Here is a 72,089-nt window from a genome sequence, read left to right as displayed (position 1 = left end):
TACTCTATTAAAAATTAAAACTGGGAAAAATTTTTAATATTTACTTAATTCATTTAAAATAACAATTATAAACCATTTCATCAACATAAGTAATATATTTTTATGAAAAATAACTGTCTTTTCCAAAACAAAAATAGAGAGGGAGAAGAACAGCAATGTATTCTGTTTTTACAAATCTCTTATGTCTGGCCCAAGAGTAGAGAGCTGGATTCTCATATCTGCTTCTGCATTCAGTCAAATGAGATGATTGCAATATCACAGGTCATAGAGCCTTTGGGAAATATCACCATACATGCACAATGAAATTTACAAAGGTGAATAACATCTTGGTATTATTATCAAAAGAGCTTTGACCTTGTGGGTCCCCTGAAAGGTTGCAGGGATGCCTGGCACACACTTTGAGAACCACTGGATAGTTTGTCCATCCCTTTGCATCTTGATCCTTGGTTTTCATATGGACAGGATTTTATGTAGATATACTGGAATATTTTTTTGTGTGAACAAAATTTACCGATAGTGATTCTTAATACTGCTTTTAAGAATGTTTATAAAGAAACATGTTGTTGAAGCTGCAAACGAATAGCCTTCTTTTGCAAAAGTTTGTGTGTTAAATAATCTTCATGAATTGAATTTAGTCTCATGTTTATTCTTTCTAGGCAACATTTTATTTCAAAAAGCCTGCACCTTACGGGAATAAAAAAAGGAATCTAGGAATTGGTATGGGTGGTGGTAGCAGAATGTGTGACTACCTGGGGACACGATTCACTTTGAGAAACGGGCGGCTTTGATGAGTCATTGGGGATGGTGGGTCATGTAGAGCAGCTGAATTCAGCTTGTCAAATAAGTGTCAGATACTGATGAATGTCCCTTATGGAGTGTGCACTGAAGATTATGTATAAAAAGGTAAAAGAAGCCTGTCATTGACCTTGTGGGTAATATAAAGATTGTGTGAGAACAAGTACATGTGTGTGTGTGTGTTGAAGGGTGGTGATGTAGTGGTATGCAGTACTGTGACATATTCACAGATAAGACCCTCCAAAGTAGCACGTATGGGTTACATCTCTGTGTAATTTGCTGTTCACAGTTATGTCTGCCCCATTGTAGCCCATAAATGTCTGGAAAGGGTTAAAAAACCTAAATTCCAGGTTCCCTCCCCGAAAGTGGGGCTGTGCGTCTGAAGATATAGTCCTGCAGCAACATAAAGGGAGTCAGTGATCTTTGTGAAGTGGGGGAGGTTATTTTTTAAATTATAATAAACATTTTACAGAGTAAACATTGTAGGATAATGAACTTCCTTAAATTCCAACATGCCATGGGTTGGAAATGACTATTTCAGTCCAGAAGAGCATAGAGGGTAGACGAAGATAATGGGGAGTTAAAATGACAACAGAAAATGAGGATGCAGTTAGGAGCCAGCTGAAGACTTAATCATTCTTGGGTAAGGATTTTGCCAATGGCATAGTGCAATATACTTTTTTTTTTTTTTTTTTTTTCGGTACGCGGGCCTCTCACTGCTGTGGCCTCTCCCGCTGCGGAGCACAGGCTCCGGACGCGCAGGCTCAGCGGCCATGGCTCACGGGCCCAACCGCTCCGCGGCATGTGGGATCTTCCCGGACCGGGGCACGAACCCGCGTCCCCTGCATCGGCAGGCGGACTCTCAACCACTGCGCCACCAGGGAAGCCCGCAATATACTTTTAAACTTAACAGTTTGTACTGAATGTGGATTATCAACCGTTACTCACTTCCGTTCAGTTTATCGAGTACACACTACTTGGTTCACGTAATGCATTAGATATGGGGGACGAAGGGGCATCAGATGTCCCTCCTGCCCTCAGGGAGTGCAGGTGCAGTAGAAAGGAAAGACTACAAGGCAGTGCAGTGCTACAGCAGTGGGAAGCTCAGAAAGGTCAGAAAGTAAAGGAGCTGCCTGGTTCAGCTTGGAGTTAGGCTGGCAGACAAGTGGGGACAACTGGAGGGATGATGGTCAGACTGAGGGACAGTGGGTACAGTCAGCTGGGGTGTGGACAGCCTGCTGGGGCTTTTACTGCAAGTAAGTTAACGCTGCTGGTGCCTAAGGTATGGAGCAGTAGAAGGAGTGGAGGGCGTAGGGGGCAAAATCGGCAGGATAACTGGGACATGTGGCTGGGGGATAGGTAGGAAGGGGCTTCCCGGGGGCCTGGGGAGTCTAGCTTGTGTGCCTGGGTGAATACTGACAATGCGACAGGATGAGGCAAGGAAAACGGAGCAGGAACAGGGGAATGTGATCATTATTTCGGTGTGTTTACGAAGATTTGTGATAAAGTAACTCTTGATTCCTTACATAAAAGTTAACTAAAAACAGATCTGAAAATCAAATATGATGAAGTCAAACCACAGGCTCCTCTGTTAATAAGGTAGCATTATTCCCAGAGAATTAAATTTCTAAAAGTATTTAATACTACTTACCTTTGAGATACGATGCTTGATAGTTCCAGGATGTAATTCTTTTTTTTTCTCTTTCACAACTGAATACAGTCAATCAAGGTTAAAATCTAGTGAATAAAGAACCAAACTTTTAGCAGGCTTGGCAATCTTCATCTTCATCCCTATTGTATTAAGTATATGAGAATTAATGTATGTATCACTATCAAGGGTATCTATTTTCATCTGTATTTTAAAGTTTATTTATTATTCTTTCATTCATTTGCAGTAAGGAGAACACTTCATTTTTTTCTTTCTGAACACTGCCTTGCTTAGGTATTCTTTTTTAAAAAGAAATTATATATTACACATATATATTTATATAGATACAGGTAACATCCTCTATGTACCTAATCTCATTTCCCTCCTTTTTGCCCCTGAGATAACCACTGTCCTTAAGTTCATGTTTTTGTTTCTCTTGTACATTTTTATACTTTAACGACAAATCCTTGTATGCACGCTTATTGTTATTTTTTGCTTTATATAAACGCTATGGCATTGGGCCTACCCTTCTGTAAGTTGCTTTTCTTACTCAAATATTGTATTTCTGATATTGGTCTATATTAACCCATGTAGTTTATTCATATTGACTGCTGTATAATATTCCACTATATGAATATACTAAAATGTTTTTAGACAACTAATTTCAGTACTCTTTCCAATTTTTACTATTTTTAAATAGTAAAAATAGCGATTTGAACATTACAAAATTAGCTTCAATGAGCATTCTGGTACGCATTTCTTTACACACGTGGGCTAGAGCTTCTCTAGGGCATACATCTAGGAATTGTATTGCTGAGCTTAGGATACAAGCATCCTCAGCTTGACTCAGTATCATCACATCAGCTCTAATGTGGTTGATCTAGTTATACTCCCACCAGAAATGTATGAGAGTCCTCTTGCACTTAGAATGGTCAAATATTAATATTTTACCAGTCTGGTGGCCATGAAAGCTTACTGATTCTTCCTGCTCCTTCAAGCAGCTTTCGTCCATTCAAAAAAGTTTTTTTTCCATCTGAAGAGAAAAACACACACACAACAAACAATGCAGGCTAGTATGTTTTCAAGACTGACACTTTCTCTCACTGCTAAATGCAGTGTTCATCTTAGTGTTCCAATGCTACACAATGCATTCTTTTTATGACCAATTATTGAAATAATATGTCTTTGTGGGTACAAATAGCTATCTTCCAATGAGGCTTTTGCATACTTCCAAAAGATGGGAAAGTGTATTCTGCAACCCCTGCCTTCAGCTAAATATATGCATAACCTTTCTTGAAGCATCATTTACTGCAACTAATTTAAGCTAGGATATATTGTGCAAAGTTGGAGAACAATAAAATATTCAGATATCTGTTTTATAGTAAGTTGAATAACTGTAATTAAGAAGAGTTTTGAAAATATAACGGCCTCAAAGCACAACAAATAGCTACTGAATGATAACCAAACAAACTTGAGGCAGCTACATTCAGAGTAACAACAGATACATCAGCGGCATAGCAAGTAAATGTTCCTAAAAGAAGAGGGGGCTATTTCTGGTAACTTTGGGCTGTAAAAAACTCTTTAGGTCAGACAATAAGGAAAAGGACTTTTGGTGAGGAAGTATTTGCTGTTCGCTTCCCCCAAGCTAAAGTTGTATACATGGGTAACAATTTATCAGCAGTTGCATATTTAATTCCAAGAAAAAAAATCACAAGCATTAAATGTACACACATGGAAGATAGCTGCATAATTACCTGCACAGGAAATAAGCTGATTTAAAGCAAAAAGTAAAAACCTTAAAATAGTAAAAAATAACTACTGGGCATTTAATTAATTGCCTTTTTAAAAAGAAAGGCAGAATTAAAGATTAAACAGTAATGTAATTCTATTCCTTGTTAAATATTTCAGTAAAAGAAACTATAATTTATAAAATAAAAAGCAAGATGAATACCCTGAAGTAGTTACAGTAGTTATGTGGTGTTCACCACCAGCCCTACCAATGTCATTACATAATTCACACATATGCAAACACATAATCTGATATACCAACATCATTACTGCACACATGCACGTGTACACATACACACACACACGTACACCAATGTACCGTGATATTTTGGAGGGAAAAAGCAAGGAAATAGATGCACAAATTCTCACACTACAAGACTGATATAGCTAGAATGGTGAGCTAGTTTATTCAATTACCATTGTGTATCCACTAATACATTACACAACTTACTTCAGACCATTTTTTAAAAATTGCTAATTAAGTTTCATTTCTTGATATTTCATCCATGTTTCAATCTGCTTATCTTATTATCCACCCTTCTTCCTCCCCCCTGCTTGTATCATCCATCTAAAATTATTTTTTTTAAATAATCATTATACTTTTATAATATTATACTTTTTATTTTCTATCATGGTACATTTAAGTCAAGTTCTAGCCTTACTAGGAAGAGATTTAATATTTTTAAGGTAAAAAATACTGCCTGGTATGCTAATATGAAATCTATGTCATAATGCTCAAAAATACCTTCTTTCAATTAAAAAAACTGAATCTAGTGGTTTAAATTCAAAATGAAAATGAAATGTCTTCCATGCACACTTCACATATGATATTTTAAATATACATATATTTTATCCACAAAGAAGTTTTATATATGGTTATGACAGAACAGTTTTGTCTAACTTAGCTAATGTCCTACTGGTCAATCAAGTTTCTGTAACTAGGTGTGCTTTAGAATAATTTGTGTAGCATTCATAAATGTATTAAATACACACATACACATATGCATTTATATATGTACATATCTATGAATCTGCAGCCTATGGCCCAAATTAAATGTTTCTATAAGAGTTCCTTATGTGGAAGAAAATGATATTATTCCTTGTTTCTCTTTTAGACTTCATGAAATGTACAAAACAAAAAGTTACCAAAGTTTCTCATATAATTAAAATAATAATATGTTTCTAAAACAGCTCTAATTTGAAAAACGTATAATGTTTATAAACTTTAAGATCTGTTTTTAACGAAACTGAAGAGCTAAAAACCTAACCCCCAGAAGAGAGAAAAGAGACTAAAATCTAAAGGATGAGGAAACAGAGTTACAAAAATACCCAATTGTGTAATTTGAGAGACTGCCATGAAAATCAAGTGAAACCAGGAAAATCCACAGAGAAGCCTTTAGAAAAGATGAAAACTGACCATAGTGCTAATATAGCTTAAGCTTGAGAGTCTCCACTTGCAGGGATCTCAGCGAGTTCCAGAGCAGCAGGGTGTTCTAATTGCCTAAATGGGTCTCTGAAAAAGGGGAGTCAAATCTCCAGGTCTCTGGTAATTTGCTGTGATTTCTTTTCTGATTCTAATAAATCTTCACTTTTTTCTTAATTCTGTATTCATAATTTTGTGTCCTTTTACTGACTGGGCTTGCCAAATGCAGTTGTTAGATGTATTAGACTGCTAGGGATGTGTCAACTGAAAAAAAACATCACACAACCTAAGAGTTGAGAGTTACATTTCATTTAGGGACCTTACTGAGGACTATAGCTTGGGATACAGCCTCTCAGACAGCTCTGAGGAACTGCTCCCAAGAGGTAAGGGAGGAGCATATATGTAGGAGTTTTTGCTGCAAAAAAAACACAAAACCCGAAAAATCATTTAGTCAAGCATAAAAAGATTACTGCTAATCACAAAAACCAGACATCTCAAGTTAACAATTTTAGTGCTTCCCTATGTATGGGAAGATGCAAGCGTCTGGGCTCATTGAAATTATTCCTCTGGTATGAATCTTAACTGTCTAGGGGCAGTATCCTGTTTTTCTCCATCCTGAATTCCCCTCAGGGTGACCCATAGAGGGTAGCTGCAGTGGCCGGTGGTTTGATGGCAGGCAATATTCATATTTTACTGACATGGCAGGCTGCATTCTTTGTCTACAGATGCCATAACGAATACCGCAGACCGGGGTGAGACCGGGTGGCTTAAACAACGAAAAATTGTTTCCTATAGTTCTGGAGGCTGGATGTCTACGATCAAGGTATTGGCAGCATTAGCTTTTTCTGAGGCCTCTCTTCCTTGGTTTGTAGATGGCCTTCTTCTCCCTCTGTCTAGGCATGGCCTTCCCTCTGCACATGGCTGTGTCCAAATTCCCTCTTCTTATAAGGACAAGTCATTTGCGTTAAGGCCCCTCCCAAAGACCTCATTTTTACTTAATTACCTCTTCAAACACCCTGCCTCTATCTAAGGTCACATTCTGAGGTACTGGGGGTTAGAACTTCAACATATGAATTTTGGGGGGACACAATTCGGCCCCAAACACCAGATTTAACAAATAAAACTACAGAACTCCCAGTTAAATGTGAATTTCAGGTAAACAGTGAGTGGTTATTTTTTTAGTATTTGTATGTCCCATGAAGTATTTGGGACATATAAAACAAAATCATTCATTATTTTTCTGAAATTCACATTTAACTAGGAGTCCTGTAGTTTACTTGGCAACCCTATCCACATTACATAGGCTTCAGGCAGGGAGAAGTATTCAATGAAGAAGAAATACTCAATGAGGAAAACCTAAGGAATCATTAGAATGCTTTTACTTTAGAATAGAAAGAAACTTCAAGGAACCTCAAGTGTAATCCCTTTGTCTAGAACTCAGCACCTCGGAGGCCCAGGGTTACATCAAGGCTGGGAGTCCTGAGGCTTCACTCACACCCCAGGCCAAGTCCTTCCTGTGCTGAGAAAGTTAGTGGGAACTCTATCTGCGTGATCCCTCCAGGGCAGCTTCCAAAAGCAAGCTGAGTCAACACGGGTGGGTTTGGCTCTCGCCTTGTCTGCTGTCACACTGACACACCGCAGCATCCCTGGCCCTATCTGACTGTGCACCCATCTCCCCACCCCTAGCTGGAATACACTCTGGGATCTCCCCAGGCCCCTGAAATCTGCTATACTTGAAAGAGACTGTGGAGGACTGGTTCTGGGTTGCTGTTTCCACTACAGCAGTTCTTTAGTTTTAGAGCCCTTTGAGAATTCAGTGAAAGCTATGGATCTTGCAGCCCCCAAAACTCACAAATGCACCAAGACAATTGTGCATCTAAGTTTAGGCAAATTATAGCACCCCCGAAGCCCCAGTTTTGGACACACAGGTTAAGCACCTCTGCATTATGCCGTGCTTACACACAGGTTGGTTGCTGCCCCACCAAAACAGTGAAGTGTGTGTGTGTCCCAAGGAGCCCAGGACATTCACCCCCACGATGGGGTGTGTCTCGGAACACAGCACAGTCATGGAGGTGGGGAAGCATTACAAGGCACTTCTGGAGCTACTAAGTTGCATTTTTAATAAAGGCAATTCTTAAGAAACCGGAGAAGCTCTCTAATGAGGAGCTTCAGGCATCAAGAAGGGCTGACTGGGAAAAATCTGTATGTGTGGAGAAATTTCCCGGCACTGCTGAAAGCACATCACGTCAGGAACCCCCCATGCAGGCTGCTGCTAATAACGAGAAGGACGGCAAGCATTCAGCGTGTGCGTGTAATGTGAGGCACCATGCAACGTACGTTGACATCACCTCTGCGAGGCAGGTACTACTATCATCGTCTTTATTCAAGTGGGACGATAGAGGCTGAGAGTTTAAACAACCTGCTCAAAGTCCAGCAGGTCGGTTCCTGAGATGGTATGAAGCCACCTTACTGTGCACCGGCTTCCATGAGCAACCCCCATCGTCCCTGGAAGGAGCGGTTACAGCTGCCTGGGTTTTAGACAGCAGGCTGCCGTGTCTGCTCTGCCCACTTGCCACCCTCCTTTTTTGTCCTCTCGGCAAACATCTGGCAGGGGGAAAACTCCGGTGGCTGCTTTAGGGCTTAGTTCTCAGAGCACTTGGGAGGAGGTTTAGGGAGATGCTCCAAAGCCTGGTCCAAACAGAAGAGTTTGGGTCTACTTCTTAAAAGGTATGTGGAATTTACACAGTTTCTTTTCCTCCGTAGTTTTCTCCAGATAAAAAAAGAGATGTGTGTGACTGTCTCAGTGACAGATGTGAGTGAACAAGCCCTAACATTTCATGACCATTTTTTAAAAGAAAATCACATACATCCCATCCTTTGGAGCAGTGACCTAAACCAGCTGTTTAGGAGATAGAACATACGAAGTGAACTGTGAGTTGGCTTGATCATCTAGACAACAACGTGATCCAGCAGTAAGGCATCTCCAGTCCAGCCTCACTGAGCTAACCCATTTTTCATCTTTCTCTCTCCACCCAGGCAACAACCTCACATAACTGGCTCCTCCCCTACAAGGGTCCTCTGCAAGGATTCCTGCCTTGTGTAAGCAACAGAAAAACCCAACCTCTACTTGGGGTCCTCACGTTAAAAAAAAACAAAACAAAACAAGTTTTAAGCCTCCTCTGTCCTTCGGGGAATTCTCTGGTTAAAACCCTCTGTTTATGATCATTCCAGTATACACACTGTGAATTTAAACTATTGTGAGTTTAATGTGGTCTAATGAGCTTTGCTTAGGAAAAAACTGGTCTTGGGTCACAGAACCACATTCATTGCTGTCACCAGCCAGCTTTTAATTACATGCTTTTGATTACCAGGGTAACGAGGGGAGAGACTGGGTCCTCTGGGTGACCTCATCACCACCAATGGAAAAACAAGGAAAATAACAGGCATTCCGTCTTAGATGGAGCATTACTTTTATCCAGTAGGACAGCACAAGAATGACTTTTTCTTGATAATGTTGCTGGATGGCAACTGTTTCCTAATTGACTCCTGTCAATTAGTGAACCACCTGAGAAGAGACTAAATTCTCTTCTTTGTAATTCTTTGCTCTCGTAACACACATACAATACACACACACACACACACACACACACAAACACACACATGCACGCACTCACATTCCACATTACCTAATACACTACATTATGCTAAATTACGATTTCTTCTTCCTTAAACCCACTGACATAGAAATTGCAAATGTTTCAGGAAAGAAACAGGCAACTTTAGAAGCTTCAATGGATCAGGTGTAGGGAAAAAGATTTTAATCTCTAGGGAAGCAAGGATTTGCCTTGGACACTGAGATCACAGTTGGCCAATTGGAAGGACTAAGTTTTGACAACAGAAGCAGTAGAGAGCTCTGGATTCAGAGGAAAGGTAAAAGCCCCAGTTTGTCAGAAGGTCTATGGGGTCCAGGAAGCGAGAGTACCCAGCGCAGCCAGGCTGCCGGTGCCCTGCCCACACCCCTGTACCTCTGCCACCTCAGCACACACTGAACAGACATCCACAGGCCAAGAGAACTTGTATTTCTTTTTCCGAAATGATCTCTAAGTAAGTGAAGCCTGCTTTGTCCACCTATGAAACAGTCCAGAGGTGCCAAGAAATAACACCCCCTAAGAGCAACTCTTACCCAATGACCGACCAGAGTTGGTACACATGTCAGGTAGCCGAGCTTCCTAAAATGATGCCCAGCCGCTTTGTAAAACAACAGTGTTTATTATTGTTTCTCATGACTCTGCGGGGGGGAGGAATTCAGGCAGGGCTCAGCTGGGCGGTCTTCAGCTCTAGACGGCCTTGGGGCCCTCGCTCCATTGCCTTCAGCTGGCAGCTAAAGGGCTGCAAGGCTAAGCAGGCCTCCTTTAAGTGTCTGGCACTTGGATACTCCTCTGAGTGGCTTCTTTCTCGTTACCCACACGTCTCATTATTTAGCAGGTGAGCCTAGATTCTTTACAGGATGGCAGCTGGCTTCTCAGAGAGCATGAAAATCGAGGTTTCTGGGTCTCTGACTGGCTCAGAACTTGCCTCGACTCACTTCTACCACCTTTTATCGATAAAAGTAAGTCACCAGCCAGCCCCAGTCTGAGGGGAGGAAAAAGAGACCCCACCTTTCATTGCGAGGGAAGGGGAGGCCTGCAGGGCTGGGAGGCCATCTTCCACGGGTGTGAATGTCTAGCTCCCTCACCTGTCTGAGCTGCAGGTCCTCAGGCTGGGTGACGGGCAGGTGACTCCGCAGCTTGAGTAAGAGTGTGGGAACTCACACGGCCTCCCTTGGCTGCATTTCCTGGGATCACCTCCCAAGTAAACCACTTGAACTCAGTGCCTTTGCTCAGGGTCTGCTTCTGGGGGAACTCGAACCTAGACACTGGGGATGGAGGATACTGAAGGCATAAATACCAAGTGCTCCTATTTCCAGCTGGAAGCTGAGTGGGAATAGGGGGCAGATAAGAGAAACTTAGAACAATTTTCTCTTTCCCCCTATTTTACAGCCTTAGGATCAACCCAGCAGGTAAGGGTGAGGAACTTAAAAGAAGAAACATTACCTGTGTCTCCTTGTCTCCCTGTGACAGCATCCTGGGCACCGGAACGCTGGCAGCATCCTCTCCACAACCAGCTTTGGAAACGGCACCGTGAGTCACTCTAAAAAGCCGTGCAGATTCACTACAAGCCCTGCTCTTATGTATCTTTGGGTTGCAAAAACGTGTCTCCTGGGATTTCCCTGGTGGCGCCGTGGTTAAGAATCCGCCTGCCAATGCAGGGGACGCGGGTTCGATCCCTGGTCTGGGAAGATCTCACATGCCATGAAGCAACTAAGCCCGTGCACCACAACTACTGAAGCCTGCGTGCCTACAGCCCGTGCTCCGCAACAAGAGACGCCACTGCAATGAGAAGCCCACGCGCCGCTAATAAGAGTAGCCCCCCGCTCGCCACAACTAGAGAAAGCCCGAGCGCAGCAACAATGACCCAACGCAGCCAAAAATAAATAAATTAATTAACAAAACAAAACAAAACAAAAACTTGTCTCCTGTCCAGAGCACAGTGACTAATAACCTAGATGTGTGATCCTTATGACAGGGGCTTGTTTTATTGTTTTAATCTCTGAATTGGGAAATTTAAATAAGACCCAATTGTACTATGTACTCCTCTGAGTGGCTTCTTTCTCGTTACCCACACGTCTCATTATTTAGCAGGTGAGCCTAGATTCTTTACAGGATGGCAGCTGGCTTCTCAGAGAGCATGAAAATCGAGGTTTCTGGGTCTCTGACTGGCTCAGAACTTGCCTCGACTCACTTCTACCACCTTTTATCGATAAAAGTAAGTCACCAGCCAGCCCCAGTCTGAGGGGAGGAAAAAGAGACCCCACCTTTCATTGCGAGGGAAGGGGAGGCCTGCAGGGCTGGGAGGCCATCTTCCACGGGTGTGAATGTCTAGCTCCCTCACCTGTCTGAGCTGCAGGTCCTCAGGCTGGGTGACGGGCAGGTGACTCCGCAGCTTGAGTAAGAGTGTGGGAACTCACACGGCCTCCCTTGGCTGCATTTCCTGGGATCACCTCCCAAGTAAACCACTTGAACTCAGTGCCTTTGCTCAGGGTCTGCTTCTGGGGGAACTCGAACCTAGACACTGGGGATGGAGGATACTGAAGGCATAAATACCAAGTGCTCCTATTTCCAGCTGGAAGCTGAGTGGGAATAGGGGGCAGATAAGAGAAACTTAGAACAATTTTCTCTTTCCCCCTATTTTACAGCCTTAGGATCAACCCAGCAGGTAAGGGTGAGGAACTTAAAAGAAGAAACATTACCTGTGTCTCCTTGTCTCCCTGTGACAGCATCCTGGGCACCGGAACGCTGGCAGCATCCTCTCCACAACCAGCTTTGGAAACGGCACCGTGAGTCACTCTAAAAAGCCGTGCAGATTCACTACAAGCCCTGCTCTTATGTATCTTTGGGTTGCAAAAACGTGTCTCCTGGGATTTCCCTGGTGGCGCCGTGGTTAAGAATCCGCCTGCCAATGCAGGGGACGCGGGTTCGATCCCTGGTCTGGGAAGATCTCACATGCCATGAAGCAACTAAGCCCGTGCACCACAACTACTGAAGCCTGCGTGCCTACAGCCCGTGCTCCGCAACAAGAGACGCCACTGCAATGAGAAGCCCACGCGCCGCTAATAAGAGTAGCCCCCCGCTCGCCACAACTAGAGAAAGCCCGAGCGCAGCAACAATGACCCAACGCAGCCAAAAATAAATAAATTAATTAACAAAACAAAACAAAACAAAAACTTGTCTCCTGTCCAGAGCACAGTGACTAATAACCTAGATGTGTGATCCTTATGACAGGGGCTTGTTTTATTGTTTTAATCTCTGAATTGGGAAATTTAAATAAGACCCAATTGTACTATGCTTAAGAAATTGTTATATTTGAACAAAGTTTTATATAAGAAATGAACCTCAATCTTAAGTAAACTAGCTCTGAGTAGATTCAGATGTTAGCTCTCAGGGACTTTGTTCAGTCCCCAGCTGTGTTTTCAGTGCTAGAGCCAGGTGCTAGTACAGAGTAGGCACTCAGTAAATACTTGCTAGGTAAATGAACCCCTGTATTTTGGGGAGGGGTGACTAATGACACAGATAACACTTCTTTAGTTCCTTATCACTCCCCTCATCATTTTCCAGATAATATAGTAGGGAATAAAGGTATGCTAAATAGGAATAATTATTTTCTGGTACTGATGGGTGACAAACTATAGAAAAAATGGACATCTACATTATTGAGATACAGGAAATAAACTTAAATATTTAATGTAAAAAGTTTGAAAGTAAAAAATTAGAAAAGAAAGGAAGAGAGAATATTTTCAAAAACTATACATAGCTAATACCAATCTAAAAGGGAAGTTAAGAACCACCAGTGTTGAGTAGATTCATATTTTCTTTGACTTTGATAATTAGGATTCTACTCTGTTAAGTTTAATTCACTTTTCATAGGAGAAGGGTAACTGTCATCCTGAAATTGCATAGCAGGAAAAACTAGAAGAAATATAGGAAGAAAAAGTGACAGTGATCCTTAAAAGATAAGGATGATATATATTTCTCTCAAGTAGTTCAAACCCAATATAAATCGCAAAGTAGGTTATTCTACTTTGGGGCCCCTCTTTCCACCAAATTCTTTCTCTTGACTCTTCTTACTTCTTGAGTATTTGGCCTTTGTCTAGGGTCCCATTCATTCTATTATGATTCATTGAATATTATCGAATACTTACCATGTGCCAGTCAGTGGGCCGGGCGGGAGCTGCTGGGAGTACAGAGGTGAGTCAAACAGAAGTGATCTAAGTCTCGTGGAACTTACGACCTGGAAGAGAAGGTAGAGAATAATCACAACTATGATATTACACAAAATACATACCTACAAACTGCGATAAATATTGTGCCTGGTTAGGAGTTGCAAAAGTCATTTGTCTCCTTTCAACATTCAAACAAACTTGTATTATATACATACTAAATTAAACATTACGTTTTATACATTAAAACATTAAATATTTTAAAAAACAGTCTTGGCTATACCTACCTACCTGCCATTATAGTTCCCGGACAGGCCTAGCCAGGTAGCATCCAAAGGACTGGCCATTATCATTCAACTCCATCAAAATATCTTTACTGTATCCCAGTCCCTGGGTCTTCCATATTGTGATAATGGAAACTATGATAAGTCATTATTGGCCGATAAAGAGCTATTTTGTTGACCCTTATCCAGAGAAGCAATAACATCAACAAAAAGAAATGAATATTTACAGGACTTTCAGGTTTTAGCTGAGAACCACCCAAAGGTTGTTTTGGGAAGGGAAGAACTGTCTGAAACCCTTGAAATAACATCATTCAAGTCGATATGGACTCAAGCCTACCTGCAAGACTTACACCGTAATGCAAAACATTCCTTTAGTGCTCCCGCTGTACATTAAGTAATATCTTTGTGGTCTGAAAAGAGACAACACGGGCTTCCCAAAGGATTTGCTTATGTGATTTTTCTGAGGGTGATCTCTCTCCACAGTAGTTTCTGTACAATGAATCTGCCAAGGCATCTTAAGGGAAGTATCACTGCCTGACAGAGCTCGGCTGCAGACTTTGGCAGCATCCACGGAAGAGAGAGACATTTCACATTTATTCCTTGGAAATCCCGAGGCAAAAATATTCTTTCTCCTTCCTTTGGGCTCTGTGAAATATCCTATTTGACTTCCTCTCCAGCAAGCTGTCTAATTCACACTTTTAAATTCACCTCTCACATCCATTTCCTCCAGAAAGCTTTTCCTGGGCCAAGATAAACTCTCCTGAATGGTGTTAAACTGTGCTCATTACTCCAACATTGCAGTTCTCAGATGTCATGTGTTATTTTCCCCACAAAAATGGCCTTAATCTCCCCAATGTGATCTGCTTGCAGGTGTTCCTGTGCTTGTGTATTTAATTTCAGTTTAAAGTTCACTTACTACTGTTGTTTCTTACGGTGCTGAACACATATTGCTACTCTCAATAAACTGTAAGTTAATGTTTTTGCTATCACAAATGATTATTTTGCAATTCACCTGTCACCATCATTATCGTCATCTCTGAACGGAGGTGTAATCACGGGAACCCTCCCAAACTCCTCAGCCTCATCTGTGCTCACATAGAGCTTCTTATCATATTCTTTTCTTTTTAAAAGCTTTATTGTTTTTGTAAAATTGCTGAATGTTCGTTGTTAAAATTCAAGCAACATGGAAATACATAAAGACAGCAAAAATTACTCTAGATTCTGCCACTCAGAGGAAACCATTATTAAAATTTCAATGAACATTCTTCCAGACATTTCTCTATTTTATATACCCATGTCGATATATGCATATTGTTTTATATCAACAGAGCATAACTATTCATACATACTCTTTTATAAATTTTACTTGTAGTCAGTATTGGATATCTTTCCATGTTAATACGTTTATAAATAGTCATCATTTTTAATGTTTTCATAAATCCTTAGACATATGTCCTATATATAATCCTTTGCTGTAAATACTTATGTTGTTTTGCAATTTTTTCTAATCTAAACAATGCTATAGGGAAGACTCTTGTGCATATAACTTTTTGCACTTGTGGTATATCTCCTTGGGGTAAATTCCTAGAAGTGAAAATATCTGGGGTCAAAGAGTATACACCATAATACCTCTTGATACATATTTTGATACTCATTGACAACTAGTTCTGATCAATTCACACCAACAGCACGTGACAGTTTTCTACCTCGTCCTTTCTCATAATCTCATCACCGTGCCTAAGAATATTTTGGGGGAGCTGCTGATTTCTGAGCTGAGCGAACGATAAATTAGCAGCAGTTTTAAGACATTGCTTTTCTTGTCAGCAGTGTGGGGGTTATCACCTTCACTTCTCTTGTCACTATTCTGCTCCTTTGTTTTCATCATGTGAATGAGATGATCTCACTGAATTATCACACACATGTATTTTATGACAGTCAATTTATGTGAGCACCTGAACCCCTTATACAGCATAATTCATACTTGATACAAAGTGGCAGTTGCTAGCAGATTGCACTGGCTTTTCTTTAGAGAAGACAATTGCTCAACAGAAATCATTCTGAATCAATTAATGGAGCCACAGCTCAGCTGTAATGCTGTGACATTCTGACACCAGGAAAAAGGAACTACTTGTGCATCCTGTGTCATACCTTTGCCCATGTAGTTTTACATTGCTGAGCTCGTTTAGGCCATTAGGTCCCTGACAAGAATCTTATCCATATAACACCCTCAGCCTGCCGCAGTGGATTTGGGAAACTTTTCCTTTGATTTTTATCTGCTAGAGTGGGTGTAGTGAATTTAAATATATATATATATATATTTTTTTTTTTGTGATAAGAATATAATTGGATGAGTGTATAGTAATTCATGAAAAATAAAAAATCTACTTCTGGTGTAATTATGACCTTGGGAAATTAGGATATGTTAATTAGCTATGAAATCTGCCATAAGGGTCTCAGAAAAATGGGATTTGAAAAAATATACAGGAGTAAAGAGATATATTTTTAGAAATGATGGCGGGGATTACAGTACAGGACATAGACCAGGGTCTCACAGTTCAATGGGTTTTTCTCTCCTCTTATGTCAGATCCAGTGTCTTCTTAATCACTGGGTTCGCCTATACAACCTTGAAACTAATCTTTATGTTCTTATAGTCCAGCCAACTCATCTCTATGGACCATCCATAGTCCCAGTACTAATGTCTGGGTAGCCCCCTCAGAGACTCTGAATTCACTGTTCTGGAGTGTGGCCTAGGGAGCAGCATTTTTAAAAGGTGACATGACATCAAAATTAAGAAAAACTGATTTCGATGAAGAAAGACACGCAACATAAATTATTAGATGCAAAGTATTTTTGAAATTCTTTCAGTTTTTTCTGTATCTTATTCAATTCAACCAGTTAAAAATCCTCCCATTTCTCAAAATACATACCTTTTACATTTAAAAGCAGCTACATTACCCATAAATTAAGAGAAGAGAGTTTTTACAGTGATAGGAAACTATTACATAGGTAATTTTCCTGTTGCTACTGCTGACAGGATAAATCCAGGGTATGCGTTCTCAAACTTCACTACGCATATGAATCACCTAGGGAGTTTATGGAAACTGAGATTACCAAATCAAACTCCTAGAGATTAGGATTTCGAGGCTGGGAGGGAGCCCGGTAATCTGCTTTTGTAGTATGCACCCCAGTGATTCTGAATTCCAGGGATCCTGAACCACACTTTGCAAACACTTAATTGTAGGGTCTACACCTCCTGCAAACTGGATCGTGGTTCCCCATTTGGCAGACTTTCTGAAGACTTGGAAGAGCAATTTAAGAAATGTGAAAAGGACTTCAGTATGCTTTCTTTCGTTTTCAGCAAACAGGCTCATACATAAATTCTCACCTATTTTTAGTAGCCTTTAGATAGCTGCCTCAAGTTCACTGTCAAGGAAGAATTACATAGAGAGAGGAAAAAGAATCATACACAGCTCAAAGTTTAAAAGGGTAGAGAATATGAGAATGAAGGAAATAATGCAAACAAATATGGACATGTAAATGGATTAGAAGAGATACAGAAAAAGGGAAAACAAACGTTTTTGTTTTATTTGCCAATGGCAGGCAGGAAGGTAAAGTTAAACATAACTCAGATGTTTCAGGGGGCACACAACTGATGAAACACCCATTCAAAACTGGCTTAAGCGAAACTAAATGTATTGACTCAATTACCAGGAAGGCGGATGGGCAAAGGTAGCTTCAGGCATTACCTGCTTCAGGCTTTAAGAATGTTACTTTGCTTCCTCCAGTGGCGTTCTCACCTTTGAATTAGTCCTAATCCAGGCAGTGTGTGTTGCTCTCAGTAGATCCAGGCTTTCTCCAGATGGCTGAAGCAGCTACAAGTGCTAAATCCTCATGCCATTAAACCTAGTGGAAAAGAGAGTTTGGCTTTCTATCTTTCCCAGTAGACTCACCAAAACGTATTATTGGCTGTGAATATGAACCAATCACTATGGCCAGGGCATGGAATTTACTTATTGGCCTAAAGGCCAATGAGATCCCATCACTGGAGCTGGCACAGGACTCAACTCCATTTGGAAGCACACCAACTTTTGCGGGAGGGGAGTGATTTTTCCAGAGGAAAGTCTGTTAAGCAAAGAGCAGGCAATGTATGTGGTCTACTCAGTGACCAAAAACCTTGACAGTCCATTGGACATAATGTTCACTGCAAATCGTTTTCCCCATGGCGGTCAGTATACCTTACACATGGAACCATCTCTCAGAATTTAAGGAACAGGAACTACCGCAAGACTTTTCCTGCACAATAAAGGGTGAGGACTGAAGTAAAGGATTATGGGCTGACAACTCATCACTGTAACTTGGTTTTGACCTCCCAGAGTGAATGTGGGGTTAATTAAAATTTAACAAAAGATAGAACTTACAATAACTAAAGGTTTCCTGTTCCTCAAACCCCAGAAAATATAAACTGGCATTTCCATTGACATTTTCAAGCGTAATGCGTGCACAGAAGAGTGAGAAGTGATTATTGTGTCAGAGAAGAGAAGTTTACAGAATTCCCACACATTTCCTGCTCCCTCAACCTCCCAACTTCCAAAGTGTTTCCAGAAGACAATTCAAAACAATGCATCTTCCTAATGTATTTTCAATGAACCACTTTAAATAGTGGCTACAGTACAAATCACATTTTTATGGGTTTCTTCATGCACTTTGGCTGTCATTTCGGGCCCTTTATTTTCATCTTGCCTGAGTTACTTCTCGTTGGTTTTAAAATTTTCCTTTTGCTGACAACCTCTATAGTTAGGAGTTATTTGTTGAATTCTATTATTATTTGTTCTAAAAATGACTTATAGAGACAGAATATGTAATTATTTATACTTATTAATACATTAAGACACAACAAGATAAAAATAAATGAGTGGTCTAGTAAAACAGGAATAAACATCAGGAAAGTAAAACAAAATCAAAGGAGAGGTCGGTCTACAGTAGGTGGGCCACTAAGATTGGCACAGTTTTCAGAAGATCATGGATATGACTGTGAACTTTCTAGCAGCCATCAGAAAGAGAGGAAATGTGATTATGTACCTGATTCATAAAATGCTTAAAAGCTCAAGACACAACTTTTCCTGCTACTATGTCCTGAAATAATTTCCTCCCAAGGGTCCTTGCCGAGAACTTGTGTGATGATTCAGTGGATGGAGTCCTCGGTTAGACCAAGAAAGCGCATCCAACACCAAATTTCACAGGTTTGTTTCTCACAATGCACGTACAGGCAGGTTAATGCCATAATCTCAAAAAACGGTCTATTCAAAGAAGTTCTATGATGCTATGGGAAAGGCAAGAAGAGTAGAGTTCAACCTTCTGATGGTCTGGCTTAATCCTGGAGAAAGTTTAAGTTACTTATAGAATAAACTGCAGGTGAACCTCAGTAAATATTATTTCTCTTCTGGGACTTTTGATACGTTGAGTAGCAGTAATTTTGAGGTTAGCTATATTATTAATCTCCTCATAAAAGTCCTGGAATGTCTTAATTATTAAATATAAACCTATGTACTTTAAAAGACAGCCTAGTTGAGGGGTGGGTTGCTATCTTCTATGAACTTTCAAAAGTCTATTGGAAAGCTAGCTACCTCCAGTCTACCTTAGTGAGCCAGAATACTCCCTGAAAATATTTTGGGTGCCAAGTTTCTTTCTATTGATATGAACTTTTTGACAAACTTAAAAGAAAATTTTTATGCAATTCATGGACTTTAAATTCAGTTTACAAATATTATTCTACTTTGTAAGTCTAGCATACTTTATCAGTTACTTGGAAGGGATTTTCGAATTCAGTTTGGTTGTGTTTAAAGACTTAGCTAAAATTTTCAAGCCTTCAAACATTTTCAATTGCATTTATAAATTTGATGTGTTTAATTTTGTCTTAAAGTACATGTATTTCACTTGTCCCAGCAACTGACACTGGACAGATGAGATCGACAGCAGCTTGTTAGTCCCATATACTCACAGACTGAGGGAGGAGAACACTGTATACCATACAGGGCCACGGGGGGGGGGGGGGGTGTTGCAACTGGGAACAGAGTGAAAACTAAGGGCTGGAGGCAGGCTTTGTAGTATCAAGAGGATGAGGTGCCCCCCTGGTTCCCACAGAACTATGTGGTTAGTTTGAATAATTCCACAGCTGGCAGGGAACTGAAACCTGCTACTCAGGGATATGCAGGAACTGCAGCTGTTCCCGTAGATAAGGAGGGTTGCTTGGCTAGGGGACTTATTGAACAATAGCAGAGTGGGGAGGGGAACTTGTGGTTAGACCAGATGAGGCCTTCTCAGTTTCACCAGATGTCAAGGCAGCACATAATATTGGGCCTTAATCTAGGTCCCACACCACAGTTTGATTATTTTAAATCTATTGAGGATTGTTTTATGGCTCAGGATGCAGTCTATCTTGGTCTGTGTTCATGGACACTTGAAAAGTGTATTCTGCTGTTGTTAGGTGAAATGTTCTATAAAGATCAATTAGATTTTGTTAGTTGATAATATTGTCAAGTTTTTCAATCCATGTTGATATTTCTATCTATTTGTACTATTAATTGTTGAGACAGAAGTGCTGGAACCTCCACCAGTAATTGTGGATTTGTCTCTTTCTCCTTTCAGTTCTATCCAGTTTTGCTTTACACATTTTACAGCTTTGTTGTTTGGTATGTACACATTTAGGATTATTATGTCTTCTTGGTGGGGTGAAACTTTTATTATTATAAATATCCCTTCCTGTCTGGTACTTTTCTTTGTTCTGCAGTCTACTTTATGTGACATTTATGTAACCACTCCTGCTTTTTTTTGGTTAACTTTTGCATGATATGTATTTTTTACATTCTTTTTACTTTTAACATGACATATCATTACATATGAAATGACTTTCTTGTAGACAGTATATAGTAGGGTCAAGTTTTGTTTTTTTTTTAATCCATTGTGCCAATCTTTGTCTTTTAATTGGTATAGTTAGACCATTTACATTTAATGTGATTATTGATTTGTTAGGTTTCAGTCTTCCATTTTTAATTTTGCTTTCTTTTTTTTCCGTTTTCCGTTTTCACTTTTTTTTTCTGGTTCCCTGTGTGTTACCTGAACATTTTTAGAATTCATTTTTATTTATTTATAGTGTTTATGAGTGTATCTCTTTGCAAAGATGTTTAAGTGGTTACTCAAGGTATAAAGTTATAGGGGAATTCCCTGGTGGTCCAGTGGTTAGGACTCAGCGCTTTCACTGCTGAGGGTATGGGCTTGATCCCTGGTCAGGGAACTAAGATCCCACAAGCCATGAGGTATGGCCAAAAAAAAAAGTATAAAGTTATATACACATAACCTATTTCACAGTCTACTGGCATCACCATTTTACCAGTTTGAGTGAAGTGTAGAAACCTTGCCTTCCTTTACATCCCCTTACCCCACCCCATTTATAATTGTCTTAAATATTTCCTGTACATGCATTTAGAACCATATGAAACAGTGTCATAATTTTTGTTTCAGTTCTCAAACATGATTTAGAGAATTTATACATTTTGGGGTACTTCTGGGAAGGGGAGGATTGCATTACTGCTCCCCATGTGACCTCTACCGACAGCATGGTGGAGAATAGCCCCATTACCACTAAGTGGTGGTGAAAGTTCTGATTCTCCACTAGGCCTCCTCAGACACCACCCCATCAGGAAGAAGGAGGAGTGCCTTGTTATACAGGATGGGGATGAAAGTCCAGGATCTCCACATGGTCTACACTGATACCCCAAGAAAGGCACTCATTACTGCCCACTGGAGATGAAAGTCCTGGCTCCCTATTCAACTTTCTCTGCCACTACCCTTGCAGGAGGTTGGGGCATCTCATTACAACTTGACAAAGAGGGAAGTCTAGGTTTTCAACTTAGGCCTTGCTGGTGTGGGGGGGATGTGGCCACAGATTTTTTTTTCCACCTTGTGATGTTTGACTCTAGCAGAGTGGTTTCTTTCCTAAAAGTTTTCTATCTTGCTAGACTGTCCCTTTTCTGGTCCTTTTGCTCAAGAGATTACACTTTTGTAGGGGCTTTTTGAAATCTGTGTTTGTTGACATCTCTAGCACCCAGTTTGGGATATATGGGGCAATGTAGGGAACTTAACACAACATCAATCCTTGGGTGCTGAGGTTCCTAGCTTGTCTGCCTTTTTCTCCCTACCTTTTAGAGTCTTCTTATGTTTGTTTCATATATAATGTCCAGGGTTTTTAGTTGTACTTAGTGGGAGGAACAGGGAAAAATATGTCTACTCCATCTTTCTGTGAGTGGAAGTGCCCCTATCAAGTCCTTTTGATTCTACCACCTAATTAGAAGAAATCCTTGATTTTCATGAGCATTGGGCTCCCAAGTAAGAAGTCCTTAATTCTTGAACACATAATAATTATATAGTATACTAAAAAATATACCTACTATTTTCAACATATTTTATAGTACTATGTATTATATATACAAAATACAATAGAATATACTATAGAATATATTTTATCTCACACATACACACACATAAAACAATACAAAATATACTATTGTGGAAGCCATGAGGTGCTGCTGAGGTCTCCTGCCACGGGGAGCATAATATGTGATGGCTCCAGCTGCCACCCTCTGGATCCACCACCACATGCACCCCAAGTTCATGCTTCCTGTGGGCCACTCCCAGCCAGTGACTGAGCATAATGGGGATACTAATGCAGGCTCATTCCTGAGATCCTTGAGAGTTCTCTGATTGGTGACATTGATTCAAAGACTCTTCAGTAGTCTGACTGAATCCTTCTTGGAACTTTGCTGCATTCCAAGACTCTTCCTACTCAATCTGCCTTCCTTGCTCCCTCCCCCACAAGTATCATACCTGCATTGTGGTCTGAAGGCTTTGTCTGCCTATTCTGATTCCCTCCTCCTTTCTTCCTCACAGGCATTCTCCTCATGAACAGCTAATCTCACCTTAACATACATGTTTTAGAGGACCCAAGCTAATACAATCATCAGGTGTTTTATATATCTAAATCTAAATCTATAATCTAGATCTACATAGAGATATAGATGATCTATAGATATATAATACTATATGATAGATAAAACTTTGTATATAAATACATGTGTTATGCAGGACAATTTGATAACTACCAATATCACTGATATGGCAGTTCCGGAGAAGGGGGTGGGGTAATGTAGCTTACCAACAGCCAAGTAACTATCTCTCATATATCAAACCACAGTATGGCTCAAATTCATGACCTTGCAACAGTACAAATTCTCATGTCATCAAACTTCACAGTTAATCATGGATTTTTGAAAGAACAAAGGCCTACACAGTATTGTCCAGTAGAACTTTCCACAAAGGTACATATGTCCTATATGTTTCCTGTCCAATAAGGTGGCCACTAGCTAAGTGTGACTACTGAACACCTGAAATATGGTCAGTGTGACTATGGAATTTTTAATGTTACTTAAAATTTTAATGTCACTTAATTTTAATTTATTTAAATTTAAGCAGCCACATGCGGCTAGTGGCTACCATACTGAAGAGTGTGGGCTGTAGTTCCCAAATCCTTACCCTACCTCCACCCCAATAATTACTGACTGAAGTCAGGCCTTCATGTTCACATGTCTGGACTATTACACACGATAGCTTTCTAAATCTTTTCCATGTTTACCAACTGGCCTTTAAGTTGCCACCAGGGTGTTTGCTCTAAAACACAAAATCATGTCAATTCCCTGAAAAAACGGTATCCCAGAGGCTCGGGACTGTGACTTACTCAATTGCTGCATTCTCTCCCTTCCCCCTACACCTAGCACTATAGATACCTGGCAGCTTTTAGGCCTGATAAATGTCTATTGGGAGAAAAAAAGAACATATTTTGACAGTGGGTCATTCTGGAGATAGCTTGCCTTAAATTGCCCTATTTTGGGGAATTGAGGCTCATGTGGCAAGGTAATAAAAGAGTATTTTGGGAAGGTGACCTAAACAGGTGCCTCCCCCATGCCCTCACCTCCACTCCCAAATACATAATCTTTGTGAGACTTATTACATGCTGGTGAGCAAGACCTCTTGCCAAGCATTCATCCCAGTGAATTACCAACGCAGTGGTCAGGGGAAGAAACACATTTCTGCACCTCTCCCAAACATGACCCTCTGTGAAACACCATGGATAAATGCTAAGGAAATAAGATTCTCAAGAAGGGAAAAATCACGTTTGCAAAATATTAGATGCCATTCTTCAACCCAGCAAATCATTTCCCTAGTAAACCTATTGTTTTCCTTAGTAAAGCTTTTTCTTTTCTTCAAAAGGCAAAACATGACTCAAAAGAATACTGTCAATAGCAAAGCTTATTAATTTAAGTGTGATCTTTGCCAAAAAAAATATTTTGAGTATTAGCAGTATTTCCACGTCTCAGGGACAAACACACATACAACCAGCCTTGAATGTATGTTTGAATACAGAAGTTCCTCAGATTAGCACAGGCATTTTTCTCTCCTCCTCCCCTACCCTCCAACAACCTCCTGTTTTCATTCCATCGGTGGGTGTTCCCACCAGACAACACCCCCTCCCTCCAATCACAGTCTTCTCTATAGGGGATGTACTTGGTTCTCAGTTCAGTGAACTCTCCCGTTTCAGGGAGGAATATTTAATTGCAGGGTTTCACGTTTTCAAAGAAAATGTTTAGACTGGGAGGGATCAGCCATATTAGAGAAATGTGGCTTGCTCAAAAATGAGTGGCATAAATCCCCTGCCTTTCACTGGCAGGGATCTTAGGAAGAAACTTTGGTTGCTGTTGAAATAATCCGTATTTGATTATTTTTTTTCAAACAAGTGCTTGATTTTCTTGGAATTCAGTTGTTAGGCTTGATGCATGGTCAAATAAGTCTGCAATTGCATACGTGGTTCGTGTGCATGTGATGGGATAATCCCGTAACTTGCTGTAAAGTCGGCTCCTAAATATTTTTGTACACAGCAATAACATTTAATTATTTTGTAACTTGCAATTATGACTCTGACTGCTCTAAATCCTTTGCCTTGCTTTATCATTAGTGACAAAGTTGTACCGTTTGTTTTTTTTTTTTTTTTTTGCGGTACGTGGGCCTCTCACTGCTGTGGCCTGTCCCGTCGTGGAGCACAGGCTCCGGACGCGCAGGCTCAGCGGCCACGGCTCACGGGCCCAGCTCCTCCGCGGCATGTGGGATCTTCCCGGACCGGGGCACGAACCCACGTCTCCTGCATCGGCAGGCGGACTCTCAACCACTGCGCCACCAGGGAAGCCCCAAAGTTGTACTGTTTTAATTCAGCTCGGGCATGAACGATGATTTTTTATTATTATTATTATTGCTATTACTATTATTATCCTTTCCTCGACCAGAGGCTATGGAAGTCACTTGTCTAATAAATCCAACTACAAATGGCAGGAAGCAAGATATTACCTGCAGGGGCCTGTGTACTGGGAACACACCAATGTAAAGCGGGAGGAAACAGTACTATCTGCAATTATACCTCAAGCTCTCATTTTCCATTCTGGTACATCAACACTCAACCAATAAATCTCACTTTCTTGTGCATTTCACCAGCTTTATGCTTCAGTTCAGAGAGCAGAATTCTCCAACTTGGCCTCCCACCATCAACTTTTTGTTGTAGCTGCATAGCAAAGCTCATTTTATCTTCCTCCTTTACAAAGGCCCCGTGGAAGTTCCTTTCCCCATCTGTTAGCAACCGGATGTGCTCATTGGCAGGCTGAAGCATACAATGCAGCCATGTATACATTTATTTCCAATGTGAGTATTTTCACTTGACACGTTTTGAGGAGAGCAAACTGGGGCAGATTAATGATTTCCTTGTCAATGAGATAATGATGTAAAAGGCTGTAATAAGTACCTATTTGTAAAATCTCAGCATACTTGAAAAAAGCCAGATATAAAAGAGTACATATCGTCTGATTGCTTTTGCACAGAGTTCAAAACAAGAAGAAAACAAACAAAGCAGGTGTTAGAAGTCAGAGTAGTGGTTACTCCTGGGGTCTAGACTGGGAGAGGGCATGAGAGGGGCTTCTGGGTGCTGAGCGTGTCCTGTTTCTTGAGATCTGAATTATGGTTACACAGGTGTGGTCACTCTGGGAAGATGTATTAAACTGTACACTTACAATGTGTGCACTTTCTGTCTGTAGGATATACTTCAACCAGAGGTTGACATTTACACTAAACCACACTAAAAATACGCTAAAAGTGTTCTTCATGCAGTGCTTCAGAATAGTTAAGTATTTGAAGGTTTGGATCTGAGAGGACCTGCCTTTAGAGCACAGGATGTTCTTGCTGTTTTTCCTCTTGACCATGTCTCATGACCGTTAAACACCAAAACGAGACACTCTAAGTGACCAGTGACAGTTCTTTTTCTGAGAACATAAGCTGACTGCTTACTTCCTTGGTACCCAAACATGAATAAAACGCGATGAATTTTCTAAAAAGTACTCCAAGGCTCAGGGAGCTCCAGGAATAAACACCAGGGCCTCTGCCCACCCAGAGAGCCATTTTAAAGAGTACTCCCAGCCACCCCCAACCCAACTGCTACCAAACGGTTGAGCTAAAGGGGAAAAACCCACGCGCACTCCAAAACCCGAGAGCAGGAAGTCAGAAAGCATGGGTAATGATATTTACTCAGAGCCGGATTCACATCCTACTTAACTCCACGGGAATTCTCAACAGTTGGTCTTGACAACTCTAGCAATTCTGAGCTTCATTAACCTATTTGCAGGTGCTCGGCTTTCTGAGCTGCCTGTGTTCAGAGAAAAAACATTTTCAAAATTCTCTGATGCAGCCTGCCCCCTCAGTTCAGAGGTAATTATGACATATTTCAGGGCTTTTAGATAGGAAACGAAAGCTTTGGGTGATTCTAAAGTGGCGAGTTTTAAAATTAGTAATCCAATCAAACATTTAACGTGAAACGCATTGTAACTGGAGAGAGACATAGTAGGTAAATAGTCTTCTTGAATGACTGGGCAAACCTGCTGAGGCTGCTATTTATGAAATTAAGCGGTGCTAAAAAACCCAAATATCTAAACCATTGAGAACCAGAGCATTTCCTCATGTCCTTCCTTTATTTCTTAGGACATATGTCTGTACTTTTCTGCTGAATTGCAAAGTGGGATTCCTGAGCTAAATTGTTCTGTCCAATCAGGCTAAGTCCTAGGGAGCAGGGCAACTCTTGTTCAGTGAATTCTATTATGGGTTGCCTTAGAGAATCAGTATTTCTAAAATGCAAGAACTGCAAAATATTTTGCTGGGTACACTCCTTTTGGAGACATTTTAGGATTTGCAAATTTCCCTAAACTCTTTTCCTCGTAAAAGAAGCCTTGAATTCACCCTTCATAGTGGGGTCCCTGCTATACCATAACTTTGTTATAACAACATCTTTCTCAGGATTCACAGGAATGAGCTTCTTGGACACAGGCCAAGACCAGCCTGCCTTATGCTAACTTCTGTGCTGCCCAGAGAGGAGTTGGCGAGTCTCTTGGCTATCAATCACCATTCTGTTCTAGTGTCCAAATACGTCCTTACTAAGAATCACCTTACAAATAACGTCTCTCTCAGGAATATTTAAGAGCTAACTCTTTTGGTATCTAAGAGTACAAAGTTTTCCCTGAAAGTGTATGGGTAGAAGCTTAGACTATCCAGGGCAAATGATTGGACCATATTTTTGTGGACTTGGAGGGAGGGTGGTCAATCATGCTCTCTTTTCTTGGAGGGAAGATGGATTCTACTTCTTAGCAGAGCAGGGGCTGGGGCACACGTCTGCTGATTCTTATTCCAGAGATGTTGCCACCAGATCAGACCCCATCTTGTCATATATAATTATTGTTGCAAAACCAACCTATATTGATCTTCTGAAAGCTGGAATAAATGATCTACAAATCCTGACCAGTCACAGAATTACTGGGGTTAAATGTAGTGACAGGTATAAAGGTAGCATTGTATGGAGGCTTGGCATTTTTCTGCTAATACCCTGCAAAGATTCCTTGTTGGATTAAAAGAAACACTGGAAAGCTAGGAGGCTATTCTTTGCTGCTATGCCTTCGTGTTGGTCTCTCAGTGCTGTTTTATTAATCTAACACTGACCCTACATCCTGTTCAAACAGCTTTTAATTTATTTAGTAGTAATGAGTAAAGTTAAAGTAGATGGAGAAATGTTTACCTCACCAAAAGAGATAGCTTTTGTTTTGTTCTAGAGGACAGTCTGAAAGAGACTGCATCAGAAGGAGTATAATTTGACTTTGATGGTTCAGATGTAGCTTCCATTAAGAAAAGTTCAGGGTCCATGTGGAGGGGAAAATAACTGTGTATACCTGGGGCTGCCTAGCCTAGAAAGAGGAGAGAAATGAAGTGTGTCATACTGTGATTGAAGACTGAATGCCTAAGGAAGATGGCTGCCTACTTAAGGGCCAAAAGATGTGCCTGGCTGAATGAATCAGCTATTCCCACCTACCTGAGCTAACTGCCTCATTTGTGACATGAACTACAACTTTTGGGTCTTTGGCCGCTTGTAACATAGACTGATTATTCTCTATCCTTTGGATCAACTGAATACTTAGACCAATCTAAAGCAACTTGGACAAAAGGTAAATTAACCATTGCCTTCAGTTCAAACAACTTTTGTTTGAAGCTCAGACAAAACCATTCAGCTCTCTCAGCATAAAACCCAAAGTCCTTATAAAGACCTACAAGGTGGCATGTAATCTAGCCCAGGTGATAGCTCCCCTCACACCGTTCCCTGCTCACCCTGTCCTGGCCACCAGATTCTTTTTAACTTTAAGAATACTCTCAGATAATTATTTCTATTTATTGTATGAAATATAAAATTAGACATCATGAAGTACTAAAATTACTAGATTATTAAAAATTTGCTTAAATTGTTTTAAGTACCTAGGGGTAAGACAGGAATAAAGACACAGACCTACTGGAGAACGGACTTGAGGATATAGGGAGGGGGAAGGGTGAGCTGTGACAGGGCGAGAGAGAGGCATGGACATATATACACTAACAAACGTAAGGTAGATAGCTAGTGGGAAGCAGCCGCATGGCACAGGGATATCTGCTTGGTGCTTTGTGACCGCCTGGAGGGGTGGGATAGGGAGGGTGGGAGGGAAGGAGACGCAAGAGGGAAGAGATATGGGAACATATGTATATGTATAACTGATTCACTTTGTTATAAAGCAGAAACTAACACACCATTGTAAAGCAATTATACCCCAATAAAGATGTTTTAAAAAATAAATTAATTAAAATAAAATAAAATTAAAAAAAATTGTTTTAAGTACATTTCAGATAGAATGGCCAAATATTTTCAATGTTGGCTAGATGTTAAGATTTTTTAAAATAATGTATTTCAGTTTGCTATTATTAGCAGAGATGCAGCTTAACATCCAAAAAAGGGGAAAGTACATTGAAGAAAAATAAATAAATGAGTCCAGAAAATGAAAGGATTGTCTTTTGGCTGGAAGTTACAATGTTATTTAGGCCAGTCAATGACTTGTTATGGACATACCCCTAAACTTCATGTGGTAACAATAAAATAAAAGCCACTAAACACACACATATGTATAAATATAAATACAAATAAACTATATATGTATATAAAAATTCTTTTTCTGGTTATATTGATTACAAACACAGTAGACTTAAGTCTCATATTTCATCATCCAGAAAATGTCTCCAAATACCATGAAAAGACCTCGAGAGAGTCATCCAGAACGTCTGATTACCTGCAAGTGCACTTTGGATGTGTTCTTAGAATCATGAACCATCTAACAAATAGCATATTACCATCAACTGAATCGTTTAAATGATTTCTGAGGCCATGGTAGTGACCTTCAAAGGAACATATTATATATTTACTTATTTGTATTAATCTCTCTATATATGTATGAGACAGTTTGACCCCTTTCTGAGTATTAGGGTAAACACACACGCATCTGTAGATAGATATATAGATAGAGATATGTGGACATGATTATATAAATATTAGGACACACACACACACATATATAGAGATATGTGTACATGAGTGTATTACTTTTAGTTGTTACCTAGCAACAGATTGGCATATGATATAACAGCTTTTAATTCAAGCAGCCTGTGAACATAATACATAGATGTACATAACAGAGAATGCAAATTATTTAAGATAATAAATTATTTATGATGATTTCAATAGGTAGTTACACTTTATTGTGTTATAAAATTAAGATTTTTATTTTTTACCTTAAAAGGTATGATGAGGTCTTTCAAAATATAGCCACGTGCTTACTTCTAGCATGGCAGTCATTGCCTAATATGATTGACAGCTTTCTCAGTGCCTGACTCATAGCTGTCATTCAATTTGTGCAAAGAAAGGAGAGAAGGAAGAACGGAAGGGAGTGAAGAAGAGAGAGAGAAGATAGAAAAAAAAGAAAAGAAAGAAACGAGGGAGAGATTCCCAGAGTGAACACTTTGGGTGTCTTGTTTAATAAAAGGTGATAGTCCCATGGCTAATAGAAAACATAAAGCTATTATCTTATTCTGTTACTTCTGAGCAGCAAATTTTCCAGGCTGTTTTGTTAGTAGAAAACCCAAGTGAGAAGCACACCGTGTTCTTCTTCACCGAGACTTACAGACTGACTTCTGCATTAAACTGAGAGTACACAGAGAATCAAATTAGAATGAACCAAAGGCCACTGAAACAATGTCTATGAGGACTATAAAAGAATTCTGGAAGGACAGCCTAAAGCATGAGTTCAATTTAATGGGACAACTAACTGGTGAGCACTGTGGCATCAGGTGAGCAAATCTGGTATAGGATGGGCATCACATGCTGAAAAGGGATTGCTGAGCCCACTGCTCAGTTTTCAGTTACATCCTTGTATGGGTGTGGTTCCTACTTAATATTACTATACTGTGGCAAGTAATTGGACAGGATAAAGCAGGAGTGACCCAGTCTGGCACTTCATGTATACAAGATGCATTCACTCTGAATTAGATAAGTCTACCACAGCCTTTCAGGAATTGGGTTGATAAAAGCAGTTTTCACAGACCAAGGGAGGCATATCCTGGGTTCCAAAGGCCAGTATGTCAGTGATGAAGGACCCAGGCAAGGTCCCTGGGATATAAGGAGTCAGGAACCCGGCAGATGGTCTGTGTGACAGCAAAGGGAAGCAAGGCAAGACTTCACTGTGAGCCAGAAGCAAAGCCTCCTGGTTCCTCTAGGAATCTTCCCGTGGTCTTGATGGTGCATAAGATGGACCCTTGCTATGAAGGCAAAGAGGCTTACATGGCCAGTGAAGAGTGAGACCACCAAAATGAAGCCCTTCTGAAAATTGTATTGATGGGATCATCTTTCAAGGTAAAGATGGGGGGAGCTATAGGAAGAAGGGGAAATTAAGCTACTTCTAAATTTGTACACTTTTTTCAGCATGTTTTTAACCCAGAACTAGTAAGATGTAGACCCTTCCACAGTCACAGAGAAGCTGAACCAGATGCAGCCCTATAACAGCAATTCTTCATGACAGTTCTCTTGCTTTATACTTGGTCCAGCAATCAGGCTTGTGGAAAGTAGACCATGTAGTTCTCCCTCCTATTAATAGCAGGTCTTCTTTCTACGGTACACCTTCAACTCTTTAAGATGTCTGGTGGTATCCCATGAGAGTATAGGCCAAATTCCACTGCAGCAAATTCTCAGAGATGTCCAAAAATTTGGTTGCATCAAATATTCCTTGAAACAAGAAAGCTGGAGATCAAGAATCTTCTTACGATGAAGGCATCTATCTTGACATCATTTGACCTGTGTTAAGTTTGTGATTAGGCAAAGAAAACCTTAAAGATGCTACTTTATGGCATCATTTATTGAACCTGCCTAGATTTAACTTTATTCTTCCTGCGTTCAGGGCTGGCACTTTGACTTCAGATCAGATTTCCTTTGCAGTTTTTTCTTTTTCTTTTTCTTTTTTTTTTTTGCGGTATGCAGGCCTCTCACTGCTGTGGCCTCTCCCGTTGCGGAGCCCAGGCTCTGGACGCCCAGCCTCAGCGGCCATGGCCCATGGGCCCAGCCGCTCCACGGCACGTGGGATCCTCCCGGACCGGGGCACGAACCCGCATCCCCTGCATCCGCAGGCGGACTCCCAACCACTGCGCCACCAGGGAAGCCCTTCTTTGCAGTTTTTTCAAGCACTGACTCTTGCTATAGTGTTTGGGTTGCAAATATTGCAAGGGAAGGCTAAACACAAACAAACTGTCTCACCAATTAAATGTCAGAGTGTGGTTTGCTTCCTGAAACTCAGCAGAGGATCCAGAGGCCGGGCTCTGTGCCCAACTTCTCCAGTGACATTCAAGGTGACCTTGGGGGGAAATGATTTAACTGTTTCCTGCCCCGTGGGCTGTGAAACTTGGGGACACAGCAAACATATCCCTGATGTTTGTAGGTTCTTTGCAGATTTTTGGCCGATGATTGCTTGGAGCTGCCTGGGGTTCTTCTCTCTTTCTTCTGTCCACTTGTCTCTATAAGCACATAAGATCCTCTGGGAAAATGGGTGCTAGATAGTAGGTAGTTCTGGTATTAATGGCATCAGTAACAGCATCATCTTCCAGAAAAAAAAGCAACAAGTGAACATAAACAATGCTTTTTCTTGTACACATCACCTTCAACCCATTTGCAAAAATATCTATTTTTTCCTGTGAAATAAGCCAAGCATGCCCAGGGCACGTAAAAAGCACCATTTCTCCATCTCCTGTAGTATCACATAGTGAACTGGATAATAACATGAACTAGAGTCAGACTGCCTGCGTGACCTTACTTTGGCAGGTTACTCGACATCTTGTGCCTCAGTTTCTTCTTCTTCAGTAAAACTGTCCAGGAAAACTGTATCCACCTCCTAGGCTTTCTGGGAGGACAAATTAGTTTACACATTTAAAGTGCTTGGAACCATGCCTGACACTTAGTAAGAATTTGATAAATGCTAGCCCTCATTGTTGCCATTCTTGTTGTCATTAATATGCTTAGTCCTAGGAGACAGCACACGCTGCTAAATTTTGGAAAACAAAGAAGAATTGGTTGTCCAAGGTGGAATAAGAAAGTCAGTTACAAAAAAGAAAAGTGTTGCTTTAAGTCAGAAGAAGGTTGGAAGAGGCAATGGATCTTGGTTAATGGAGCAGGAACCAATCCATGGTTAGATGCCCTCCAAGAATCATCTGGGCAATGTGAAGCATTTCATGATATGTATCACCTAACTCTGTATTCAAGGCAGCAAGTGTCTGCTGCATTGCTGAAAGCAGGAAACTCAGCTTCAAGCAGGAGAAAAGGTTTAATCCAGACCAGGGCTGTAGCCTAATCAGGCGGATGCCATAGATGTAGTGAGCCAGGCCCACTGCCATCAGATGTCTGTGCAGCTGTGTCCAGACAATGGCCGAATGTGTGCCCTGCTCCAGTTAGATCAGGACCGGTTGTGGGGACTTTGCTCCGCAGTATAGCCGCTCTCCCCACAGCTCGACTCATAGCCCTAAATATCCCTTTCCATGACTGACACTGTCCATGCCTCAGGCAAACGCTTCTCAACAGCTCTGTCCCATGTCCTTGAAACAGTAGGTTGTGGAGATTTGGGGGTTCCATCCCTGCTATCGACAAATACTGCTTTTCTCTGTAGGGAGAGTTTAAGTGCTGGAATCATTTGGGGGAGAGAAAAGACAAATTAATGAACCTGTCAAGTCCTTCTATTCTTGCACAACAAAACACTGTTTCCCAGGGTTGCGTAGTATCCATTTTCTTACTTCTGCTCCAATTTGTGGTTCTGGAGGTACTCAGGAGGTACTCAGGTACTCAGGTTCTGGAGGTACTCAGGAATTAGCAAAGCCTTTTCAACAGTTGCACACAGAGGCTATGAGACACTTTTCTATGTTAAACAATTCATATTTATTTATATGTAAATGGGTATAAATTTATATATAAGTCTAGATGTAACCTGGGCGCTATCAACCAGGGCAATCTGGGTGCGGGGCGCTCTGTTGGCAACTTAGATGGATATTTTTTTCACCATTTTTTGTGAAGTGTAGTCAACTTACAATGTTGTGTTAGTTTCAGCAACTTAGATGGACATTGAAAGCTAGAATTAATTCTAAGTAGTTTTTATAAAAGTACTTACTACATTTAAAAGGTCAATTTTATTTAAATACTTTTTATTAAAATGTGATTTGATTAATCATAATTTCTATTTAAATAATTTTTATTTTACATTTTGGTTTTATAAATCATAACTTCCCTTCTTTTAATTTTGACAGATAATTTTAACGATTTTAGAAGAAAAATAAAATATATGAAAATAATTTTAATTTTTCAACTTAAACATTTATTTCAATTTGCTTTCAGATAAAAATATATTGCTATTTTGCAAACATTGCACATATTTCATTTTTAGTACATTTTAATCAATTTTTAATCCTTTGGTTTATTCCTGACCATAGAACAAACTATATAAAAGTTGTTACTATAACAACATTATTAGTGTCTTTGCTGAAATGAAGCCAAAATAATATATAGAATACATATATAATAATGCATGAATTATATGTCTTTATTGCTCATCCAAACATTACCAACCTAACTGTACGAAACCAAGACATCCACAATAATATGAATTTCATTTTCTTTCATATTTCTTTTGATATTTTAGATGATAATGTTTAGCCATGTAAAAACCATCACTTTGCACATCTTTTATTTTGTCATTATGAATGTATATTTGTTAAGGTAGAAGGCTAGTATGGTCAATTCTCATTATTCATGGTAGTTTTTTTATTCTATGAAGTCCCCTAGGACACTGACTTAGTGAATACCAAACTATTGCCCTAGGGGAAATAGATGGTTAGGTTTCTGTGAGCCTCTGGTCACAACATTTTCATCAACCAATTGATACAAAACCTTGCTTTATGTGTGTTTCTGTTTAAAGACACGTTATTTACTATATATTATTGATTCATTAGCATTGAACTTACGGTCGACACCCTTACAACTCATGCCTGAAAAAAGTTCATCAAGCACACATAGTTGAGGCCCATCGCAGCCTTCTTGCACTTAGAACAACAGATAGCACTTTAGCACTATGCTTGAAAGCCATTTTAAATAGTGAAATTATCAACAGAAAGCATAAAAATGTGAAAAACATGGTATTAAACAGACCATGAAAAGAACACTTGTTTACAGTATGAGAGCTGAAACAAGACGGCAGAGTGTCACCTTGTTCAAGCTCAGCTGGGAACGCGCATGGAATGCGCATGTCAGGCAACTCAAATGTTTTGCCTCTCTGTGTGTGTCCATAAATGGCTGTGAAAGCATTCTGAGCACTGATTTGGGGTTACAAATAAATTTTAAACAGTAGGCAAATTAGCAAGTACAAACTTTGTAAATAATGAGGATTGGACATATAATTTTATGTAATAGTTTTTTGTGCTAGCTTGATTTAAGATTTTAAGTGTTTAGTCAATCTGTATATAAATTTTTGTTTGTACTCTTTGGCCCCATAAAAGTGAGGAATGGGACTGAATTAACAGAAAGTTCCTAGATAGGGAGTTACAAAACAAGAGAGAGGGTGGGGGAAGAAAGGACTCAGTGTGTGGGTAAGTGGGGGGCATGTCCTGAGAAGATCCTGGTAAAACTCTTTATGTATTACTACTACATGATAACAAACGACTAAATCTCAGGATTCAGCAACTGGAACACCGCATTTGTTGCTGAAGTTACATATTTTGGTATGTTTGATAAATTTAGATGAATATCGTAGAGAGATAATTCATTTTAGCATAGAGTTTTTAAAAAGAGATTACTTTAAATGTTAACAAAAATCTGCTGCGGCCAATGCTCTAACAGAACGAGTTTTAAAAGAACCAAAAATTCACTTTGTTGGTTTTTTCAACCGCATCATAAATTTCAATATTAATGAATAGGTCTCTTGACACCAGTAAAATAGGAAGGTGTTTTGTACTTAAAACAGGGAGACATATATTTGTTACTGCATTTCAGATAATTAGAAGCAGTTTTATGCCACGGGCCGAGACAAAATGATTCTGGATGCATGGAATGGACAGAAGAGATTAGGCAAAAATAACTAGAACCAGACAACTCTCTAGGAATGGTCTCCAAATCTGACCCCAGAGAACTCCAATTTCTCAGTTGATAGCAGTGAAGAAAGAGAGTTGCAAATCAGCTAGCTGTTTAGATGCTAGAGGATGTCATAACCATGATAACCATGGTCAAAGGGAATAATCAACAGAGTGAAAAGTCTATCTACAAAACAGGAGAAAATATTAGAGAGAGAGAGAGAGAGGGAGAGAGAGAGAGAGGGAGACAGAGACAGAGAGAGAGGGAGAAGATGGATAGTAGTCATCTATAGACCTTTTTTTGCTTTTGGTGTCTGTGCTTTTGGTGTCATATCCACGAAATCTTCTGCATGTCAAAGGGAATAATCAACAGAGTGAAAAGTCTATCTACAAAACAGGAGAAAATATTTGCAAATCTTCAAATACCTGATAAGGAGTTAATACCCAGAATATATAAAGAACTCCCACTGCTCAAAAAACAACAACAAATCAACCTGATTAACAAATTGGCAAAGGACTTGAATAGATATTTCTCCAAAGAAGATATTCAAGTGGCCAACAGCATATAAAAAGATGTTCAGCATCACTAACCATTAGAGAAATGCAAATCAAAGCCACACTGGTATCACCTCACAATCATCAGGAAGATTATATATATAAAAAAAGAAAATAACAAATGTTGGTGAGGGTGTGGAGACATTAGGACGCTCGCGCACTGTTGGTGGGAAAGCAAAACGGTGCAGCCGCTATGGAAAACAGTGTGTTAGTTCCTCAAAAAATTAAACATAGAATTACCATATGACCCAAAATCCCACTTCTGGGTGTACACTTAAAAGAACTGAAAGCAGGATCTTGAAGAGATATTTCCATACCCATTTTCATTGCAGCATTTTCCACAACAGCCAAGAGGTGGAAACAACTTAAATGTCTATTGACAGATAAATGAATAAACAAAATGTGGTGTATAAATACTACAGAATACTATGCAGCCTTTAAAATGGAAGAAAATCCCATCATATACTACATATTGGATGAACTTTGAGGACACGATGCTAAGTGAAATAAGGCAGGTACAAAAAGACACTGAGGCTTCCCTGGTGGCGCAGTGGTTGAGAGTCCGCCTGCCGATGCAGGGAACACGGGTTCGTGCCCCGGTCCGGGCAGATCCCACATGCCGCGGAGCGGCTGGGCCCGTGCGTCCGGAGCCTGTGCTCCGCAACGGGAGAGGCCACAACAGTGAGAGGCCCACCTGCCGAAAAAAAACCCAAAAACAATTACACCAAAAAGACCCTGATTCCATTTATATGAGGTATCTGAAGCAATTAAACTCATAAAAACAGAAAGTAGAATGAAGTTGCCAGGGTCTGCTGGGGGAGGGGAAGATGGAGGGTTGTTAAAAATAAAAGTCATTTTTAATTTTGTTATTAAAAATAAGAGTTTTATATAAAAAAGATACAAGTCATCTGTAAATGACTAGGTAGTATTGGCCCCCCTTCCATCCTAATCTTTATGAAATGAAATACATCCAGAAATCTCCTTGACCCTTAGACAAATTTTCCTTACATGAGGGAAGAAACAGTTTCAGTCAATATAATAAAAACTGAGTCATTGTTTACTGGGGATGGTCAAAAACAGGCTAAAAGGTCAGTTAGTAGGAAACTTTTAAGAAGGATTTAGTCACGAATGGATGATGGGAATCTGCAATCTTTAGATCAGCATCATCATCTATAATAATTCCGACTTTAAATTTTTTCCTTCATGTTTTGGTGTAGTATTCAGAAATTATCTTCATACTAACTTATTGTTCATCAAAGCAACGCCAATTTATTTAAAAGAAATTTAAAATTGCTATACAGTCTTAGTCTGCAATGTCTTACTACCAACATAATACTGTTTTCTTCAGAGAGAACATCCAAGTACTTAGTTAGGTCCCTGTTATCTGGAAAAAAAAAGGTCTTTTGGCCGCGACACACAGCTTGTGAGATCTTAGTTCCCCGACCAGGGATTGAGCCCAGGCCCTGGGCAGTGGACGCACAGAGTCCTAACCAGTGGACCACCAGGGAATTCCCCCTGGAGAAATTTTAAAGCAATACCAGTAATTAGAATTCTTGTCTTTCTTCAAAATAGTGACATTAAGATAATCTAAAGTAACTCTCACTCTTGGAATAAATTTCATGAAGCTAATTTCTATGTGTCAGGAAAATATAATCCTAAGAAAGAACGAGGAAAAGTTCATTCAACTGGCTCTGCTTAGGAATCTAATGGCTCAGGTGGGTCATGGTTAGTTCTTTACTATTTCCCTCATCCTTGGCAATATTATTTATCTATTGCTGCACAACAAATTACCCCAGAACTTTGTGGCTTAAAACAACATTATTAATTCACAGTTTCTGTGGGCCAGGAAATCCTGGTCCATAGCTTAGCTGGGTTTTCTGCTTCAGGCTGCAATCAAGGGGCAGCTGGGGTTGTTGTCAACTCAAGGCGTGACCGGGAAGGATTTGCTCTCAAGGTCACTTACGTGATTCTTGGAAGGATTCAGTTCCTTGCTGGCTGTTGGATAGAGATGCCCTCAGTTCTTGGTATGTGGGTCTCTCCGTTAGGGCAGCTCACATGGGAGCTGGAACTATCAGAGCCTGAAAGAGAAAGCCAGGAGATGGAAGTCATAGTTTTTTACACCTAATCTTGGAAGTGCAACCCATCACTCTTGCTTTATTCAATTCATTAGAAGCAAGTCACTAGGTCCAGCCCACAGTCAAGGGGAAGGGATTATACAGGGCATGAGTACAACTGGGAACCATTTTAAAGACACCTACCACACCAGCTTTTACACAGACATGTTTTACTTGGGCTTACATTTCTATCTGATCTCTAAAGAAGGTAAAAGACTTGTACGAGGTAAGTGGAGAATCAAAGGTATATCCATGGAAATGGGCTACAGACGCCATGCATGCTGAGAAAGGAGAGCTTGTGGGATTCAGGAGTTACTGGAATTCTAGCCATTGAAAAAATACAGTCCCATGGAGGAGCCTTCTCAAGGCCTAGAGAAGAGACATGTTGTTGGAAGGGATATATTAATGGGTTTTAAATGTCTTAAATGATATCATACAGAAGAGAAATTACAGTTTTGTTTTCTGATTCCTGGAAATAAAAACAGGACCAATGGGTGGAAATTACTAAGAGGCAAATTTCCAAACTTTGGAAGTATTTTCTGGCCAGTGGAGCTGTTGGTCAGTGGAATGGGTATCCCAAAAGTGGGATGCCTGACTGCAACAGATTTGTTCAGATGGAAGCTGGGTAGCTGAAGATAGAGTTGGGGGTAGAGGTGAAACTTGGAACCCTCTTCCTGCTGTCACTCTCTCTGGGCCTCAGCTTTCCTACCAGGGGAGCTACCCACACAAGGGAAAACCACCAGAGGAAAGGAGGGATTGATTTGTTAATGGCTGAGCGAGGACACCATCATGCTCTAGGCAGAGTTGCTTTGACAAGTAATCTTGGAGCACGAGGCATACAGTAAATGAAGCGGTCAGCTTTCCCTTCTCTTTTCCCCAGTAGATGACTGAGACTGTAGGGCAGGAGCAGAGCATTTAATTAACCAGCCCCACAAAGACCAGGATTGAGAGCACTTCTCTGGAGGCCAGAACCGGTAGGTCTACACGTTGAAATGAGGGAAATATAGATTCTACCTTATTCTTAACTGTTGCTGCTTAGTGTCCTGGTGTGTGGACGTTTAATCAATCTACAATTGATGAAGGTGCTTTTAAAATATTGAAACAGAATGAAGTAATATTTGCACATAGAAATAAAGCAAATTACAAAAGTGATCCAAAGGGAAATTCCAGATCTTTCATATGAATTTATTTAGTGATCTTACTAGGTAATTAGGTAATATATTTACATAGTTCAAAAGGCATAATTTTGAGTAGTGTCACTCTTACCCCTGCACCTTTTACCCGGGCTCTATAGGTAGCTATGTTTCATTGTGGTGAATATATGTAACATGAGTTTACCATTCTAAGTGTGCAGGTCTGTGGCATTAAGCACATTCACGCTGTTTTGCGACCATCAGCACCATGTATCTCCAGAACCCTTTCGTCACCTCAAACTGAAACTATTCATTAAACCATGAGTCCCCCCCACCCCCACCCCGCTCAGGCCCTAGCAACTTTCTCAGTCCCTATTCTGCTTTGTGTCTCAATGAGTTTTTGACTATTTTAGGAACCTCGTCAAAGTGGACATGGAATCGTGTTCCTTTGTGTCTGGCTTATTTCAGTTAGCATAATATTTTTAAGGTTCATTCAGGTTGCAGCCGTGTCAGAATTTCATTCCTTTTTTAAGACTGAATAAATTTCTACTGTGAGAATATACCACATTTTATTTACCCATTTATCCATCAGTGGACTCTGGGTTGTTTCCACCTTTTGGCTACTGTGAATAAGGTTGCTGTGAGCACTGGTGCACAAATAACTGTTCGAGATCCTGCTTTTAATTCTTTAGGGTGTACGCCCAGAAGTGGAATTGCTAGGTCATATGGTAATTCTATGCTGAATTTATACTCCTCACTGGCAATAAAAGAGTTTCTGTCATTTCACATAGTTACCATAGATTTCAGATTTTTGCTAATCTGCTAGATGAAAACTGATAACTCAGTATTGTTGGAATTTGCATTTCCCTTATTACTAGTGAGGCTAAGCAACGGTTCATGTTTAAAGGCTTTTTTATTTTTCTGCAAACTTCCTATTGATATCCTCTGGCCATTTTTCTACTGATTACTGGCTGTTTCCTTACAGCCATCTAGGAACTCCTTATATACGTGGGAGATTAGCTGTTTGTGAAATGATTTAGAAATATTTGTCCTAGTTTGTCATTTGTCTTGTGACTTTGCTTACCACTTTTTACACTGAAAAAAATACTGACTATTTTTAGAGTTGAAATTATTTATCTTTTTTTTGGTGCCTGTATTTTGAGTCACAGTTAGAAAGGGCTTCTGAGTTCCAAGGTTATAAAGGATACTGTCTATATTTTCTTTTAGTACTTTAATGGATGATTCTTCTTTTTAACCTTTCACTTCTAGACCACCTTTTTGGAGTTATCTGGAATACAGTGAAAGATACAGATTCTCTGTATCATTTCAGATGGCTACTGAGTTGTCCCCAAAACATTTGTTACAAAGTCCTCCCTTACTCCATCCATTTGAAATATCATCTTTACCATGTACTAATTTTAGGATGCATTTTGGACTGTGTATGAGTCTCTGTTCTTTTCATTTTGTCATTCCGTATTCACACCAGACCACCACACTGTTTTAATTATTGAAGTTTTATATGGTACTTTAATACACAGCATGAACAATAACTGCTCTTCTTTATCAGAATTTTTCTGGCTGGATGTCATTTTTATTTGTATCATGTTATATCTGTAAATTAACTTTGGTGGAATTGACATCATGATGTTGAGTCTTCTAACTTAACACATTCTTTGTTTTCACTTTTGTATCCATCAGGAATTATTTAAAAATTTCCTCATAAATATTATACATGTTTATAGTTAAGTTTCTTGGTAATTTGACTTCTGTTATTTTTATAAATATTTATACTTTACACTTTGTCATTTTTATACTTTATTAAGGCAATTTATTTCTGATATTTTCTACTAACTTACTGAGCTAATTTATTGTTTGCAATAGTTTTTTTTTTTTCTTAGAAGATTCTCTGGGGTTTTACAATTAGATAAACATGAGATCTACAAATACTGATAGTTCTTAGACCTTCTTTCCTATTTATACCTCTATTTGTCATATCAAATTGCACTGCTTAATGCCTCCAGGAAAATATTAACTGTAATAGTTAAAGGGGATCTGTATCAAGTTCTGTAATTCCATATTTCTTGAATTACCTATTTCAGACAGTATCTATTGATTTCTATCATAAAAAATTAAGACTTTTGCTTAAACACACTATCTTGCTTCAATGTACTGTTTCATGACTATCTTTTGATTAGTCATGTTATCTTTTACTGCCAAATAGTAACCTTTAATTAAGTCTTACATACTTTGTTAGACATTTATTCTAAAAGAGCAAGTATTATGATTATATAAATGCTATGCTATAAATGCTATAAATAGCATTTATAGCTACTATAAATGCTACTATATATAAAATAGCATTTATAGCTACTATAAATGCTATTATATAAATGTTAATAAATGTGCCACTAATTTTTGCTGCTCCAAAGAGAATGTCCAATTAACAACGACTTGATTCCTTTCAAATTTGCCTCCAGCCTCCTTCAACCTCTTCTAGGTCACACTTCATTGTTACTCTGTCTTATGGCTCATGTTATTCTCTTTTGAAAATTCCTTGATGTCTGAAGTAACCCCTCAGATAATATTTTCATATGGGATGTATGAGTGGTGTATTTTTTGTGTCATTGCATAATAGGAAATGTTTCTATTTTATCCTTGTGCTTTACTGATTATTTGGCTGGGTATATAATTCAAGGACCACAGTCAATTTCCATCAGAACTTTGAATGCTTTGCCACCTTGCCTTTTAGAGTTTCCTGTTGCTACTGGAAAATCTGATACCAATTTGATTTTCATCCCTTGGCATGTGGCCAGTTTTTCTTCCTCTCTTGGGAAGTTTTTAGACTTTTCTATTAGTTCTTTGGAATTCTGACATCGTTCATCAATTTGGATCCAGGGGTGGTTTTTGTTGCTGTTGTTCATCCACCTATTTAACCCTCAGCAGATAGTTTTGATATGAAGACTTCTAACTTTTTTCAACTCACAACAACTGTGTAAAGTATTATTCCCAATTTACAAATAAAGTTTAGAGAGATAAACCGATCTGTCCCAGGTCACTGCCTGGTTTCTCCACTGTGTTATACTCAGTGACTTAAAATATACCTGAATGCCATACTTGAGATTACTCTTGGCACAAAATATAAAACACTTTGGTTTTAGATTTAGAAAGCTAAAACCAAAGTTAGCTGTTGCCTTGAAAGTTTGGTGTTCATGACAATAAATGATTAATAAATGGATAAGTTCATATTTGTAAGTTCTATTTACTATCTTTAAAAATGAGAAATACTTGAATAGTTACATCCCCATGGGACCCTTCCCTGACTATACTTCAAGAAAATCACTTCTTCTGTAGGGCCTTAAATGTGAGAAGGAAGTAGAAGTAGTAGAAATAGGATTTGCTGGAGAAAGCAACAGGATTAATAGAATTTGGGGCTTCTCTTCTAATCAAACCTTCCCTGTTGGTAGAGGGAAAAGGTAGGCTAAAATATATATTATATATGTCAAGAATTCATAGCTGATTTTTAAAAAATGAATTAGAACAAGAAACCGATAGAGGCAAGACCACATGCTCTCAACATGTGACAGATCATCAAGAATTTATGAGTCATAATGTTTTCAAGCCAGGCTCCCCAAGGTCATGGTGCAAACCAGTGGTAGAGTAAATAATAAGTATTTTTTCTTAAATATCAAATTCCTTTCCCATCATATCAACTGAAGACATTTCCTTGCCTCATTTCTCCATAGGCAGTCAGGAAAGTTGCCATGACTAACAAGGAAAGCACCAAATTCCCTTTCATCATACTGAGCTTTTTGAGCCCTAAGTAATATGAGCTAGAGTCTCCCACTCCAACTGGTGGTCAGCCCCCTGACTAGACACGTGCAGAAAGAGGAGATGTTGTCTACTCAGAGCCAAAGGATCATAAATCCAAAGACCACTGGTAGTCATTCTGGTATTATTATGGGCGGAATTCTCTATTGGATGGAATAAAACATAGTGTCATGATACACAACCAAGATATTCTATACCAGGGTCCCTGAGTCTCGGCACTATTGAAATTTGGGGCCAGGTAATTCTGTTCTGTGGGAGGCTGTCCTGGGCATCGCAGAATGTTTTGCAACACCCCTGGCCTTTACTCACTAGGTGACAGCTGTGAGAACGACAAACGTCTTTCAGATGTGCCAAACGTCCCCCCTGGTGGGGAAAACTGCCCCTGGTTGAGGACCACTCATATGCACAGATTCAACAGAAAACGTTTTTTAGTAAATAACTCTGGAAAATACATAATAAGTTTTCTAAAATACATTCTGCTTTTCACACTGAAGTCTTTGAAGAGTATGTGTTAAAACATAAACATTTCAGGCTCTGGAAAGAGGCAAAGAATCTTTATATAAATACAGTGAACTGTTGGGACCATAAGATTGCAATGCTGAATGAAATACACAAAATAAAATTCTGTGTGTGGCAGGAGAAATAATTTTCTGAGCAGATTATTAATCTCAGCCTGTGTTACTAATAACACAAACACGTGATTAATCTTTCTATTCATGCCTTTATGCTACATGATGTCTAAACATGATTTGAAAAAATATACTCTTACTTTGAAAATAGAACAACTATTTGTAAAGATGATTCAGTCAGCAGGATGCTCTGTTTGGCGCTCCCTAAATTCTATTTTTGTTGAGAGGAGCGGCTGCCTTAAAAAAGAGACACTGAACTTTAGAAAGTGTTAAACCAGTTTTGCTGCACATTTTTGCTTGAATAAATTTGCTTAATGGTCATAACTTATGCCCTGAAAAACAACCTTGTGCCAATTGTTTGGAAGGTGAATGAAGGAATTACTCAGTGGAACCAGGAGGCTGAAATAGACAACTTCCAGAGAAGCACTTGAAGTTTTTGACTGTTGCCCAATACTGATATTGACAATGGAATGTTGCCTAGGATGCCTATAAAAGGAATTTTCTGTTATTTTAACACTGACCCAATCTATCTTTCCTAGATGGGAGTGCAGGGGGGTGGGGTGGTGAGGAAGCAATAAAATGTAAAAGGTTCCTAGTGAAAGAAGGGGAATCTTTAAGTGAAAATGGCTATTTGTTAAGTTCAAAGCTACATCAAGCTTTCGAAGAGCATTAGTTCCTTACATATAAAAAAGTGGATGCATATGCATATAAAAGTATACACATATATAACATACATACATATATATATATATATATATATATACATACATACACACACACGGGTGTGTATATATTTCATCACTTTAACAATACCTAGTGCTGAAAAACCACCATTACAGAGCACCATGGAAGATGGACACTGTTTAATTTGTGGGGTAATGGGATTGTGAGTAAAACTGTTCTACCTGTTAATTAATACTTCGATAGCACTTCCGTAGTGTGATATCTGCTAAGTCAGTGGGTCAGTCAATTCATCAATCACCCAGTTGGCCTCAGAGGGCCTGCAGGTCTGTAGGAGAACAAGGGTCCTGCGCTTCCTGAAGGAACATGTGTCCAAAGCTTATTTGGGAAAAAACCCACCAACCCAGGAATCAGGATTAAAAGTCTCTTCTTTGGCTGGCATTTCGGAACATTTATTAGAGACTCCTTTTTAGAGGAGGGATAAACAAGGAATATGTATGTTCCCCAAGAGAATGGAGAAACACAAAAGGCACCTTTCTAATAGCAGGACAAAGAAGATGAGAAGCAAAGTAAGGAAGAAAGCCAGCGCGAAATGAAAGGAAGGGGTGCCTGACAGAAGAAGTTCAAGGCTGTGATAAACTCCAAAGATTCCATTTTCAGTCCTCTGCCCTGCCTAACCTGTTAGAAAGGGAAAGGGCATCCTTTCTTTTCTCTCAGCTCAGAAAACAGAAAATTCAAAAGGAAACTTGAAATGTAGCAGCAGCAAAGATTATACTCCTTCTTTCATAATATAGTAGCTTCAAGTGAAGCCTTGTGAAGGAAATCCAGAAATGTTCCTAAAAATAAATAAATTTCCTTGAGATGCTCTTGCACCAAGGAAAGTAGACAAAGGCAACAGTGTGTTTGATATTGGTCTTTCAAACTAGAGCTGTCTGAGAACCCTTCAAGCTGTCTTCTGCAAGCCAGGAAGGGAGAGCACCTCACTTCCCCGCCCCCGGGAGGTGGAGGACAAGGGAGGAAGGTGATTCACCTTCATCTCTTAACCCTGCTCCCTCTGCTCGTTCACACCCACTCATCACTGCTGCAGCAGAATGCAAGGAATTTGATTCTCTCTGGAAACCCCAACTAAAATGCATCTGTTGGGGCTTCCCTGGTGGCGCAGTGGTTGAGAGTCTGCCTGCCGATGCAGGGGACACGGGTTCGTGCCCCGGTCCGGGAAGATCCCACATGCTGCGGAGCGGCTGGGCCCGTGAGCCACGGCCACTGAGCCTGCGCGTCCGGAGCCTGTGCTCCGCAACGGGAGAGGCCACAACAGTGAGAGGCCCGCGTACAGCAAAAAAAAAAAAGCATCTGTTTTACACACCTCTAATATCCTAGGTGTGAAATGCTAACTATAAATATATGAAGGAACAGATGTAAAATGTTTTTTAAACTAAAATGTGCTATGCAAAGTAGAGTTATTAATATCAGGAATAACCCACCTAAAAACCTGATAAATGAAAGTTTAACTCTGCCTCTTATTGTTAGTGGGAAATGCTTCTGAAAGAAACCCAAAGATGCAGCACATTTTCTGTGTGTTCATGTCTTTGGTGATTGTTTTCAGTCATGCAGTCATCTGGATATTCAGCCATGTAATCGATTATCCACATCTATAAATAACTTTAAAAAATCTTTAGGTCAACAGAATTCTCGCTGGTCCTCCCATACCTCCTACCACTCCCACCCCATCTCAACCCACCACTTTCTCTACACGATTAGGTTAAGAGTAGATTCCATCTTTGACTAAAAAGAGAACAATGCTCAGATTCCCTCTTGAAAATACTTTGTGAATCAAACAAACAAATATTTCAGGAAAAGCAGAGTATAGCCTATGACCTACCAGTTTTTTACTGTTATAAACCCTCCCCAAACTTAGCGGCTTAAAACAACAATCATTTATTAGCTGATGATTCTGACACAGCAATGTGGACTGGGTTCAGCAGAGCAGTTCTGCTAGGCTCATCAGGGCTCACTCATTCACCTTTGGTCAGTGGGCAGGTGGTGCCGGGGCTGCTTGGTCTAGGATGGCCTTACTCACATGTGGCTTATTGGTGCTCACTGTAGGCTGGAGTGAGAAGCTCACTGGGTCAAATGTCTCCAGCAAGATAGCCTAGGCTCACGGCAATTTCTGGATTCCCAGGGCAGCAATAGAGAAAGCCCTGACAGGCAAGTACTCTTCAAGCCTCTACTTTGGTCAAAGGAAGTTCAGTAGCCAAGTCCATATTCAAGAGGTTGAGAAATAAACACTTAATAGGAGATGATGACAAGTCATATTGCAAAAGCATGTGCACAAGGAATGAGAAAAGATTTTGGCCATTTTCTGCAATTTACCACATATGGTTACTGGCGTATTTTTTTTTAATGGAGGCTAGAAGGCCATTAGAAGTTCTTTCCGGCCAATCTCCCATCAAAAGATTGAATCAACAATGTATCCTAAGTGGTTTTCCAATCATTGCTGTGATTATTGTAAATCCCTTACTTATAATAAAATGTGATTGTATCTACATAACGTCCATAATAAAATGTGATTGTATCTACATAACGTCCAGCTATTTGTCTCAGCTCTACCTGTGAGACAAGACACATGGACCAAGCAAGGTCTCACTTTCACATGACATCCCTTCTGACGGGAAAGATGGCTGCCTTGGCCCTTGGGCTATCCCTTTTACAGGCTGTTCATCTCAGGTCCTTCCACTGTTTTAAACTGGATATGGTTGTAACACCTTAAATACTCTACTTGCTCTCCTCCACCTTTGCCTCAGCTTGAAAATCGGATGCCCACCTAAGCCAAAGCAGTAGGCCAGATGTGATCCACCAGCATGCAGAAAAGGGGACTGTCCTTTTCTTCAACCCACATTCTTTACTTCCATTAAGGAAGCCTTCGATCACTCGTTAACTTAGATTGTACGGGCAGCCACAAGTTTCCCCAACCTATATACAGATACTGCTGTGGAAGAAGATACAGATCCGTATATTCTTATTAAATTTCATTTTACTATATTGACCCCATTTTTCCCTATTGCTGAGTCCTTTCGGGATCCTTATAATGGCTTGCAAAGTGTTTTGATGACACAGATGAAATCCATGAATTCAGTCAATGTGCTTTCTGGATTTTAATTCAAGTGTTGGATAAACTACTGAAGAGAACAGCGTTGAGGACAATATTCTAGGGGAGGCCACTAGGAACTTACTTTGCAACTAACCGGCACCAAGACAATTGGTCTAATGGTGCCGCCATCTTTTGTCTACCTTTTATGTGTCTACCTCACTCCAGTGTGGAGCAGTGAAAACTTTGTCAACTTCATCACTAAAATCTAGTTACATGGTGTCTATCTCATTCTTTCGTTCACCAGACTAGTTAACTTGCCCCACAAGAAGTGAGATCAGTGTGATTCCTGGTGAAAACAACTTCTTTTTACCAAATCTCTGTAAGACAGTCCTAATTATTTCTGAGATTGACATTAATCTCACAAGTCTATATTAAAAACCATGGTACTTACCTGATTTCCTTGTACTTTTCCTGTGCTCCACAGTTTATTCCCCAAAGAACACTGACAATGGGTTCAGATGACTCTTCATTAAGCTGGCTCTCTATCTCCTGGGAAATATATTATTCTTCTACCCTAACAGACCCAGTTATTGCTCATTAGGCAGCTATATGTGCTCTTTGCTTAGCTCAGATATCAAAATGCACATACAAATTCATTACTCCATCCAAGTTGCATTTATTAAACACCTACTATGTCTTAGGCACTGGAGCCTTTAGCTAGAGGGCCATTTGTGAATGAGCGTGCCTAGAAATAAAGCCAAAGAATTGCTTTTTATGCCATGCTTTGGCATTTGGAATTCTATACAGAGTGGAGAGCTGATGACTAATTTCAAAGTAGGAAAGTGATATAATCAAATCTTTAGAGATCTTGAAATAGATCTCTCTAGAAAGAGTTCAGAGGATGATGTAAGGGTGCAAGTGAGAGGACTCTTGTAGTAAACTAAGAGACATATAGTGAAGAGCTGAATTAAAGCAGTGGCAGTGGAGACAAAAATGAGACCCATTCAGCAATGGAATACATTTAAGGATGGAAAGATCTTGACAGCTGATTGAATGAGAGTGAGAAACAAGGTTCTAGGATAACTGTCCTTAGCTTCTGGCTCAATTAATTGGATGAATGGTTGGACATTTACTAAGAAAGGGAATAGGTTATTGATTTTATGTTACCATTTTCCAGGTTACACATATTTTATTAAATTTGAATTATTTTGAGAATTTCCTAGGTAGTCACAATAATTTCCTATGTCTCTTTTTTTCTTACTACTTGGCATCTCTTGTGATTGTATAATCAGGTGAAAATATTCTAGAATATCCTAAAACTCTTGAATTATTTGCCCCTTTAGTATCTCACTTGGTTGATATAGCTTAATATTTTTCTTAGAAATTTTAAAGTCTTTCACTTGACCATCTTCTACCTTCCTCATCCTGGTTACCAAGAATTCACTTTCTCTTAAAGTTTCCATCACATTTACTTTACCAGTAGATTTCTCTAAATCTAAAGAAGATATAGATTACCTCCTTCCTAACTTTCTAGGACATGAAAACCAGCCAGTCTGGAATTTTTCGGATGCTGTGCCTTTTTGCTGAATGAGGTTTAGAGCTGCACTGATGCTTAAAAGTCCGTCATCACTTGCTTATGCGCCTTGCTTTTATGTCAATTTTATGACTTATTTCAAAAGCACATTATCCATTCCCTACACCTGGCCAAGAAGTCTGTGGGATACAATTCTATCACTTATATATCTCGGGGGAGACACTGGATCAGACTTTTAGAATTTCAGGCCGAGAAAGAACTGGAGATCCCACCTACTGCTCCCTTTGCAGTTAAGTAAACTAAAGTCCAGAAAGATTATGTGATTTGTGTAAGCCTGCATAACTGGTTAGTTAGGGGCATAGCCAGGGCTAGGACATATGTCTCCTGACGTTTAGCCAAAATATGTATTATGTTTTTCCCTTGGCAGAAAGTCAGACACTAGGACTTAAGTAAAGAATTTAGGGTATTCCACGTCCAGCACTGCAGGAGCCCAATGACACACTAAGAATATAACATAGGCGTGTATGATTGTGTGATGTTGTGAAGATGTCCTTATATAGTAATAGGTAGATTCTTGGGTACTGATGTAGCCAGCTACATTTTTCAGTCTAAGGAGCCCACAGCTCTTTGACCCAACAGCTTTCTTAGGGGTCCTCAGAGGTTGCACTGACCACCGGAGAGAGCTATGTGAAAACCCATGGTAGCATCGAGAGCTGTGTCCACTCACTGGGTCAGTGATCGTGTACGTTTCCTTTGGCACTGCTTTATCTGGTTCAGGAGTAAACTAAAAGAAAGTGAACCAAGCCCAAGTTTTTATCCTTGTTCATATCTAAACTTGAACCAGTGCTTTGTGGTCAGGTCTGTTTTGGGGGAGTTCCGGAAAGTTCCCTTTTACAAGTGCTCCCTGGAAGCAAGGTACCAACTGTATCTTTGAAAACTTAAAAAAAAAAAAAAAAAAAAAAAAAAAAAAAGTAAAGTAAATAAATAAAAATAGCTCCAATAGAGAGAGGGGTCCCATAGAGCCTGCGCCTGGCAAGGTTTTGTGTAGAACCCATTGAGCCTTCAGCAGGTGGGGGTGACCCACAAGGTGATCCACGTGCCATGTTCCAGCCTGTCACTGGTTGCACTATGAGTATTGCCAAACGAGCTGTCACACCCAACCAGGCTGCAAGGGTGGCTTCCAACCACTGTTCCTGAGGAGAAAGAGCTCCATCTAGAAGATACCAGCCCCCCTGCCTGAAGGAGATGTTATAAGTGACTCTGACAGGAGAGCTATGAGTTGGCCATGCCACTGGAGATCTCAGTCCCCAGAGGGCCAGGAAATAATGTCAGCATCCAGTATCAGGATGTGATGCCAGGAATCATACAGATTGCCCTCTGTTGAAGCTCCTTCACTCTGGGACATTGGAGTATGCTTGTGGGACCAAGAAACACTATGGCATTTCCATGTGCCCTCTGCAAAACAGACAGCAGCCATTGAGTTTCCATCCTTTAAATGTTACTTCCCCATTAGGACAACTGAAATGAAACAAGCCTGGCTCTCTAATACGAAGAATTATCCAGATTTGGGAAGGGGGGAATGTGACACCTCCACCACTTCCCCCACCCTCACCCCGTCACCTAGGACGTTCTTGCTGTAAGTGATTTGGTATTAGAGCCAGTAATTTGAAAGTGAGAGTGGAAGTGGGAAGCTAGGGTCCTCAACTCTTATTTCCTGCTCTGCTGTTGGCTTATAGCCCCATCAAAGGTTCTCCGACAAAGACATCTGAATCCAGATGCCGCAAGCCACCTGCACCATTGGTAAAGGGTTGCAATACAATATTTTTCCTTTTTAAAGTGAATACATCATTTTTTTAATGTTTAAGACGAGAGATAAATGTTTGTTACTCATCCTTCTACCTCACAATAGCGTTTTAGTTCTTTCAAAAGACACAATATGACAATACCATACACATTGCAAATTTATTTCTTCAAGCTTGTTTTAATCTCTAAGGAACTATTGACCACCTCAGGTTTACCAGTAGGCTGCTCCAGGTCTATGTCCACATAACCTGAACTTGTGAAAGTATTGTATTCTTTCATTCTTTCTCAACAGAACTGGTCCTGCCGTTCAAGTTCTTTGAGGCTGTAAGGACAATGCACCCATATATCACATAACTGTAAAATGAAAACTGATTTAGAATATCCACGGAAACATGAGACAGAAGGATAATTTTCCATCCATTGTCACTTTGGGCTTTAGTCCTTTTCATCCTGCGGTCTACAGTATATTTTAGATTCTACCAAGATAGTATCTCAGGGCTGCTAGTGAAATCAACTTGAGCTCAAGGGGCCAGACCTTTCTTTGCTCACTTTGTACTTGAACTTTCCCCAAAATTAATCAGATTAGGTGATCTCAGTGTCAAATACTTTTATTGGCTGGTTGATGCTGACCACCTACCTATAAAGTAGCAGATATCTCTCAAGGCTAGTGACTTTGGCAGCACACTAGTTCTCATCCAATTCTAATCAACTGTGTCCAGAGAACACATGTAACTGATTTTACTTCTCAAGCCAAGGATTTGTGCAAGTCAGAACCACTGAGACAGGACAAAGTATTTAGGGCCATTTGTTCTTAGAAGAGGGTGTGTCATGCAGGCACATCTGCCTTCATGAGCTCTTCCATGGTGCATCCACTCTCCCTGCATCCCACGTGACCACCTGCGTCATTCAAGACCAACTGCTATTTAAAAATCCCCTAAGCCTAGACTCCAGAAGTGATGTCTATGATTGCAAAGTGTGCTCTTGCTATACATTTTGAAAAGAAGGTCATCAAAGGATTTACCTTTTAGAGCACCTCTCTGAAGTCCTGCAGAGAAAGTTTCAAATGGGCTTGTGATTTCCCAGATGAAAGAGATAACAGAAGTGCAAATTATGGCATTAAATGGGAAAGAAGAACACCAGAAGATCAACTGTAGTTTGGGGGGAAATTAAAACTAAGAACAAAGGAAAGGAAATTAAATTCAGGTCTATTCCTTAAAAGGATGGGTTCTGATTTTTGATCTTGAAAAAAAAAGTTTTCGAGGAAAAGCTGTTTCCAGTACTATCCATCTTCTAACCTTTTATAACATCTTTCATCTACTGAATGATTTCGAGGGAAAGAGGGAGTTGATGGTGATGCAGCAATCGTTAGACCTAATATTTAAGAATAACAAGCTTGTTTATATAAAATAATGGCAGTTCTACAAATCTAGGTCAGTGCGAACAAAGAGCAAGAAATATAACTTGCAGAAGTATAACAAAATAGCAGCAACAAATTTATCATTATTATTCTAATGTTACTCTTTTGCCTTTTATCTCCTTTCTAATGATATAATGTTTCAATTCAGGTAGAAGATATAAACTGTGTAGGCATCAGGAGCAGTGCTGTCATAACTGAATTATTTCAAGAATTATTGTGTGGCTCTCCCTCCTTTCCTCTTCTTTTCAGCCTCTCTGGGGAATTCCAGGAGGGACCCTGTTATATGTAGTGGAGTGATAGTTTAGGCTGCAGGCTGGCTTTGCAAGAGCGTTAGGAGTCAATGCCCTCATTAATGAAAATTGAGACCATTTCCCTGAAAGCATTTGCCTAGGAAAAATAAAAAAATTTTTTAAAATTCAGCATTGGTCTTAACAAATGGAAGGAAAACACAGTTTGCCCTAGCGGTCAGAGCACAGGGTTGCGAGGCCGAAGACCCATTCCCCTGCCTCTGTTTTCCCAACAGTAACGCAGATAATATCACCTGCCCTGGGTCTCTCCAAAGTGCAAAGAAATTAAATAAGGTAAAAAAAAGTAATGATTCTCTGGAAAATTTTAATTAACATACAGTTAAGAAGGGTGAACAGCCATAAGACTTCTGTGTCTGTAAGACTGCAAGCGATCTGTGATGAAGAAACCCATTCTGAATGCTGGAATGACTACAAGTAGCGCCAGCCTTAGGCCAAGTGGGAAGCAATGAGGCATTGTTTTGGGTGTCACTTCTGGAAGGCCTCCTAGTGAGCGCCGCTCATTCCACTCTGCCCCGCCACAAACAGATGCAGCAGAGTATCTCCCACTCATCGGCCACCACTTGTCCCTGTTGCCCTTTAAAGCTGTGTTTTTCTCATGACTCTTCAAAGCAATTTGAAGATGTCGTGATAATGGTTTCACATGTCATTCTCACCCGGCCCTTTTTTTGCATCTTAACATGGAACAGTGTCTTAATCCATAACAATGACTCTAATGACAGAGATCTTGGGTTCCTATTCATTCATTCATTACTGTGTTCTTCAAGTTTTTGATCATTGATTCAACAAATATTTATTGAGTGTTGACTATGTGGCCAGGTAATGTGCTAAAGTCAGAAATGGGACTGAGAACGAGAGGAGCATGGTCCGGGCCCCCATTAAGCTGACTTGGAAATAGACGTCCAGATAGAGACGGTCCATCCGTGTGATGCAGGCTTTGCCAGGGCAGCCTGCGATGCTGTGGGAAGTCTCTAGGTCTCGGGACAGGCTGTTGTGGGAGGCTCTGGGGGCAGTGTGTAGGCTGGATGCCTACTACCTAGGAGAGTGATGTATTCATCTATAAATAGGGCTGGTTTTGTTCAGAAGAAACTAACTGGGAAACGAGAAAAAGTAGTGGATTGGGAGTCCAATGCCCTAAGTGGAGTCTCAGTTCTGCTTGACCAATTATGTGTCTCTGGAGAATTCACTCAACTTTTCTGAGCCTCAGTTTCCTCCTCTGCAAAAAAACAAGGGCAGAATAGGTGACTTCTGTAGTCTTTATCAGTTTTATACTTTTACATCAAAGTATTTGTCTAATACCTTAGTTAACCCTTTCAAGTCTGAAGTCCAAAATGCAGTTTTCCCTGAATATTTCCAAAGGGTGAAGTTCATTGCCTACCTATTTTTTCCAGTAAATTTATTTCTCGGCCACTGGTCACTGCTGTACTTGTAATTTTCTTGGGAAATCTGATGTAAGGGCCTTGCTCGAGTGAATATAACCCTGGGTTCTCTGTTGCTGTCCCACAGGCACTGAAGAATAGGCTGATAACCAACCTGGGAAGCTTAACACAGCCAAGCTCTTCCTGTCAGATGTCTCATCATATCAGGATCCGAATGCCTAGGTCCATTGCACATGGCAAATTTAATGAACCTAGCCAAGGGGTGGGAACTGTGAAACATTAAAGGAAATAATAATTCTAAAACAGAAAACCACACTTTGTCATGCAAACTTTCCTTGTTATCCAGCTTTAAAAAACATGATCCTAATAGAACCAAATCAAAATGACAACTCCTCTCAGGCCTATCATTATAAAAAAGGAAAGGCACTTTAGATGTCATTTGATCCAATGCCTACACTCCAGAGATGAGGAAATTGAGGCTCAGGTAGGATAAAATGTTTTGGCCAAGAACCCTCAGCTGGTTGGAAGCAGGCCAAGACCAGATTTCAGATTCTCTAATTCCCAGGCTCTGGGGCTCTCTGTCTCCATCACCTTGTTACCCACCCCAGATTTCACCATTTGTCTTTAAACTGTACATATTCCAAAGCGACCCCAGTCTCTCTTGCAGTTTGCTCTGGTTCTTCACTTCTGGAGAGGAAGGAGGATTTCCTTACTCAACCTTACATTTACCACCACGTCTTCAGGTCACTTAGCACTCACTCTGTGGGTGCCTCCCTTGCTGGACGGCCTCTGTTCCCGGTCTCTGGAAATCCCATTTCTTTTACTGTCTGGCTTTTTCTTTCTTTTTTTTTTTTGGCCTAACAGTGTCCCTGCTTTCAACCAAATGCATCCAAGTTCAACACAAAGCAAGAGTGCTGAAGAACCAGTCAGTTAGGAAAGTTGTTTCCTCACCATATGTTATTTTTTGTGTTTTCAGGCATCTCTTAAGATTTGGATGCCACCTCTGTGGAACAAATGTCAGAGCCATCAGTGGAGTCATGAAGGCCAGAGACAGTCCCCTGTGCTCAGCTGGTAATGCCTTTGGTTGAGTTGGGGCCTGGCCCAGCCCTTTTAATGTTTCCCTGCTCTTAAGAGGGCGTGCTGAAAGACAGGCACGGAAGGTGACCAGCCTGCAGCCTGAGCTACAGCACCAGCTGCCTCCTCTAACAGTGAACGGTCCACCCACAAGAGGGTAAATGAATGCTGCTCCACCTATCTTTTCCACATACAAGGGGCACAGATTTTAATTAAAATGATTTCTGGAAAGTCACCCTCATTTTCTGAGAAAGAGAAAATGTGGCCATGGTTTGCCTTCTCTTAAGAAGATGAAGCAGCAAATACTTGGCACCTACATTACGGAAAGCAAGTCAATAAACTACAACAAGAAGAAGAGAAATGGATGACCATACTGACCCAAGCAGAATAAAGACAGTTTCCACCCCCGCCCCCAAAACACACTTACTTGCAGGAGTTTTTAACTAATCGGGATGCGGACGTTTCCTAAGTACCTATTGAACGACGCTACACCAGCAGTTTTTGTGATATCTGAATTCCAAAATTAAGGTGGATTTACAAGTAGAAAAATGTGGTGCTATCTAAGCAAGAAGAGAAAGCAAGCGGTAATGTATCCCATGCATGCTCTGACACAGTGTTTCCAAAGGCCAGGTCACCCACCTGTTGGTTATTTTAGGAAGGGGGATTCTGGCAGCAGCTGGGACTCTGCCATAAATAACTTGCGCACCAATGTTCTAACATTGAGCCCTTCTCGTCACATCATTCTAAGAGACCTTGATTTTGGAAATGCCTCAGGTGACCATCCTCTCCAGAGCCAAAGAAAATGACAGAGGCTGCTTGGTGGCCACCAGCACTTTCTTCCCATTAGCTCTTGCCACTCACAAGCTGGCTATTGGCTTCAAAGGACTTTCTGCTGTTGGAGGGTCAGAAGAGCAGCAACCACACGAGAATAATCACCGTGACCATCGAGGTCATTTACACAACTATTACATGATTAACCCACCCGCATTTCAAAAATCTTCCAATAGCTCCTCATGACCATTAATTTTAACCTCAAAAATCCTAATCTTGGTATCTGAAGCTCCACCAAAGTTCCCAGCCTTCAGCCTCCTGAAGCTGCGTCGACTCCTTCTTGAGTGCACCTGACTCTTGGTCCACCAACCAATGCCTTTCTTATTACCAAGATGAGCTCAGCACTGCCTTCTTCCCCAAAGGCCTCCCTGTCATGCATACTGGAAGAATCTGAACCTGGATGTGCATTATACACCCATATGTTAGGTGTGTATATGTATGCATGTGTTTTCTACGCCACCTCTACGCCATGGCCATTTGTAGGTAGGCTCACCTGCCCAGTGCTAGAGAAAACTCGAGTCATTCAAAACCATGACATGAATGAATCCACCCTTAAGACTAGCATTAAAACAGCAACACAAACACCCATATCCAAGTGAGAGCTTCAACTGCTGCCCCAATGACTTGCCCTGACAAGTCAGCAAAATAAGGTTCTTTCAGAAGGAGGCTCAAGTATCTTTTATTTATCTCTCTCTTTTTTTTTTTTGCTGTACGCAGGCCTCTCAATGTTGTGACCTCTCCCGTTGAGGAGCACAGGCTCCGGACGCGCAGGCTCAGCGGCCATGGCCCACAGGCCCAGCCGCTCTGCGGCATGTGGAATCTTCCCGTACCGGGACACGAACCTGTGTCCTCTGCATCAGCAGGCGGACTCTCAACCACTGCACCACCAGGGAAGCCCTATTTATCTCTTTTTTTGAGATATAATTGAAATATAACATTATATTAGTTTCAGGTATATAACATAATGATTTGATATCTGTATGTATTCCAAAATGATCACCACAGTAAGTCCAATTAGCATCCATCACCACACACACAGATTTTTTCCTTGTGATGAGAACTCTTAAGATCTACTATTTTAGTAACTTTCAACTACACAATATAGTATTAATAACTGAGTCACCATGACGCACACTGCATCCCCATGACTTATTTATTTTATAACTGGAAATTGGCAACTCTGACCACCTCCAACCATTTCACCCGCCCCGTCTCACACCGCCTGCCTCTGGCAGCCACCACTTTGTTCCCTGTATCTGAGTTCTTTTTCTTTTTTTTCATTTTCTTTTTTTTTATTCCACATATAAGTGAGATCATACGGTATTTGTCTTTCTCAGTCTGATTTATTTCACTTAGCATAATGCCCTCTATATTGTTTAACTCTCGGAGTCGGAAAACTTTGTTGCTAAAACGCTTTTCAGGAAAAGAAAAAATGTGTCAGTGTACAACAATTTGGGGGCTTTGACTGGCATGTTTCTCCCAATATGGACATTTGCAGATAAGAAAACCAAAACACAGAAATGCCTTTACATATAAGCTCAGGTACCATTTATACCCCACTTCTGTGAATAAGATTTAATCACTATATATCAACTCTTCAATAAGATTCATATCATCTTTAAATTATCCTAGTACAGAGTCCTGTCCTTAAGAAGGTACTCAACAAATGTTTGTTGAAGCAGTCATGGAGAATTTAGCTCACAGGAAATCTAAGTGATTATCAACAAGCATGGCAGACCTTAGTGGGAACCGTTGCTTGCTATTTGATTTCCCAATAGGAAATACAAATTCAACCTTACCTTGGCTTTCTTCTTCCATAGATTCCAGGAAGATCTTAATGGCTTTGGAGTTTCAGGTTCAGCCTTTTTTTAAATTGCTTTTCTTTTATGCTGGACATACATTTACAGCTTTAAAAGATACTAAGCATATTCACACTACCATTCTACTTGACTTTATACAAGAAGAGAATTATGGTCATGGACGTGTTTTTCCTATTAACGAAGTGCAAGGGAGGATTTTCTGATAATTGTCTGGTTAACCAAGGGTCAGTGAAACAGATTAACTGTGCCATTGACTCTTGATATCATAGAAACATGTATACTTCTGAACTGGGGTCCTACATCCTTTCTAGGAGCAAACAAATAATTTCCAAAACTGGTTTTAAGTAGTATTTAACAGTGATAGTCATTATTTCTGGCAGAATTTTTGATGTTGTTTTGCTTTCAATTAGTTCAAATTAAGTGCATCTATTCCTTGAGTAGAAGATGAAAATCCATGAATAAGAGCAATTAGCGTCAGTTAAGTTTGAGCGTTTATGAGGCAATCAACCGAGAATCCCATGAAAATTTGTCATTAGACCGTGAGTACCATATCCCTTGTTTTCGTTCTTCCAATGTCTCTTCTAGACACAGACACGTATGTTAATGGACTTCTACACACCACTTATAGAACGGGATGCTTCCCATGGAGTGTTGGGCTTTCAGCAGTTAAGGGAGGTAGAATGTAAATTGCCAGTTTGGCTGCACCAAGTTAACAGTTCTGAGTAGCTGCTATGAAGGTAGTGCAGACCCTCCAAGTACAGATGAGGCGCTGGGGACCGTGACCACAGCCCTCTGTGACCTCCTGCCACCTGCAGGACTCTTAAGAGGCAGAGACTTCCAAGATACTTTCCCCTTTGTGGCAGCCACACCTGACCTTCACGGAGTAGAGGTCCTTGTCCTTGTGTCTACCTGGATGACAGATCGCCAGCAGGACCAGAGCAAGGGGTACTCAACTCAATGCAATTAAAAAGTCAGTTTACTGAAATGTCCAGATCACCAACTCACATTCTCACACCACCGATTCTACTGAACTACACAAGGACAGTGTCTTCTTGTCCAGGACTGTGCTTTAGCACCCAGTACAATGTCTGCTGCAGACAGGCTCTCAGTAAACAGACTTCAACCGGATGACTTGCACGAGCTGTCGGGGTTAGGAGTAAAGAAACTCCAATATCTTATTTCCACAGCTGCTAAAGTTCCCAGCTGTCAGGTCCTTAAGCTCCAAGGTCAGCCCTGGAAGGGCAGCTGATGGAGGCTGCAGTGTTCACCCAGGCTTATGCTTAATGTTTGGCCATTCCCTCTAAGCCTGTCACTGAATGGAGCACCTTCTAAAACCTTCCACAGATATCCGTGCACTTAGAATCGTCCAGTGCTTTCTGCTAAAGCTAGTGTTCCTTGGCTAACGCTGCAGTGTACTTTGGCTTGGATTGATGTCTATGCCTAATGTGGTAACATGGTTAAATGTCGGCTCACATCTTCCTTTATCTTAACCTTTTTCAGGACCCTCTTGGGAGTTTACTATTTTATGACTTTGTAAAAGCCAGTTGATTTTCCTCTTTTACTAGTGGTGAATAGGGTGAATGGTGGTCAACAGGGGATATTTCCTCATTCACATCACTCAAGCCAGAGTAAATACTCATTTTTAGTTGTGTATTTAAGTTATACTATTGGTGCGAATCCAGAAAAAAATTTTTAAGTTCAAGTATGTCTTTAATAGTATATAAAAGTATATATGAGGAATTTATATGAGAAATACTATGAAGCATCTATCTAGTGATTAAGTCAGACAACAGAAATCAGAGAACTATTCAGTATGTCTATACACACTAGAGTAGCTTGCGATCTTTGGCGAATCAGTGTCTCAGTAACTGTTTGTTGCAAAGGTGACCAAGCATTTAATCATTCTTATGGTTAGTAGATTAAGACTACCCTTTGCCCACCTGAGAGCTCTGCTCTGAAGAGAAGCCACTGTTCTGGGTCCCAACCCATCGGGCTCTATGAAGACAAGAACACTTCTGTCCTGTTGTTCAGCGGGAACACAGTGCCTTGCACGATGCCTGGCCCGATGTTCAAGGAATATCTGTTGAATCAGTTAATGAATGCTGGAGGTGCTCTGTATGCCTGAGAGATCTTCTCTTATTCTACACAGAGTTACACAGTCTGTTCTACTCAAACAAGTTTGTTGTGGATTCTGTGGGAAGGAAAATAATGTCAGCACAACAGATTTTTTTTTCCCCAGTGAATAAGGGAACAAAATTTTTTTGTAGTGTAAACTGGCAAATACAGACATCAAACACTATTAAACAAAATTCAATTGTCTGATTTAGTTCAGTCAAATTGTTTCTCACTTTAAAAATCAGAGAACACTTCTTATTCACTTGGCAGTCACTTTCCACACTTCAGAAGAAATGACTGCATTGACAGAAAGAACCTCAGAGAAACGCATAGGGAAATAAAATAAGTGAACGCCGTCACATCAAATTGACTTAAAGAAACTATTGCCTATTCTTTCCCACACTGTGCTAATTTACTGTCCTAATCGCCTAGAGTATGTATTCAGCAAATATCATAGCTGCGTGTGTCACGAGCTTCATTTTCCCCGACACTGACCTTGGATTAACCCTTCACCTTTCACTCTACAGCTAATTAAATCCCGTGACATTTCCGCGAGACACTCTCCGCTGAAATATTTAGTGAGGGTCTTAAATTCCTTCATACTTGTCCCAACCGCTATGTGCCTACCTCCCCGTCATACATCTGCTTCAGTGTCACAATATTGTGTCAAAAAGCTGTAGCACTGCCATGGTAACGTCATAAACCTGTCCCTCGCCCAACTCTTCAAGGAGTTTATAAAAACGCAGCTGTAAAAGTTGGCCATCGGCTGTGTGAGCTGGGTCTTTTATGTGTGCTAGTTAACTTTTTTTCCCTTTCTTTCTTCACCACTCCCACTCCAAAACCACTCATTTAAAAATATTTACAAAGTAATTTAACATTTATTGAGCCATCAAAGAGGAAATTGACGTTGAGCTCAAGTTGACTTTTCTTACTACTGTACTGCTTTCTAAGGTTAAAATTGTCACTTTTCTTTTTTTCCTTTTTACCATCTGGGTGAGCTCAGCTGAACTCAGGAGTTCTTTTTTCATCCCCCTCTCATTTCCTCTTTCTTGGAAGTCTTCACTTCCCTGAGTTCCTTCTGAATTCGGCGAGAGCCCCATATATAGGAAAAACACAGAGGCATTCAAGGGAAAGGGAGCAGGCATGGGAGGAACAAATCATTCCAGCACATTAATCTACATTTTACTGAAACCCACTGAAGTCCACTTGAAATAGGGTGAAAGTTGTTCCTTTTATTTTTTCTTCACAGCTAGCTTACCTAATGTATCTGTTTCTCCATTATTCCTAATGGTCCCTCGTGCCCCAGCAGTTTGGGCACTTCTGTGGAAATCCCATTCATCCTCAAGTTTTAGACAAGGTTGAGTGAGGTTATGTCACTCATAGTGGACAGCGTTGACACAGGGAAGTCTGCATCTCCTAAAGAAAGGAAGATTTTTAAGTGTTTTTTTTTTTTTTTTTTCTTAAATAAAAAACTTGTGAGGCAAAGAGAGAAACCAAAAATCCAAGAAACAGTCAACCAATAACTACTGGAACTATTTTGGGTTAGATTCTTTGAAAGAGTATAAGTATATAAGTACAGAAATGTTAATTATATGACATTTGATAAGTTTGATGCCTTTGAGCAAAATTCAGTTGGAGGTTTTGATACAATTATCACCTAGGCTAAATTACCTCAGGACAAACATGAACTGTGTGTAATTAAACAGTTCCTGGTGAAAGGAGCTTGAATGGTCAGAATTGCATATCTAAGTCAAAGTGGAGTTAGGCTGCCTTCAGGCAAACATAAGCAGGGTCTATACTGAGGCTGGCAAGCTAAGGGGTGTGTGTGTGTGTGTGTGGGTGTGTGTGTGTGTGTGTGGGTGTGTGTGTGTGTGTGTGGGTGTGTGTGTGTGTGTGTGGGTGTGTGTGTGTGTGTGTGGGTGTGTGTGTGTGTGTGTGGGTGTGTGTGTGTGTGTGTGGGTGTGTGTGTGTGTGTGTGGGTGTGTGTGTGTGTGTGTGGGTGTGTGTGTGTGTGTGTGTGTGTGTGCGCACGCGTGTGTGTCCAAGATGCACATGGAGTGATTCTGAGTAGAATGAACAGGCGGCCCAGACACAATCACCTCACTGTTGAGGTCCATGAGCTTGTGTTGGGAACTTCCCATCTCCTGTTATTCCTGCCTCTCTCCCTCACTTATAAGCACAACGCTCGATACCTAGTACAGATGCTCAAAGGATGTGTTCTTTGCGAATGATTTGATTTTATCCCTTTCATTTATAACTAGTAATAATTAGTAATGTATTATCTCAGGAACTGTCTAACTACATCTAAAATCTGGAGAGCTGTAATATCTTGAAACTGTTCACCATAGCCCAGCAAATTAACAACTCAGCTCAGACTAAAAAAATCCCCCTTTCGCACTGGCAGTGTGTGGTAATAACATCACAGTCTTTAATCATAAAACGACAGGGCCACAGAATGCTTGCAACAGAGATGGTTATCAGTTAACTTTAAAAAATTATTTTCATGCACTCTGCAGCTTGGAATTTCCCCCTTCCCCCCACCACCTTGATGTCAAGAGGAGCTACACATGGGGGTCAGCTCTATAAAGGGCCACACAAGTTAATCTGAGATTACCCTGGAAATTCCCTCCTATGGGTGTGGTGGTACAGTGGAATGACAGGTGATTTTACTGGGTAAATGTGTTTCAACACAACAAACATTCTAAACAAGAAAAAGAGTAGCACCAAAAAAAGAGCAAAAATAGCACTAACAGCTTTTCTCAAGGTCTGTTATATTTCAGACAGTGGCAAATGCATGGAAAAGGCAAGTCAACACTTCTGACCTACCAATAAAAAACGGAAGAGTTTCCTGTATGTTAGTGGGATGAAGTCCTTTGGGTGGATGAACTCACGAAGAAAGAGAGTACAGAGTGAGAAGGGAAGGAATCAAGGTCAAAGTCTTTAAGGAACTCCAACATTTAATTGTTGGAGAGTGAAAGATAAGCTTGAAAATGGGTCTCCAAGAAGTGGTCAGAGTAGGAGAAAAATCAGGAGCATGTGGGCTTCCAGGAACCCAGAGAAGAAAGGTTTCAAGAAGGTAAGTGTGGACAATACTCTTGAATTCTCATGTAAGGTCAAGTAAAGTAAGCAAAAGGAAAAAATTACTTAGCGTATTATGGACTGAGCTATTCCCCTCCAAATTGAAATGTTGAAGCCTTACCGCCCTGTGTAACTGTTTTTGGAGATAGGGTCTTTAAAGAGGTATTTAAGATTAAATGAGGTCATAAGGGTGGGACCTCATCCAAAATGCCTGGTGTCCTTATAAGAAGAGGGAGAGTCCAAGGATGCAGGCACATAGAATAAAGACCATGTGAGGACACGGGGGGAAGGTGGCCATCTACAAGCCAAAGAGAGAGGCCTCAGAAGAAAACGAACTTGTTAGAACCTTGATCTCGGACTTCCAGCCTCCAGAAAATAAATTTGGGTTGTTTAAGCCGCTTAGCTATTTTGTTATGGCAGCCCTAGGAGACTAAGACAAGCAACAAGGGTCTTAGATTACCGATGACAAAGTTGCTTTGGGGGGAGATGGAAGTTAAAAACTGGTGAGAAATAAGCAGATGAATAAAGAGAGACAGGGAGCAGAGCCAACTCTTTTAAGCAATTTGAATGCGGAAAAAAAAAGTAATTTGAATGTGAAGATGAAAAAGAGAGATAGGGTGATAAACTGGGGAAATGTGGGGTTTCAGGATTATGAGGATTAAGCTTTAAAATTAGCAAATAATGTATGAGATTATCTATGCAAAAGCCACATTAAAAAGACAAAATATCTCTTAGATTAAAGAGCACAGTTAGAATATGGTGATAACAGCAACAATAATAAAATAGTGATAAAGCAAAAATAATATCATTTATCAAGCAACTTATATAAGTCAAGTTATGAGTGTCATGCTTTATAGATTTTATATAGTTTTATCTTCATAGCATAGTGCCTGCCACCAACCAGGTATTCAATACACTTTTTCTGACTGAATAAGAAAGACTCTATAAAATAGATATTATTATTATTCCCAATTTAGTCCCCATTTATATTTGAGGAAATTAAGACTCACATAGTTTAAGTAACTTATCCAAGGTTTACGTGGCCCTAAAGTCTAATCAATAATGTAGACATATCCAAAGGAAAATACCCTAAGTGAAAACACAAAATGAGACTTTAGAAGGGTAAAAACTGAGTGTGCTTTTATACTGCTGTCTAGGGGAAAGGATACAGGTCAGTGGTGCTATTGGCATTGGAGAGAACAACCAGCTCTTGGGAGAAGGTGCGGGAGGTTTCAGGCTTCTGGTGACTGAGTTCATTCCACCATTCACCCCCTACCTGGGATCTGGGGATCAGGTTGTGGACCTTGTAGACGCCTGTATGAACTCTCAGGAGGATGGAAAGCCATTGGAGGGTTTTAAGCAGACAAATTTTATCATCTCATAAAAGTCTGCTAGGGCTGCCAAAACAAAATATCACACACTGGATGGCTTAAACAACAGAAACTTATTTTCTTATAGTTCTGGTGGTTGGAAGTCCAAATCCAAGGTGCCAGCTGTGTGGTCTTCTCCCGAGACCTCTCCCCTTGGCTCGACGATGGCCGCCTTCTTGCTGTGTCCTTAAGCCGTCATCCCTCGGTCTGGGTATTGTCTGTGTCCTAATCTTGTCTTCTTAGAAGGACACCAGTCATACTGGATTAGGGCCCATGCTCACGACTACATTTTAACTGAATTACCTCTACAGACCCTATCCCCAAATACAGACATTTTCTGAGGTACTGAGGATTAGGGCATCAACACATAAATTTTGAGGGGACATAATTTAGTTCATAACACTTCAATTGGATTTTTAACATGATCACTGGGCTGATAAGAATAGATTACAAAGCAGTATGGATGCAAGGGTGCAAGAAGGGAGAGCAATGAAGGTGGCTCAGTCCAAGGTGGCAGTATTGTTGAGGTGGTAGTAAGAGTTTGCACTTGGGAAATATTTTAAAAGTTGAGCTGAAAGAAAATGCTCTTGAATTGAGTGTAGGCTACAAAAGAAAGAAGTTAAAGAATAACTCCAGGGCTTTTGGCCTGAGTAGCTGGAAGGATGGAGTTGCCATTACCAGAGATGGGCAGATTATGGAACAGGCAAACTAGGGTGGGAGGACAGGAATTCTGTTTAGGACATATTAAGTTTGAGATGCTAGTTAGACATCTAAATAGAGATGTCAAGTAGGCATTTGAACACAATTCTGGAATGTGCACAGAGGTGTGGGCTGGACACATAAATTTTGGAGTCATTGTTATATAGACAATATTAAAAGAAACAAGAGGCTGTATGAAACTGCTGAGGGGTGCGGACAGAAAAAAAAGTCCAAGGGTTGAGCTCTGGAGCACAACAACGATAAGAGGTCAAATGCATGAGGAAGAACAAGCAAAAGAGACAAAGAATCAGTGGCCAGAGAGGTTAAGAGGAAACGCAGAAAATTATGGTGCCTGGAAGCCAGGCGATGTCATAGTTTCCAGAGCAGAGAACGTTTGCCAAATGCTATGTATAGTTCAGTAAGACCAGGACTGAGATCTGAGCACTAGATTCAGCAGTGTGGAGGTCACTGGTGACCCAATATTTGTTTGCTTAATGTGAGTCAGTGCTTAAGAGCTTAATCAACTCTGGGGCACTGAAAAGTTGAGTTTGTGGATCAAACTGCAGGGAGGAAAACGCCAAGGAAAATATAACCCTCATGGCCTGCCTACCTGTCCAACTGCCCTCTCTAGGTAATCTGCTGCCTCTTTCCCAAACCACAACAATGTCTCTGGTGTCTCAATGATAAGATTGGACGTGCAGTCAACACTTGGCCTTTGAAGGTCTCTGAAATCTCTGTAGACCTCAAATTGTTGTTTCTGTTGTCATTAAGTGCTACCACAGTGTCTGGCACATGCTAGGCAACCAATAAATATCAAATGAATGGATTAAAAAAATGAATGCTCTTGGGTAAGTAGATATCAGCCAAAAAATGACTAGTTTTCTTCCTCTACTCTGTGTTAATCTGAACCCTCCAATGAGAGACCTCAAGATGAGATTTCCCAAAGGGAAATGCCTTTGGGAGAAAGATAGGGAAAGACGCAGCAGAGGTTGGAACAACCATCAGATCTTGGAGAAGAGAAGGAAGGAAGGATGATTGAGAAGAAGCATCTTAGACTGTAGTGCAGTTTTAAGAAAGTATTGGCAAATTTATTGGGCCACGAGTGCCCATCAGAAGAGTCCTTGTCTTCCAGGAAAGGGCCTGACTTATAACCCTGCCTCACTCAGTCACTGGATGGGAGCAGCCCATGGGAAGCATGTCCGTGGTGCCAAAGCAATGGTGTATTTCTGAGCGCAGTAGCTGGGGCTATTCGTCCATTATGCCACCTACAGCCAAGATCTGAGAGGTCCTTTTCACAGCCACCTCATATCCCATGTCTATTTTTGGCTTCCTACTCAATATTTTATATAAAAGAGTGAATAGAAATAAAACTCCAAAGAAAATTTGAAAAATTGTGTTTTCCAGAGTTTCTAGTCAACTACCTGAACATCCATAACATTACTTGGTTAAATAAGTCAAGCAACGACAACAAACCATAATTCAGGCAACTTACAATTGGTATACGATTACTCTTTGGTCATCAACATCTAAAACATTATCACTATCTCATTAAGTGCTGATTTCTTATCTTTCTTTTTTTTTTTTTTTTTTTTTTTTGCGGTAAGAGCGCCTCTCACTGTTGTGGCCTCTCCCGTTGCGGAGCACAGGCTCCGGACACGCAGGCTCAGCGGCCATGGCTCACGGGCCCAGCCGCTCCGCGGCATGTGGGGTCTTCCCGGACCAGGGCACGAACCCGTGTCCCCTGCATTGGCAGGCGGACTCTCAACCACTGCACCACCAGGGAAGCCCTGGTTTCATATCTTTTAATAGAAGACAAGGTAAATGAAAAAGACAGAACATGCTCTCCATTCTGCTTTCCATTTATTCTGTTAGTTACTAACCTTGAATTAGCTCAGACCCCAGCCTGCCTCCTCCTCTTCCATTCCAGTCTTCTCCCCACACACAAGTTCCTGGCAAGGTTACTGCTTGGACTGCTGGTCAGCACCTGCCCCAGAAAGTCAAACAAAGCCAATTGTTCAGAATCTAGTTTTTGAAGGAAACCTTCCACCCATAAACGCACACTTGTGTTTTTATAAAAATGTGATTCAACAACCATGTACTGAGAACATATTTCTCGTTAAGATTGGAATTGACTAGTCAAAAGTTAATCATTTTTTTAAATAAAGGAAAGCCTAAAAGAGAACATCTGGCCTGCTTTTCTCGACACTGTGCGCTAAGATTTTTGTAATATAATGTGCTCATTTTCCAAAGAAGTAAACTGAGTCATGGGATAAAGAATTATTTTATTTTTACATTTTCTTCTGAGTTGATACCGAAATCAGAACCCTTATATTAGATTTTCTACTCCTGCACTGCACTCCATCAGGGTACCGAGATCACACTACCTCTACAGGCTGAGCGTGTCAACACCTGAGAATCATGCCTTGTGCACGACAGGATAAATAACTGTACTTTTGAAACTGAATATTGATTTTTCAGTGGTCTGTCATACTAGACATGCCGTTTCACTTGAATGAAGCAATTTTTTTTTCAGTGTTGCGGAGGAAAAGCACAGGTACAAGACAGATTTTCCCACCTCTATTACGTAAATGAGAACTTCTGTTTTTAATTTACCAGTAACCATATTAGTCCCTGCTTTTGTCATTCTCCCCAGGAATATCTATGCATTTAGGACTTAAGGTGGGGAGGAAAGAGGATCACAGATCCGGGAAAACTGGGTTTTTCTTTTCTTCGAGTGTGAAGGACGTCAGGAATTAATAACTATATAATGGATTTTGTAATTTTCCTTTTTCTTCTAAGAATTGAAAGCTCAATGGTCCCTATCCATGTAGCACTGACACCAACACCTACTGTTTCTACAGATGAAACAAAAACTCTAGAAAACCTCACTTACCTTACTGAAAGTGTTCATTTACTGGGAGCTTACCCCATTCTAAGAAGTTGAACAATTCAGAGGAGTTAAAACAATCTTCTCAGGTCTTCAAAAAGACCATCCCTATTCTGGAGCCTCAAGGTTAGGAACTCACGGTCCTAGCAAGGTCCCTAAGATGTGTCACCCATTATTTTGTTCAGTAGAGAAATGGTCAAAACACAGCTCGCAGACAGCAATCGGATCGTTAGGTTCAACCCCCTGCAGCACGTTTGAAAATGGCTTCTCTCAATTGTGGTGACTAGATGTCACACTATGTTCTCTAAAAGACTTGACATGAAACTGCTACACAGAGATATATGAACACTGAAAATAAATCTGTCAATTTTATTTCATATAATAAATTACTATATTTAAAATGGGGTCTTTGGTCAGTAACACTAGTGAATTCTGGTTCACATCCTATTTAGTTTGGCCACACTTACTGGAATCCTATGGGCAGAATTAAATCTAGACTTCCTGTACAGATGAAAATCTGTACAATCTCTTGTCTAGTTTACAAAGACCTCAGAAAGAGAGATGTTTGTTCCAGAAGGTTGTTTCCCTATTTTTTTCTTCTTTTCAGTGATTTTTATTTCCTTAAAGTTCTTGTTTGTTTGTTCTTTTGCTTTTTAACAAATGTACATGAGAACCTTGATTAAGCAGCTTCTCTACCAACTTTCCAGGCTGTCTCATGGTTTATTCAATGATCTTATATCCCAAACATAAATAACCTGAAAGGCTCTCTTTCTATTTATTCGTGTAATAAATTATTCGAGTGGCTGCCTTGGGCGAGGCGTACACTGGGTGCCGTGGAGAAGGCCTGCACTGACGCTGATTGACAGTCTCTGGGGCAGTGGCACATGGCCTCAGGCTACGCAGGACACTCCTTCTCTGTGCTTGTTTCAGCTTGGTGCTCCTCTCTTTTGTTTGCTTACCCCTCACACTCTTAGCAAAGAAGAGAAAGAGAGGATGCGATGCAGGAAGGATGGCCTCTGCCTCTTTCTTCAGTCCCTCTTTTAAAAAAAAAATTGGGGGAGCAAGGAAACTTTTCCTAGAAATCCACCAGAGCTTTCCACTATTTTTTTTTTTCCATTAGCCAGCATTTGGTTCTAAGACCATTGCTAAAACTATCACTAATGAAAGAATGGGACTACAATGTTTGGCTTAGACTAACCCTTTCAGAAGGAGCAGATATTGAGAAATCAGCCAGAAGAGCTACAGCAGGCATGTAAACAAATCATAAACTGCAAGACAGAGAGTGCTGAACCATAAAAGTGACGTAACTAAAGTGTTTTGGGTGTTAAACCTGGAAAGCTTATTTCTATCTGGGGATTAATAAAGAAAACACTTCTGAATTGAAGCCTGGAATTAGGGACAAGAGAATGAAAAAAACCATTTAAATTTGCCAGTCATGAAACGGCAATGGGGAAGAATGGGACATACGCAAAGTTACGAGATACATGGGGCTGAGACAAAAGGTTTATCAGTTAGGTTTTGCTATGATAACAAATAAACCCCACATTTCAGAAGTTTATAACCACAACAATTTTTGTCTTGCCACAGATCTGCCGGTTGTCTGTAGTTGTGTCTGGCCCTTCTTCAGGTGTCTTCTTCTTCTGGGAACCAGGCTGAAGGAACATCTCCTACCTGGGATATGCTCCTGTTGTGGAAGAGAGCAGAAACCCAAACCTGTGGTGAAGTTTCTAAGGGCCCGGTGGGCTAGGGGATGTTGAGGTATTCCCTCGAGGTGCAGCTGAAGTTGCATCATCTCGTGCCTCCTACCACTGAGAGGCACAAGGGCTGATGGGAATCTCTGGATTCTGGAGGTAGCACATGTCACAGTAAAAGTGTGCTGTTCTAATCGATTTAGTGAGTTATCTTTAAGCCAGACAGTTTTGCCAGGGGTTGAAAACAAGAGAAGGGTCTGTAACATGTCCATGTTTGATCATGGAAACCAAATTACCACCAGTCAGACTGTAACTGCCTCCTCAAAATAGTGGCCTCTCCCGCTCTCTTCCAAACCTTGTGCAAATAACTCACATTGGCAAATTCTAACCTGGAGCAATACAGAATAAGGGTTTGAGGAAATGCAATCCCTGGCTGCTCTGCAATGCAGAGGCCCTGGGAGGGTGGAAGTGATGCCAGATTGGCAAAGGCGAATAAGATTGGAAAGAGAGACTGTGACTCAATCACAGAGGGCCTTAAATGCTATACCAAGAAAAAAATAGGGAGTCTTCTAAGGATTTAAGCAGAAGAGTGGCATGATCAGGAATGTGCTCTGAAGCACCTTCCAATTCTCTGTACATAGGAAGGTCACAGGGGGACCCAAGAATCATAACACTTACCCCTTAACTGTGTTCCTTTGTGCCTGGCACTGAAATATATAATTTTAGTTAATCTTCTAGACTTAAATCTTTTTTTTAATAAATTTACTATTTTATTTATCTTTGGCTGCGTTGGGTCTTCGTTGCTGCGTGTGGGCTTTCTATAGTTGTGGCGAGTGGTGGCTACTCTTCCTTGCGGTGCGCAGGCTTCTCATTGCGGTGGCTTCTCTTGTTGCCGAGCGCAGGCTCTAGGAGCATGGGCTTCAGCAGTTGTGGCACTCGGGCTCAGGAGTTGTGGCTCACAGGCTCTACAGCGCAGGCTCAGTAGTCATGGTGCAAGGGTTTAGTTGCTCCGCGGCACGTGGGATCTTCCTGGACCAGGGCTCGAACCCGTGTCCCCTGCACTGGCAGGCGGATTTTTAACCACTGTGCCACCAGGGAAGCCCTAGACTTAAATCTTTTTAATACTTTATATATTATCCTTACAAGGTTGACCTTATCATCCCTATTTTCAAGATGAGGAAACTGAGATAAAGACAGGTTAAGGAACTTGCTCTTCTTCCCCCAGATAAGCAGATGTAGAACCAGGTACCTAAGTAGGTTTTCCTGATTTCGGTGTCCAAACACTTCCCACTATGTAAAACTCTCTTTCCCTGTGGACTAACGCGTGGGGATGGGAGCCCCACAGCCAGAAAAGGTCCAGGGGGGCAGGCAACTCGGAGGGGCTGACATCTCCTCTTTGCATTCATTCATTTATTTATTCCTCCATTCAACAAATCATTAGGGGTTACAGGTTGGTCAGTTTACAGGAGATTTGATGGGCATTATTTTAGCATGCCATCAACTGTGGATCTTCAGATGCTGTATTTAATTGGGGTCCAGGTGAATTAAACCCAATTATAACTACTGATTTAATTGTCATTTCCACTACAGTTTAAACTCCAAGAGGGTAGAACTGTGTCTACTATATCTCCAGTGTATATCACATAGCAACTTCTCAATAAAGGTCTGATGAGTAAATGTGGGAGTGCCTGAGTGACTGGCTGAACAAATGGGAAGAACCGCAGAGAATCTACTTCTGCGGTGGTAGTAAGAATTGGCTGGTAGTCTTCCTCTTGCTGATGAGACTGGTTCTTTAAACCCGGAGCATGAGCTCTCCCTCACACACTCTCCAGAATGAGAGTTAGTAAAAGCCTAATAACTCTCTTGCAGCCTCAGTGTCACTTCCTGCTAATCTCTAGCCACAAGCGAGGTAACACGTCTAAAACAGACACCTAGTCACCGTGTTATTCTCCCAATGACAAACCTCCAGAGATCCTCCACTTGACTCCAAAGTTTGGCATAACATCCAAGGTCCCTTTGGCAGTCTGTCTTCAGCCCGTCTTTCCAGCTTCCTTTCCATCACTTACAACCAGCTCCACAACGCAACCCTTCAGACTCTACACTCCATCCACATGGGACTGTTTGCAATTCCTTAAATACTCCAGGACCGCCTCCATTTTTCCACCTGAACCCCAA

At 40.5% G+C, this 72,089-nt stretch overlaps 1 long non-coding RNA gene across 1 annotated transcript; it reads right to left on the bottom strand.

Moving 5' to 3' along the window:
- Window positions 1–58,375: 58,375 nt before the first annotated feature.
- On the bottom strand, window positions 58,376–67,322 carry LOC112412165 (uncharacterized). The gene is made up of 3 exons (XR_003005743.1): window positions 67,217–67,322; window positions 61,448–61,605; window positions 58,376–60,265 (listed from the first exon to the last, which is right to left on the bottom strand). It is a non-coding gene; the product is annotated as an uncharacterized LOC112412165 (long non-coding RNA).
- Window positions 67,323–72,089: the final 4,767 nt, after the last annotated feature.

Source organism: Neophocaena asiaeorientalis, unplaced genomic scaffold, assembly GCF_003031525.2.
Source record: "Neophocaena asiaeorientalis asiaeorientalis breed wild unplaced genomic scaffold, Neophocaena_asiaeorientalis_V1.1 scaffold427, whole genome shotgun sequence".
NCBI classification, from domain to species: domain Eukaryota; kingdom Metazoa; phylum Chordata; class Mammalia; order Artiodactyla; family Phocoenidae; genus Neophocaena; species Neophocaena asiaeorientalis.
Note: the sequence above shows the minus strand (reverse complement) of the source record. Positions and strands in the feature narration are given on the sequence as shown.